The 55915-nt window shown below is 46.8% G+C and overlaps 4 protein-coding genes across 8 annotated transcripts; 3 read left to right on the top strand and 1 right to left on the bottom strand.

Moving 5' to 3' along the window:
• Window positions 1–3632: 3632 nt before the first annotated feature.
• Window positions 3633–5008, top strand: Rpp25 (ribonuclease P and MRP subunit p25). The gene has a single exon (XM_052188241.1). The coding sequence runs from the start codon at window positions 3832–3834 to the stop codon at window positions 4429–4431; it is 600 nt and encodes a 199-aa protein (XP_052044201.1). The 5' UTR covers window positions 3633–3831; the 3' UTR covers window positions 4432–5008.
• A 14730-nt stretch (window positions 5009–19738) lies between these two features.
• Window positions 19739–29986, top strand: LOC127689007 (cytochrome c oxidase subunit 5A, mitochondrial). Of its 2 annotated transcripts, XM_052188248.1 has the most exons (5): window positions 19743–19919; window positions 26513–26629; window positions 27956–28077; window positions 29213–29336; window positions 29842–29986. In XM_052188248.1, exons 1-4 carry the CDS (start codon window positions 19832–19834, stop codon window positions 29324–29326), a joined length of 441 nt encoding a protein of 146 aa, XP_052044208.1. In that variant the 5' UTR covers window positions 19743–19831; the 3' UTR covers window positions 29327–29336; window positions 29842–29986. The 2 variants fall into 2 exon arrangements, with proteins under 2 accessions (XP_052044207.1, XP_052044208.1); XM_052188247.1 differs by lacking the exons at window positions 29213–29336; window positions 29842–29986 and adding an exon at window positions 28156–28252 and having other exon boundaries at window positions 19739–19919; window positions 27956–28115.
• Window positions 29987–35302: 5316 nt separating this feature from the next.
• On the top strand, window positions 35303–40977 carry Fam219b (family with sequence similarity 219 member B). 4 transcript variants are annotated; one of them, XM_052188243.1, is made up of 5 exons: window positions 35304–35620; window positions 35810–35897; window positions 36560–36637; window positions 37011–37059; window positions 38543–40977. In XM_052188243.1, exons 1-5 carry the CDS (start codon window positions 35407–35409, stop codon window positions 38702–38704), a joined length of 591 nt encoding a protein of 196 aa, XP_052044203.1. In that variant the 5' UTR covers window positions 35304–35406; the 3' UTR covers window positions 38705–40977. The 4 variants fall into 4 exon arrangements, with proteins under 4 accessions (XP_052044206.1, XP_052044203.1, XP_052044205.1 ...); XM_052188242.1 differs by having other exon boundaries at window positions 35307–35620; window positions 38540–40977; XM_052188246.1 differs by lacking the exon at window positions 37011–37059 and having other exon boundaries at window positions 35303–35620; window positions 38543–38637.
• A 936-nt stretch (window positions 40978–41913) lies between these two features.
• On the bottom strand, window positions 41914–50905 carry Mpi (mannose phosphate isomerase). The gene is made up of 8 exons (XM_052188232.1): window positions 50801–50905; window positions 50243–50370; window positions 48184–48384; window positions 46823–46964; window positions 46342–46524; window positions 44248–44421; window positions 42800–43008; window positions 41914–42549 (listed from the first exon to the last, which is right to left on the bottom strand). The coding sequence occupies exons 1-8, from the start codon at window positions 50814–50816 to the stop codon at window positions 42331–42333; spliced, it is 1272 nt and encodes a 423-aa protein (XP_052044192.1). The 5' UTR covers window positions 50817–50905; the 3' UTR covers window positions 41914–42330.
• Between the last annotated feature and the right edge of the window lie 5010 nt (window positions 50906–55915).

Below are 55915 nucleotides of genomic sequence, written 5' to 3'. Positions count from 1 at the left end.
GAAGAGCAGCAAGTGCTCTTAATTGAGCCATCTCTCCAGCCCCCATTCTTGCCTGAGATTGGGTCTGGTGTAGCCCAGACTTCCGGGCCTGGCCTTCCCACTGCCGGTCCTCTGCCTTCTCTCCAGAATTACAGGCATGAACTACCACACCTGGTTCTCAACCCATACCTTTCCAGGGTGGCTCAAGTCATTTAAGTCTTGGGGGCCAAGAAATGGCTCAGTGGGTAAAGGGTTTGCCGCCAAGCCTGTCGATCTATGAGTTCGATCCCTTGTAACTCAGATGGCAGGAGGAGAGATCAAATCCTGCACGTGTGTTTAAAAATGGGAAAAGAGTTTTAGGAACTACAGATGGCATATTATGGTAATCGCAGCAATCGATCTGGAGGCTAAAGGGAGGATTTTGAGTTTCAGGCCAGTGAGGACTACAAAATGAGAACTTTTCTTAAAATAAAATAAATATTTCTTTTCTTCATCTTCTTTTTTCTGGAGACAGGGTTTCCATGATTAGCCCTGGCTGATCCAGAACTCTATGCCAATCAAGCTGGCCTTGAACTCACAGAGATCTACCTGCCTCTGTTTCACTATATTGTCTCCTTTCCTCCCTGCTCCTTTGCAGAGAGCAGGCTGGTTCTGCTAAAGTGGCCCTCCCCACCTCTCTCCCTCTCCGCCCAGCATCGCTCCCCCCCCCCTGCTTTGTTTCCTCTCGTCAGCCTTTACTTATTTTTATATGATGTCTCATGTAGCCTCGGATAGCTATGTTGCTAAGGAAGACCTTGAACTTCTGGTCCTCCCACCTCTCACCCCTCCTTTTGCAATTTAAAATTTTTATTTTAATCACAACTTTATGAAAAGAAATAACAGCTGCTGTGTCCCAGGAACTCAGGAGCATGGTGAGCAGGTTACTATAATTACCCTCCTTTTACAGGTGACAAACCAAGGCACAAGGGTTAAGTCAATTGTCCAAGGTCACAAGAAGCAGGAAGAGGCTAATAAAGCTCGGACTGCGGGGTCAGTACCTCAATTATACAGGCTCCTCCAAGACCTTATGCTCACTTCATTTCCTATCCGTAGTTTGTAATCCTGTCCTTAAAGAGAGCAACAAAATCTGGATGTGGCTCCAGAGGTAACAGACGCCAGCCTGCAGTTTTCTTGTAAGTATTTAAAAATACATTTACATATGCAAACGTACCCGCAGGGTTTGGCGGGCAACCAGCTTTTTCAGCACACCGTCCTGGCTGCCTTTCTAACCATGATGTTGTGTGCAGCAAAGATAGTACCTTTATTTACCCACTTTCCCGGTGTTGAACCTTCTTTATCCTCCCGCTGTCATCTGTCCCCTTTCGGAAGGTTCCTACCCTTTTCGCACGATTTCGCCTTTGGCCTTCTTCCCATCCTGGTATCGCTTCTCACATACCCTTTCTCTTCATCCTCCTCACTTAATCGCCTTCCTTCCAGCCTCCCGCGTTTCTCCTCTCTCTGACACCACGGTTTCTTCACGGTCCAACCGGTTTCTTCGGCTCACCGCCCCTCTGCCAGTTCTGGGCTTTAAGGCTGCCAGCACCGAGCAGTCTCCGTCCGCACCCTTTTCGCCCTCACCTCCCCAGCTGCCACCCCTCCCCGGCCGGGAGGGAGCGCACAGCCGGCGCGCGACGGAGAGAGCTGACAGCGTAATGAATGGCTTCAGCTGTAATTAGCGACCCCGCGGCTAATCACGATGTGCATTTACATTTTAAGTGCTGCAGAGGGAGCGGGGAAAGGAAGCGAAGTGCGGGCGGGGAACCGGGCCTTTTCTGAGTTCTCCCTCCACAGACTCGAAAATAAAGTGAATGGGGGAGTCTCTGGCAGAGGGTAGTGCTGCTGGGAGGGGGTGGCGGTGTCCTTGAGGGCCAACTTGAGTAGAGGCACAACCACCCCCTCCTTATGGAACAAACCTGCAGCCCCCAGGTCTTCCAAATTATAGAGTGCGGCCTACATGCTCTCCAAGTTGGTTAGTCCAGGCTTATACTCCCGGGGACGCAGAGCTCGCTTCTTTTCCGATCAGCACATTCGTACATAGCTTCTAGTCTTTCTGGAACTTTTTTCGCAGGCCAATCCGAAACTGCCTGCCGACTTCAAGTTGCACCGCTTGCCGGAGTGCACTGCAGTCGTGATGTCTTCCCAAGGTTGGGCCTCCAGAGCCTGCTCCTCCCCGTGAAGCCTGCAAGAGTTGGATCCAGGGCAGAGTCTCACCCAGTTCAGTGCACACTCCTGGAGTGTGAGCAGGAGATTGGAGTCAGTCGCTCACACTTGAGGGGGAAAAAAGGCGGGGGCGGGGGGGGGGGTAAGGCAGGTGCTGCAGCCATGCTCCAAGATGAGATGAGATATAAACCCAGAGTTCTGAGCTGCGGGGCTGAGAATTGTCACAGATAGCAGAGGAAGAGGAGGGCGGGGCAGCTCTGCCCTTAGACTGAAGCTATCTATGCTCATCCAGACACCATCCTGCTGATACTTTGGAGAACATCGGTCCTTACAGTCCTCAGTGCTTCTTCCTTCCCTGTGCTCTAATAGGCCGGTCTGGCTCCCTCCCTGCCTCCGGTGGAAGCCAGTGAAGGCATGGTCACTCCTTATTAAAACCGCCTTCCTCCACCAGACCTATCTTTCTACTGCTCATCTTGCTATGCGGCAGAGTCCGAGCCTCTCCTTAGATTCCGTGGAGTTTCCAGAGTTTCCAAGTACCACCCACCTCAACATTCTACCAAGGCACTCCACCCTGCCTCCCACCTCATAAAACCTGCCTTCTCTCAGTCTCCTTTTACCAAAAACAATTCTCTGGATTTCTAGTGGCCAAGGCTGACCTGGCAAGGAATTCCATCTGGAATTGGCAGTTAGGAATCCGCGTTAGCACCGGCGGAGCCACGCACATAAAAATGCGCGCAGCTCCAGGAAAGGACTTTCAGGCATAAATATAAGAATGTAACGCCTTGGAAGAAATGGTCTCCTGTTCCCCATTCACTTTAGGCTGGCCCAACGCAGCACTTCCTGCATTTCAGAGGTGTATAGGTGCCGGCAGCCTGGAGGTATGTATGATCAAGAGGAGCAAGGCTGAAACTTAAGTCTCTCTAAGCAGCTTACTCAAAGATCAGGCCACGACGTAGCGGTCCCAGTCTAGGGAAAGCGCTGCGTGCAGCCGCAGCCAACGCCTCCCACACTCTGCTGACCATGCACTCGCTGTCCTTGACGCAAGAATATAGGGACAGAAAGGGAGAGAAGTCCCTGGAGGGCTGGAATAGCAAAGTCCCAAAAGGTGGTTTGGAAATCTCTTACCTAGGCGGGATCTAGGGATGCCCTTGAGCTGGAACCCCGCATGGCTCAGGGACCAGGCTTGAATCGGCGTAAGTACCTCAACCATAGTTTTGATTTAGGTTGTTTCAGCATAAGGTTTGGTTCAGGGAGAACAAATGGTGACTTCGGGGGAACTTAGCCCCCCAAATCACCCCTGGCTCTGCGACCCTAGCCGCTGAGCACCAGCGCTGGATCCCAAAGGCTGGCGGGGCTGGGACAAGTCACGCAGAGTTGGGGCGGGGCCTGGGCGAAGGGGCGGGGCCTATTTGGCTTCCAGGCGGAGCTTCTGCTAAAGGCGCGGAGCACAAGGCACCGAGGGCGCAGAGTAGAACAGCACTACCCTGTAGAAGCCTGGGCTGAACACTGCGCGTTCCCAGCCCACACTCCAGCTTTCACTCGGTGCCTGCATCCCAATCCCTGACAGCCCTCGCCCGGCACGGCCCGCGGCCATGCAGCCCCAGGCTTGAGGCAGCCCCATGGCAAAACCTGCGATCCCAGCGACGACGGCGCATGGAGAACTTCCGTAAGGTGCGCTCGGAGGAGGCGCCGGCGGGGGACGGCGATGAAGGTGGCAGCCCGAGCTCTGGCCCTTTTGCAGATCTGGCACCCGGTGCTGTACACATGCGGGTCAAGGAGGGCAGCAAGATCCGCAACCTGCTGGCCTTCGCCACCGCCAGCATGGCGCAGCCAGCCACGCGCGCCATCGTCTTCAGTGGCTGCGGCCGGGCCACCACCAAGACCGTCACGTGCGCCGAGATTCTCAAGCGCCGCCTGGCGGGCTTACACCAGGTCACGCGGCTGCGTTACCGGAGCGTGCGCGAGGTGTGGCAGAGCCTCCCGCCTGGGCCCACACCAGGTCAGACGCCCAGCGACCCGGCCGCCAGTCTCAGTGTACTTAAGAATGTACCGAGCCTCGCCATCCTACTTTCAAAGGACGCACTGGATCCACGACAACTTGGCTACCAACCTCCGAACCTCAGTCCTGGTCCTTCGTCCCCTCCTACGGTGTCGACGTCCAAGAGGAGCCTGGGCGAATCTGCTGCTGAAGAAGGCACCGCTAAGCGGTCTCAGCCTGAGCCGGAGGCTGAGACTGAGAACCGGACTGCCTGAGAATTCTCGCCTCCGAGCCACATAGACCGACTGGATCTTATATCTTCGTCACCCCTACATCCATATTCACCTTTCATACCTGGGTTTTTAGGGGCCCATGTTCCTGGACACGGTCCTCAGAACGACAGCGCGGGTCCCAAGGCGACCGGAGAGGGAGCTCAAGATTGAGAAGAGAGGATCCTTGAAGTCCAAGGAAACTTTGTGGGCCGTGTTGCCAGAAGCCACAGAACACCACCCGCACCTTTTGTAGGCCATCTTTTCTTAGGGAAGCATGGTGGGTAGTGGGACTCTTGAGCTTTCTTGGGAACCCAGACCTTAAAAGCACCCAGTATGCATGGATGCTGACAGTTGAGGCTTTAAAAATCATCTTTGCTGTTAACTGAGAGCAGGAGCTGTGGAGCTGATCCCTTGAGGGTGGCCAAGTTGAAAATGCCCGGACCGGATTCTGCCCACACACACCCTAGCGACTCCCTTTTAGCACCCCTCCCCCCTTTTGCATGGTGGCAGAGAGGGGACCCAGGACAAAATTTGCCATGCTTCCTCTCCTGAGTCCTGCTGGAGTCTTGCTTCCAATAAAACAAACGTGAAAATGGCTCCGTTCCCAGTTTTATTTTTTCCTTATCCACTCGCCTGGGCAGAGACCACTGTGGCAGGCGCCTTCAGCCCTGTTAGCTTTTGGAGTCTTCAAGGTCAGACAGAGACTGGGCAGCTTCAAAATGTCGAAAGAAAGACTTGTGGTGGAGGGGGCGGGGGGTCTGTGTCCCTGTTGTATCCCCACAAGGGGAAGGAAGCAGTAGTGCTGCTTCTCTGGGAGGGAAAGGGGGGGGAGCGCTGAGGAGCTGGCGGCTGGAGGCGGCAGCCTGCAAAGGCTGGCCGGCCATGCTAAGGTTCTAACCTTGCCCCCTCCACCCAGTAGACATTCTTACCCGGAGGCGGGCACGAAGCCCCATGAGTAGGAGCTCCCCTTCACTGCCCTCTCTCTGCAAAAGGACAGCACACCCTTGGGAGAGGGGGAGGAGAGAGACAGCACAAATCCACTGCTGGAAATTACTATTCAGCAGAGAAGCTTGGGCTGTGAATCACTGCAGGCCCCCTGATAAGCTGCCGCCGCCAGCCCTGCACAGCTGTGCGCTGAGAGATAACAGCCTCAGATGCCTCTCAGCCCAAGTCCAAGTCCGGAGGGGGTGGGGGTATGCTGTGTGCTGGGAGTCGGGGAGCTGTGCAGCGTTCAGCTCAGGAGCTCCAGAGCAGACGCTGCCCCATGGAACTCAGCAGCACCTCTGGAAAGGAGATGGGAGTGAATACATTTGTAAGTCACTTTGCTTGCAGAACCTTGAGATAAATCCTACTGGTGAGGACGTGGGTTTCTGCTGCTGATGGAGAGGTGCCTTGGGGAAGCCTCTTCTCTCCTTCCAATACCTCGGCTTGTGTTTCCCATCACTGACTCCTGGCATCAGACTGTCATCCATTGCCCTCCACTTCCCACCCCCTCCTGATTTAATTATGTATTTTTAGGGGAGGTCTTGCCGTGTAGTGCAGGCTGAGCAGGAACTGACCCTCCTGCCCCAGCCTCCCAATGCTGGGATTAGAGGTGTGTGACTGTCCAGCTCTATTTCTTGTTCTTGAGGAGCCTCTAGGGAGAGCCTGGGGATTTAGGTGCGCTTCTTTCCCTGACTTGGAGCAAGAAGCACTGAAAGCCTAAAGATTCGCCTGGGGATGTGACTCGGCTGGTAGAGCGTTTGTCCAGCATGTATAAAGTCATTTTTGGCTCCCAGAACCACATAAACTCGTCATGGTGGTACATGCCTGCAACACCTGGACTCTAGAGGTGGAAGCAGGAATATCAGAAATTAAAGATCATCTTTGGCTACATATGTAGCAGTAGTGACTACAAAGTGTCACTACTGGCCAGCCCAGACAAAGTATCTCAGGAAACAGTAAACTATTCAGACAACTGAGGAACCCTGGACTACTGGGCTTCTGAAACTAAAGGAAAAGATAAGTTTTCGAAGTCATGAACCCTAGGGACTATGACTGCCCCAATTCCAGTACTATGCAAGCAGAGCCTGCTCGGTATCTCAGGAAGGCAAGGCTATGGAGGCCGTTTGATGGGCCAGGTGAGTCTCCTTCCAGCCTAGAAACATGTCCTAGGATGGGGAAAAGGACATGCCTCCTGTAGCTTCAAAGCTAACCTGCTCTCTTGAGAGAAAACAAGCCCCGCCTGGCTTTCTTTCCTGCCTTCCCACCCGAGCCTGCAGGGTGCTGCCCAGGCTTCCCGTGGGTTATTAACCCATCAGTATTGACTCACACCCACGAGGGCCCCATCTCTGCCTTTCTGATTCTCTGGCCCCACTGTCCCTCGAGCAGTTTCTAAAGGAAGGGCCCAGGTCCCTCCTGTACCTCCTCCCTCTCCCTCACTGAGACTGAAGTGGGAACTTGAGAAGTCCTGACTTAAGAAGGGGGAGTGGATGGAGCACCCTCAGAGTAGCTGTCCACTTCAGGAAGGGACTGGTGGTGAAGTGGGAGAAAAGGGGAACCTCTCTTGTGAGACCTCCATCTTTCCAGTATTGGCCAGTTTCGTAAACTTGCCCTGGTGGGTAGGAACAAGCATCCACTCACCCTACACAAGGTACCAGCAACGACCAGAGATGACTGCTCCCAAGTCTAGCTTGAAGAACCAACTGGTTTATTGGGTTTACTTACAGAACATGAGGAGTGAGGGGTTACTTATAGGAATATGGTGACCCCAAGCAGACACACCACTGAAAAGTCTCACCCCAGCATGGATGATGGGTTCCCCATAGCTGCACAAGTGGCGTTCCCCTCCTGTTAACCTACATATAGTCTATATACTCTTGCATCTGCTGAGACCGCAAGACCACACGCACCTGTGAGCGGAATTGCATACCTGGAAGGGTGGTGCAAGAGGGAGGCAAGACATCTCAAGTGAGGGAGTGCCAGCAAACCTAATCAGACATCACTAATATGCAGCTGCTTCTGATGATGCTTGGAGTTATCCTTAGAGATAGTGTCGCCAGGCAGTGGTGGCACGTGCCTATAATCCCAGCACTCTGGGAGACAGATGCAGGCGGATTTCTGAGTTCAAGGCCAGCCTGGTCTACAGAGTGAGTTCCAGGACAGCCAGGGCTACACAGAGAAACCCTGTCTCAAAAAACCAAATCCCCCCCCCCAAAGAAAAGATAGAGAGAGTGTGTGTGTCACCACAACCTCTATCCCTGGGACACTCAGGTCACAAAATCAAAATCCATTGAAAACAAAAGTATGTGTGCCTGGTCAGATGGGTAGTGACTTCTAATAAGGCTTTTGTCCATTCAACTCAATTTCATTGTTCTGTTGTGTGAACTTCCAGTCTAGGCACAGGGTTGGGGTAGGAGTTAGAATCACAAAATAATTCAGTATTCCTTCAGAGCCCACCCACTGCCAAACAACAGTTTATTATAGGGAAAGGAAAGTAACGTACGACTGTCCTGTTTACGCATGTCTGTGACACCAGCTCCCAGAAGAGGAGACAGAAGAGGAGTTTGGTTTGCTCAGGGATAGCTTAAGGTACACAGTGAGTGTGAGGCCAGCCTGGGCTATGTAGCAGACTCTGCCTCATGTCATTTGCTTCTGTCCATCGTTCCTAGAATTACCACTACCAAAGAGATTATTCCCGGGGCCTTCTGACCTGGTTATTAAGCAGAAAACTATCTGATTTAGCTGAATTTGAACACAAAGGATAATTGAGCCCTCTTTTTATTTTTTTTTTTTTAAATACATGGTGTTGGCTTTTTCTAAACTTGTATAACTGAATGCCAAAAGCAGTGTTAGAAATATCCCTTTGTGGGGCTGGAGAGATGGCTCAGCAGTTTAGAGCACTAACTGTTCTTCCAGCGGTCCTGAGTTCAATTCCCAGCAAGCACATGATAGCTCACAGCCATCTGTAATGGGATCTAATTCCCTCTTCTGATGTGTCTGAAAACAGCTACACTGTATTCATATACTTAAAATAAATAAATAAATAAATCTAAAAAGAGAAAAGAAATATCCTTTTGGGCCAGGTGGTGGTGGCTCACACCTCTCACCCAGCACTTGAGAGGCAGAAACAGGCAGATCTCTGTGAGGGCAGACCAGCCTGGTTCACAGAATGAGTTCTGGGACAGCTAGTGCTACACAGAAATACCTTGGCTCAAGAAACAAAACAAACAAATAAACAAAGGAAATTGGGTTGAAAAGAGTGATTGGAGCTTAAAAGCTTACGCGGAGAGGAGAACTGAGAGGAGAGCTGAGACGGGATGGAGATGGGATGAGTCGTGGGGTGAGGATGGGGCAGATCTTCGTGCTAATAAGCCACGTACCACTGCCATTCCAGGCAGAAAGCAGAAGGCCTTCTGAGCATTTATCCAGAGGGCCAGGTCCTGGCCTGCCTTTCTGACATTCCAGGAGTGACACCTTTTAAGGATCAAGTGGGGTGGGGGATGGTATCGGTGGCATAAGCTTCTGGAGCTGCTGTACACTGGCCGGGAATCTGCCAAAGTAGTCACTGTCTAGAGAAGACATGCCAGACACACACGCACCTTCAACCTTTGACCTCCATTTTCCTAACCTCATTTCTTGGCCCAGTTTTTGTCATTATTCTAATTAAAGAGGAACAATCTAATCCCCTTTATTTAACATTAGAATACATACAGGTGTCAGACAGGTAATTGAAGAAAGTGGGGGCAGGAGTCAGAGTAGGAAAGGTGGGTCACCATGAAAAATAGGTTATTAGAGGTGTATGGTTAGACGTGTATCCCTCCAAAAGACATGGGGTTTGGTATTTATTTATTTATTATTTATTTAATGTGCATGTATACATGTCTGGTGCCCATGGAGGACAGAGGAGGGTATTAAATTCCCTGGAACTGGGATTCTAGTTCATTGTGAACCACAATGTGGGTGCTAAAAATTGAACGCAGGTCCTCCAGCAAGAGCAGCAAATTCTCTTAACCAGTGAGCCATCTCTTTAACAAAAGACACGGTAAATGCCTAACCCATGATAACTGTAACTATGAGGTAATCTAGAAACTAATTCTTTTCATGTTAAGGGTGTTTGGGATGGCTCTGTGCCATTCGTTGCTGCCATCCCTTGCTCCCTGAGTTTGATTCCTGATATCTAAATGGTGGGAGGAGAAACTGCCCTCTTTCAAATAAGTAAATGTAAGACAAGTTTTTAAAGATGTAAATTAAGGAATCTCACCTGGTGGTACATGTCTGGTGTCCCCGCAGCTCCTAAGGCAGGACATCACAAAGTTAAGGTTAGCCTGTGCTAGAGTGAGTTCAAGGCCAGCCAAGAAAACTTAATGAGAACGTGTCTCAAAATAAAGGCAAAAAGAAGGCTGAAGATATAGCTTAGTGGTAGAACACTAACCTGTCTAGGCTTCGCGCCAAGTGTAGAAAGACAAGAAAGAAAGAAAGAAAGAAAGAAAGAAAGAAAGAAAGAAAGAAAGAAAGAAAGAAAGAAAGAAAGAAAGGAGGAAGGAAGGAAGGAAGGAAGAAAGAAAGAAAGAAAGAAAGAAAGAAAGAAAGAAAGAAAGAAAGAAAGAAAGAAAGAAAGAAAGAAAGAAAGGAAGGAAGGAAGGAAGAAAGAAAGAAGATAGAAAGAAAGAAGATAGAAAGAAAGAAGGAAAGAAAGAATTGACTTAGGGATATTGCTCTGTGGTAGAGGTCTGCCCAGATTGTACAAGATGTTGGGTCTTGTGGTGGTTTGAAAGAGAATAGCTTCTATAGGTTCCTATATTTGAATGCTTTGTCTCCAGTCTGTGGAACCATTAGGTAAGGATTAGGAGGTGTGGCCTTGTTGGAGGAGGTGTGTCACTGGGGATGGGCTTTGAGTTTTCAAAAGCCCACTTCTTTTCTGAGTTTCTCTCTCCCTGGCCTTGGGTGGTAGATCAAATGTAAACTCTCAGCTAGTGGTAGAGTGCCAAACCTACCTGCCTGCCTGCCTGCCTGCCTGCCCATCTACCTGCCTGTGGCCATGCCTGCCTGCCTGCCTGCCTGCCTGTGGCCATGCTCCTTGCCACGATGGTCATAAGCTCACACTGAAATTGTAAGCAAATCCCCAATCAAATGCTTTCTTTAATAAGTTGCCTTAGCCACTGGTCTCCTCACAGCAGTAGAAAAGTTACTGAGACAGGCCCTATCCATAGCACAACAGTTAATTAACTAATTAATCAATTATTAAAAATAAAGTTATACTGAAATAGGGCAAGCTCTTCATCTAAAATGTAATCTTAGGGCTGGAGAAATACCGCTCAGCAGTTAAGAGTGTGTACTGCTCTTGCAAAGGACTCAAGTTTAGCCCACAACTGCCTCTAACTCCAGCTCTAGAGGGATCCAACACCTCTAACCTCCAAGGGCACACTCATGTGCACAGACACCTACTCAGATACACATAATTAAAAATAATAAAATCTTTAAACTGTGGTCTTAAATGAGGACAGATATATAAACAGATACTCAGAGGGAAGAAAAAAGAATCTGAAGATGGGGGTATAGATTACAGTGAGTTATATTTATCAACAAGTCAAGAAGTTCAGAAGACCACCAGCAAAGAACAGAAGCTGAGAAAGACACGGGCAAGATTCTTCCCTAAAGGATCAGACTACACAACCATGTGCTGATTTCAGCCTTACTGTAGATCAGGCTGGCCTCAAACTTGCAGAGATCCTCCTGCCTCTGCCTCCTTAGTGCTGGGATTAAAGGCATTTCCCACTATACCTGTTTTCCTTGAGATTTACGTCTAGGGGATTTTGTTACCGAAGCTGTAGGTGATAGACCCAGTAAGTTTTCTCACAACCTCTAGTGAAAACTAGGAAGAAAGAACAAGGAGTATTTGTCAAGGTATCTGTTATCAAAATGTCATCCCTACACGGAGGGTTTATTCTCTGGGTTGTGTTAGTAGGTATTTCTGGTGTGTCGATCAGAGACTTTTAGAGAAATTTAGCCTGTGATTTGAAGCAAGTTAGTTCTTCTCTGGGCCTCAGCCTTCTTAGCTGCAAAATAAATCTCAGATCATTGAGGGAAGAAAGCAGGTGATAACACTGGGCTATCTTGGCTCTTGTTGAAATTTGCCTGAGGACTTGGCAAGACAGCTCATTGGGGGAAGGTATTAGCATCTGAGCCTAATGACCTCAGTTCAATCCCTACTGGTGGAAAGGGAGAACTGATTACCTCAGTTTGTGATCTGACCTCCATCCAATCCACAGCATGCATATGCCCACTCCAATACAAAGTAAATGTGATTTAAAAAACTGAGACATGCCTTGCTATATAGCCATAGCTATTCTGGAATTTAATATATAGAACAAGCTGGCCTTGAATTCACAGATATCCACCTGTCTCTGTCGCCCAAATGCTGGGATTAAAGGCATATTCCACCATTCTCAGCTTAATTTTAAGATGATAAGTATCAGATAGGAAGTATCATTGGAGGCATTGCTCAGAAATCCAAGTAGCCTGGGTTAAATCCCAACCATCAGGATTTAGTTTTCTCAGGGGTAGGGCTAGCCTAGAGGTGAGATCCAGGGTTTGGTTTCCACTACTGAAACAACAACAACAACAAAACTAAGTCTACTCAGAGAGACCTAGGAATATGCATTTTAACAAAAGCCTCAGTTGATGCTGAAGATTAATTGAGATTCATTATTCTCTGAATAACAGAGTTGTTATTCTCGCAAGAGAGAGAGTATTAAATCACCTTTCAAGCAAATTTAGTTCACATTTGAAATATAAACATTTATTGTATGGATATGTATGGAAATATGAGTACAGGTCCCAAGGAGGCCAGGGGCATCAGATCCCCAGGAGTTGGAAATCACATATAGTTTTGTGAGCTGCCTGTCATGAGTGCTGGGAACTGAACCCATGTCTTCTATAAGAGCAATGCGTGCCCTTAAACACTGAACCATCTCTTCAGCCCTGAGTTTTTCTTTTAAACATTAAAATATATATATATTTGAGTATGTATGCATGTGCACCAATATGCAGGTGCCAGAAGGTAGCATCTGAGTCCCTGGAACTGGAGCTGCAGGTGGTTGTAAACCATCCGACGGAGCCAAACTCAGGTTCTCCAAAAGAGTAGCCATCCACCTCTCTTCTCTGCAGAACCATGTCTTCAGCCCTAGTTTTTCTTTCCAAACGCTAATAAAATTGTTCTCTAGCTTAAAACAAGTATTATTGTCAGGGATGGGACATGCCTGTCTGTATACCTGCAATTTCAGCACCAAAGAGACTATAAAACAGGAGGATTGGGAGTTCAAAGCTAATCTAGGCAACAGAGCAACACCCTGTTTTTAAAGGCAAGGGGCCAACTAGATGGCTCATGGGGAGGGGGCAGGGGGTGGGAAAGACACTTGCCACATGCTGACAACCAGAATTCAATCCCTGCAGTCCACATAGTGGAGGGAGAAAGCCACCTCCTACAAGTTGCCTCTCATCTACACACACACACACCACACACACACACACACACACACACACACGCACACGCACACGCACACGCACACACACACACACACACACACACACGCACGCGCGTAATTTTTAAAACCCCACAATTTATAGCGATAATTTTGTTAAACCCCTTCTCACTTCCAGCTCAATTTTTTTCTTTTTCCGTCTTTTGGTGGTGGTAGTGGTGGTGGTAGGTTTGGCGGTTTTATTTTGTTTACTGTTCTAGAGTTGGATCTAGGGCCTCATATCTGCTAGGCAAGCAGCCTTGTCACAGAACACACCACCTGCCCTCACTTAAGGATTTGATACACATCCTCTCCAACACCTGCTGTCTCCTGAATTTTTAATCTTAGCCATTCTGACTGGTGTAAGATGAAATCTTAGGGTTGTTTTGATTTGCATTTCCCTAATGACTAATGAAGTTGAGCATTTTTTAAGATGCTTCTCCGCCATCCGAAGTTCTTCAGGTGAGAATTCTTTGTTTAACTCTGTACCCCCATTTTTTAATAGGGTTGTTCGGTTTTCTGGAGTCTAACTTCTTGAGTTCTTTATATATATTGGATATTAGGCCTCTATCTGATGTAGGATTGGTGAAGATCTTTTCCCAATTTGTTGGTTGCCGATCTGTCCTCTTGATGGTGTCCTTTGCCTTACAGAAACTCTGTAACCTTATGAGGTCCCATTTGTCAATTCTTGCTCTTAGAGCATACGCTATTGGTGTTCTGTTCAGAAACTTTCTCCCTGTACCGATGTCCTCAAGGGTCTTCCCCAGTTTCTTTTCTATTAGCTTCAGAGTGTCTGGCTTTATGTGGAGGTCCTTGATCCATTTGGATTTGAGCTTAGTACAAGGAGACAAGGATGGATCAATTCGCATTCTTCTGCATGCTGACCTCCAGTTGAACCAGCACCATTTGTTGAAAAGGCTATCTTTTTTCCATTGGATGTTTTCAGCCTCTTTGTCGAGGATCAAGTGGCCATAAGTGTGTGGGTTCATTTCTGGATCTTCAATCCTGTTCCATTGATCCGCCTGCCTGTCACTGTACCAATACCATGCAGTTTTTAACACTATTGCTCTGTAGTATTGCTTGAGGTCAGGGATACTGATTCCCCCAGATTTTCTTTTGTTGCTGAGAATAGTTTTAGCTATCCTGGGTTTTTTGTTGTTCCAGATGAATTTGATAATTGCTCTTTCTAACTCTGTGAAGAATTGAGTTGGAATTTTGATGGGTATTGCATTGAATCTGTATAGTGCTTTAGGCAAAATGGCCATTTTAACTATATTGATTCTACCGATCCATGAGCATGGGAGGTTTTCCCATTTTTTGAGGTCTTCTTCCATTTCCTTCTTCAGAGTCTTGAAGTTCTTGTCATACAGATCTTTCACATGTTTGGTAAGAGTCACCCCAAGATACTTTATACTGTTTGTGGCTATTGTGAAGGGGGTCATTTCCCTAATTTCTTTCTCAGCCTGCTTATCCTTTATAGGAAGGCCACAAAATTCAGGAGACAGCAGGTGTTGGAGAGGATGTGGAGAAAGAGGAACACTCCTCCACTGCTGGTGGGGTTGCAAATTGGTACAACCACTCTGGAAATCAGTCTGGCGGTTCCTCCGAAAACTGGGCACCTCACTTCCAGAAGATCCTGCTATACCACTCCTGGGCATATATCCAGAGGATTCCCCACCATGTAATAAGGATACATGCTCTACTATGTTCATAGCAGCCCTATTTATAATTGCCAGATGCTGGAAAGAACCCAGGTATCCCTCAACAGAAGAGTGGATGCAAAAAATGTGGTATATCTACACAATGGAGTACTATTCAGCCATTAGAAACAATGAATTCATGAAATTCTTAGGCAAATGGATGGAGCTAGAGAACATCATACTAAGTGAGGTAACCCAGACTCAAAAGGTGAATCATGGTATGCACTCACTAATAAGTGGTTATTAACCTAGAAAACTGGAATACCCAAAACATAATCCACACATCAAATGAGATACAAGAAGAAAGGAGGAGTGGCCCCTGGTTCTGGAAAGACTCAGTGAAACAGTATTCGGCAAAACCAGAACGGGGAAGTGGGAAGGGGTGGGAGGGAGGACAGGGGAAGAGAAGGGGTCTTACGGGACTTTCGGGGAGTGGGGGGGCTAGAAAAGGGGAAATCATTTGAAATGTAAATAAATTATATCGAATAAAAAAAAAGCCAAGAATAAAAAAAAAAAAAAGAATTTGATACACATTTCTGGAGAGAAATTCATTGTTGCAGAGCAGCTCTGAGCTGCCCTCTACAGGTCACTTTGGGAGAGATGGACTCTGAGCTCAAGGAGCTGGAAGAAAAACCTTGGGGGACGAGAGGGGTGATGGAAGGGTGGGGGAAGAGAGAGGGGGAGGGGGTGTGCTAAAGAACTACAAAGCTAAGTGCTCCAAGTCCTGTGTCTGAGCGGAAGCTGAGGGAGTAGAGCTTGGCCCAGACAGCACATCACTACAGAGACCCGGCTCTCACGTAAACGTGTCTCTATATACTTACATTGATAGCTCGACCTTCCTACTAAAGCAGCTGTTTTGGTAAGCAGTCAGTCCCTCAGAAAGTTAAACGCTTGCTGCCCAGCTCATACAATGTTTCACATGTAAGTCCAGAAGAACTGAAAGTGTGTCCCTACACACACACACACACACACACACACACACAAAATGTGTACATGACTGCTTCCAAATGTGCTGGTGGGACCATTCAGAACAATGTTAAGTGATAGCAATAATATATTCTTGTCTTGCTTCTGGCTTTCAAGCTAAAAATTCTCAGGATATGTAACCATGAAAATTATGCTGACATATACAATTGAAATAGATCAGAACACATTAAAGCGTGATCGTGAATATTCAGAACACCCTATTCATAATAGCTCCACAGTGGAAATAACCTAACTGTCCATCAGATGAGGAAAGCTTTGGGCCAGCAAGACAACTCAGGAAAAGGTAATTGGTTCCTGGTCTAATGATCTGAGTTTGATCCTACCCCCAACCCTCCAGCCAGCCCCACTCCCATCCCCTCATCCACCTACCCTCCACACATGGAAGAAGAGGGCTGACTGAAAGTTGTCCCTTGACCTCCATGCATGCTGTGACACCCTTCCCCTTTATAAATCAATGTAATTAAAATTTTTTCAGCTGGTATATTGATACAATGCCAAGGGGAAGAATTCGTACAAATTAATAATTATGTTATGGGCTAAATAGTGTTCCTCCAAAATTCCTATGTAGAAATCCTAGTTAGTACCATAGTATGTGGCAACATCTATGGATAGGACTTTAAAGAGGCAGAGGTAGTTAGGACTGGGTGTGGTGGTGCAGGTCTTCAATCCTAGCCCTTAGAGATAGACTGAGGAGAACTGAAGTTGGAGATCTGCATGGGTGATATGGAGAGACCCTGGATCAAAGTGAGAGAAAAAAAACGACCAAAAAAAAAAAAAAAAGCCAAAGATCCCATTATAAGAGTTCCTTTGTGTGAAATACCCATAGAAGGCAAGCCTTTTGCTGTGCATGGTAGCACAGGCCTGGAATCCCATCTTACTTGGGAAGCTGAGGTAGGCAGGTGGAAAGTTTGACAAGGCTACAGACTGGTAAGTTCAAGGCCAGCCTGGGCAACCTAGTGAGACCCTGTCTCAGTAAAAATAAATGTATGGAGCCAGAGGTACAGCTTCGGGCTGACAGGCTTGCCTAGTACGTGAGAGCACAGGTTTCCACCCCAAGACTGACGGGCTTGCCTAGTGCGTGAGAAGCTCAGGTTTCCATCCCCAAGACTGACGGGCTTGCCTAGTATGTGAGAAGCACAGGTTTCCACCCCCAAGACTGATGAAGGGATAAAAGGAACCACGCAAACACTCAAAGGGCTGGAGAGATGACTTAGCAGTTAGCATCGTTTGCTGCTCTTGAAATGGACCAGAGATGGGTTCCCTGTACTCACATGGTGGCTTGTGGCCATCTGTGACCCAATCCTGGGGATCTGACGCCCTTTTCTGGCATGTTAGGTGAAACACTCATACACATCAAATAGGTTTTTGTTTTGTTTGGATTTTTGGGTTTTTGGTTTGGTAGTTTTTCAAGACAGGTTTTTTCTGTGTAGCCATGGCTGTCCTGGAACTACCTGAAACTCAAAGATCTGCCTGCCTTTGCCCCCCAAATCCTGGGATTAAAGGCCTGGATTGCCCTCCCCCCAAGTCCAGCAAAATAAAAATCTTTATTTTTTTTTTTAAGATTTATTTATTTATTATATAGAAGTATACTGTAGCTATCTTCAGACATACCAGAAGAGGGCATCAGATCCCACTATAGATGGTTGTGAGCCACCATGTGGTTGCTGGGATTTGAACTCAGGACCTCTGGAAGAGCAGCTAGTGCTTTTTTTTATTTTTGTTATATTTATTTATTTATTTATTTATTTATTTATTTATTTATTTATTTATTTTGGATTTTTGGATTTGATTATTTCAAGACAGGATTTCTCTGTATAGCCCTGGATGTCCTGGTACTCACTCTGTAGACCAGGCTGGCCTCAAATTCAGAAATCTGCCTGCCTCTGACTCTCAGAGTGCTGGGATTACAGGCATGTGCTACCACTGCCCGGCGCAGCCAGTGCTCTTAACTGCTGAGCCATCTCTCCAGCCCAATAAAAATCTTTATAAAGCTCTAGCAGCAAGAAGGAAGTCAGAAGTTCCTTACAATGGGCTGGGAGCAGGGGGGTGGGGGGAGATAACCATTCTTGTACTGATATTTCTGGGGTGATGAAAGTTCTAGAACTAGAAAGTTGTGATAATTACACCCATTGTGTGGTGCAATGGCTATAACAAACATCAATTGAGTCTGTATCTTTAAACGGGTAAGTGTTACAGTTTGTGAGTTAAATCATTCCAAACAAGCCCTCCACCCCTGAGCCACATCCCTGGCCTTTTTATACAAAACAAACAAGCAACAACAAACCAACCTACCCACTTTCTTCATTCAATTGTTTCTGCCACATATTTTGTTGTAGCAATGAAAAAGTTACTAAGGGCTGGTGACCCAGCTCCTTTAATCCCAGCATCCAGGAGGCAGAAGCAGACAGGCCTCTGTGAGTTCCAGGCCAGGCAGGGCTACCATGAAACCTTAGTGGTCGGTTACTGTGAAGAGACCACAGTAACTCTTATAAAGAAAGCATTTAATTGCAGAAGGCTTACAGTTTTAGAGATTAGTGTCCATTATCATCAGGGCAGAAAGCATGGCAGAAATGGTACTGGAGAAGTAGCTGCGAGTTCTACATTTGAAGGTAGCAGGAAGAGGGAGACTCTGAACCTTGCATGGGCTTTTGAAACTCCAAAGCCCACCCCCAATGGCACACATCTTCCAACAAGGCCACACCTTCTAATCCCTCTCAAGTAGTGCCACTCTCTGCTGACCAAGCATTCAAGTATATGAGACTATGGGAGTGTCTTAATCAGGGTTTCTATTCCTGCACAAACATCATGACCAAGAAGCAAGTCAGGGAGGAAAGTGTTTATTCAGCTTGCACTGTGGAAACATTGCTGTTGATCACCCAAGGAAGTCAGGACTGGAACTCAAGCAGGTCAGGAAGCAGGAGCTGATGCAGAGGCCATGGAGGGATGTTTCTTACTGGCTTGTTTCCCCTGGCTTGCTCAGCCTGCTTTCTTATAGAACCCAGGACTACCAGACCAGGGACTACACCACCCACAGGGGCCCTCCCCCCTTGATCACTAATTGAGAAAATGCCTTACAGCTGGATCTCATGGAGGCACTTCCCCAACTGAAGCTCCTTTCTCTGTGATAACTCCAGCCTGTGTCAAATTGACACACAAAACCAGTCAGTACAGGGGGCCATTCTTATTCAAACTATTGCACTTTGTATCAAAAAATAAAATTAAAATTAAAGTAACTAACTTTTGTCCCACATTTGGCGCAGAGAAGTCAAGAATTTAGACAAGCCAATTCACGGATTCCTACTCCTTCAATCAAGTTACATTTCTTCATTTTTTTTCTCATTTACTTATTCATCCATGCATTCATTTCATTTATAAGGTTTATTTATATGTGTGAGTATATAGCACAGCATGTGGGCACCTGTGATGTCCAGAAGAGGGTGTCTGAAGTTACAGGCAGCTGGGAGTCACCTGATGTGAAGTAAACTTGAGTCCTCTAGTAGTGCTGAAAGTTAATAAACTATTAACTACTGAACCACAGAAAGCACTTTATCCACTAAACCATCTATCTTCCTAGACCCTAAACAATGTAATATTTGAATCGGTTTCCTTATGTGTAAAATTAAATAGTTGGGCTTTAAGGGGTGGGGGAGATCATGTGACCCAGGCTGTCCTTGAATCCCCTTTCCTTCTGCTCTGCCTCCAAAGTGTTGAGATTGCCTTGAGCCACTACCCCCTGTATGAAAATAATTTTTTTTCTGAGACTCGGGTTGCACACGAGAGTCTGAAACTCCTAATCCTTAGCCTGTAGAGGACTGGGATTATAGCATACACCAATACGCGGTTATTCTTATTATAGTTTGTCGTTATTATCGCCACAATTCCAAATTATGATAGTCTCCGCTGGCGATTCCAAATCACATTGTCCATTGCACACCCTGCCTTTCCTCCCACGCAGGAATGTTCACTCTGGCCACCCGGGTCACCAGACCAGCCTTGGCGAGGCGCAGGCGCGGTTTGTCCTCGAGGGCCGCCGTAGCCGCCGGCGACCGCATGGTGCCCCACCCGCTTCCGTAGGCGCGAGCTCCGCAGTGGGCCGGCCTTATGCTCCGCCCAGCGTGCGTCGCTGCGTGAGTCCGGCCCCCACGAACTGCTGTACCGCCCGCGAGCTCACACCGGCTTCTCTTCAGCCTCAGCCAGTGCGCTGTGGTCGCCGTCATGCTCGCCGCTGCCCTCCGTCGCTGTACCGCAGCCGCGGCTGCCCGAGGCCTCCTGCACCCCGTCTCGGCTCCCAGCCCCACCGCCGGTAAGGCCCGCGCTCGCCACAGCCCTCGCCCGCGTGTCCTTGCTGTGACCTGGGCTCCCGCCGCCACTCGAGGGCAGGCTCCCTGGCGGCCTAGCCTTTGCCCTGCGAGCCGGCAGTGGAGCCCGGCGACCGCAGTGCGTCCGCTGCCGTCTGGAGCTATGTGGGAGACTCCCCCGGCCTCCCTCCCGCCACTTCCTGAAGCCGGATCCGCGGCCGGTCAGGTGTGTGGACCTGCCGGGGTCGCTGAGGACAGGGCACAGCACTTCCTTTCAGTCTCTGGGCCGTGACCGTTCCCTGCGCTGACCTCGCAGCCACCTGACCGGGAGTGGCCCTCGCCGGCCTACGGCGTCTTGGCGAAGGTGACATTGAGCCTCCGGGCGCGCCGCCCGCCTCTGCGTTTCTTAGAACACAATTCGATTCCCCAGTGGGACACAATACCCTTTTAGTCCTAATCAGGCAATTCTCTGCTGGCATTTTGTGTGTCACCTTCATAACTGGGTACGGCCACATTTAAGGACTGTTAAGCCACGTTCTAGTCCCGCGTTTAAATTAGATAATTTAAACGTGTGGTGGTTTCTTGCGGTTTTAAGAGAGCCTGAACGTTGATAGATATTAATGGTAAGAATATTAACGTTTACAAAATTGGGTACCAAATACCCGGGAATGCTGGATGTACAAACATGGGGAAGCTTCGTGGATCCCACCACCAGACACACACACCTGTTTAAAATTAGAAGCCTCAGTGCTGGATTATGAAGTATTAAGTTTTGTTGCTCATTTCCCCTTCTGTGTGATCTGGAGGATTTTGTGTCCACCACTGTCCACCCCCAATGCTGATGAGGAACCAAGGGACCTGCATTGCTCCATAGTTGCTCTGCCACTTGGTGTGTTCTCAGACCTTCTCCACTAGTACTGTTCATCTGTCTTATTTTTGGTTTTGGTTGGTTTTGGTATGTGTCAGCTATGTAGCCTGGCAGTTCTGGAACTCTTTGTAAACCAGGCTAGTGGCGTCCTAAAAGAAATAGGGTTGTTTTATTTTAGAGACAGGGCCTCTATAGCCCAGACTGGACTAGAACTCAGAATGAATCTAAAAGGGCTACCCAGGAACTTTTGTGTTCCTCATGCCTCCCAAGTGCAGGGCTTAACGTTGGGAGCCATCATACCCAGCACAAGCATTGTACTTTAATTAGAGTAGTTGTGCTTGGATCCTGGTCAGTGATAGTAGTGTTTTATGAAATTTAACTCATGGGTGTAGATATAAAAATAACGTAGACAGGTATGGTGTCCCAGCACTCACAGGGAGGTCAAACAAACAAAACAACAGATGAATCTCTTTTGTGTTCCAGTTTAGCCATTGCTACATAGTGAAATCATGTCTCACACACAAAGAAGGGCCTCAGACACTCCAAAATTGTTCCCTTGATTACTTGAACCTAAACAATATTTTTTGGCTTCATTTAATATGTCTTTTGTAATGTATTAGCAATAAAATAGTCAAATATAAGGAGTTTAGGATTTTTTGGTGGGAAGAGGTTAGATAGGGTCTTAGTCAAAGTTGGACTCAAAAGCAGCTGTGTAGTTGGCTCATGATTGTCCTCCTGCCTCTGCCTCTAGAATGATCAGGATTACAGATGTGTGCCACCACACTCAGCTTTGGAATAAATCTAGGAAACCTAGGGAGCGCAGGGGTCATAAGGGTTCGATTCCCAGCCCCTACATCCAGAAGATCCAACACCCTCTTCTGACTTCTTCATGTACCCCATAAGATGTACATACACACATGCAGGCAAAACATACATAAACATAAATCAAAAGAGAAACCAAGATGATCGTATTTTACAAAAGAAACTGATGGCTATCTAGGGAAACTGACCTTTTCATTACTGATGGAGCTATTTTCTCTTTCTTAGTTTAATTTGGGTTATCTGATGCTTTTTGTGTCTTATTTGCTAAGGCAACAAATGATATTTTTTTTCATATAGGTAAATATCTCAGAAGTTTTTTTATTTTTGACTTGAATTGAGGTACTGTCTGGAATTGACTGTGATTCATGCTGGCCTCAAATTTGTAGAAGCCCTTTTGCCTCTGCCTCCTGGGTCCTGGGATTATAGGTGTAGCACCACACACACTTAGCTGAGATTACATGTATACACACGGGCACACACGCATGGTTTCTCTGTGTACCCCTGGCTGTCCTGGAACTCACTCTGTAGACCAGGCTAGCTTCAAACTCAGAGATCTATCTGTCTGCCTTTGCCTCCCAAGCACTGGGATTAAAGGCATGGACCACCACCTGACTGAGAAATTTTTTTTAAAGGAAAATTTCTGCTTTTTCTTTTATTTCTCTTTTTTGGGGGAGACGAAGCATTGAATTTTGGGAGTTTGTTATGCAACTGGGAAATTTTCTTTTTTTCTTTTTTTTTTCTTTTTTTTTTTAAGGAGGTTCGGAAAATGGCAAAGGTTTATTGTTATTTAAGCAAACTGTAGACTAAAGTTCTTGTTTAGGTTTATCTTTGAGGTTTTCTATTTACCCCCTGGTGTGCAATTCAGAAACAAAGGCTTTCTGGCGCTTCTCCTTTATACCTAAATACTTCCACAAGGGGGCAGTATTGATTGCAAATGCTGTCTGTTCCTTTTTAGCTGTGTGATCTTGTATACTAATTGATCTTAAACCTTTCTAAAGTTAAAATAATGTTTTGTTTGGTAGCTCTGAGGTTTACATTTGGTAATGTAACTCTTGCCTGGCACAAAGACTTAATATAGCCATGCCTTACTAAATAATAAAATGGAGACTGGTAAGTACCTCCTGCACATTAATCAGTTTTGTCACTGCCTATCTTATAGCCTATTACATACCTAGGCTTTGAAGTAGGAGCCATGTGTCCTATATTTGGTTCATGTGGCAGACATTTCCCAAACATTCTTGGTTTATTATGATTCACTTCATTTTTAGGTTGAGATTTGTTATTGGTATGAGATCATTTTTGTAATTGAAAGTGAAAAAGGCAAGCAGGGTGCGATGGCTCATATGCCCTTAGTCCCAGTACTTACAAGGTGGGCAGATTTTTGAGTTCCAGTCTAGCCTGGTCTACAGCGTGACTAACAACAGCACAGCCAAGGGAGATGTGGGAGGAAGAGGAGGAAGCTGGACATGGTGGCTTACAGCTAGGGAGGCAGAAGAAGCCAGGAAGAAGATCAGGTTAGTGTGGTGTACAGAGTTGAAACCCTGTTCCAATAAAAGGAAGGGATGTGGGGGGTGGTGGGGTGGTTTTGGGGTGCATTCTCTGTTAGCAGTTTCTCAACCTTCCTAGTGCTGCAACCCTTTAACACAGTTCCTCATGTTGCGGTGACCCCAACCATACAATTATTTCGTTGCTACTTCATAACTGTATTTTTGCTACTGTTATGAATTGTATATATCTGGTGTGCAAGATATCTGATATGGGACCAATGGGGGTTGGGACCCGTAGGTTGAGCTGCTGTGTCAAAAGGGACTATTCTTGGGACCTTATCCTGATTATCAAGCAGAAAAGTATCTGATTTAACCAAATGTGAACACAACACATGAAGTAATGAGCCCCTTACTGTATCTTATTTTTCTAAATTCATAGTGTTGGCCTTTTCTAAGCAAACACCTTATCCTTTTGGGTGGCTGAGTAGGAGGAGCCTGGGCTGGCCTAGTTGTATAGCAGAAGACTAAATTTCTAAGCTGCTCCTGCTTCTCAGGTGCTGGTTATAGATTTGAGTCACTTTGTCCCGGGATTCTGTGCAGTTTAGATAAGCATTTAGCCAACCGAACAACATCCCAGTCCAGAAGTAGTAGCTGCTTTGAAACATTAATAACATTTTTCACACTTCCTTTTTCTTCTTCCTCCTCCGATGCCTTTAGGTTATATCAAAACATTGAATAATTGCCAGAAATCCTTATTGCCAGCCAGGCAGAGTAGTGCACTTTCCAGTAATCTGGGAGGTGGGGGCAGGAGTGTTCAAGGTCATTCTGAACAAACACAGCAAGTTTCAAGCCATAGGACCCTGTCTCAAAACACTCGCATGCATGTATGTGCCATTACACAAACCTACTTAGGAAGCGAAATAGTGGTGTTGTGGGGTTGTTGTCTGTATAATTTCTCCAAAACCAAAGTATTAGTTAGGGAGAAAGAGCTGGGCCTGATCCAGTACCAGCCTTTGGAAGGTTGAGGTGAGGAGGGAGGATGGAGCATTCAGGCTAGCCTTCAGTACACTGGGAGATGCTGTCCTGAGAACAAGAAAACCTATTATCTATACACACAAAACATTGTGCCTTATTTGTGGGAGGGGTGACTAAGGCTGGGTCATTAGCTAATAGAATAAGTTCTACCCATTACTACCAATATATAATTTAAACTTTGTGGAACATAGGATAGTCTGTTTTTGCTGTTGTGGAACGTGTGTGTGTGTGTGTGTGTGTGTGTGTGTGTGTGTACGTGTGTGTGTGTGTGTGTGTGTGTGTGTGTGTGTGTGTACGTAGGTAGGTATGTATGTACGTACCAGTGGGGTTCTTTTGTTATTGTTTTTGAAACTAGGTATTACTATGTAACCTTAGCAGGTCTGGAGCTCAGAGTGTTCCTTGCCTCTGTTTCCTGAGTGCCGGGATTAAAGTACCACTGTGCTTGACCCTAAGGATTGTTTTACTTGTTTTTTTGTTGTTTTTGTTTGTTATATTTTCTGAGCTTTGATCTTACTCTGTAGCCCAGGCTGGCCTCAACTTCCAAAGTGTTAGTATTACAAACATGAGCCACTATACCTTGCATTTTCTTATTTTTCCTCCCCTTCATGTAAGAGTTTGTGATTTGGTTTCTAGGAATGGGTAATCAAGACATTGTAGGGCATGATCATCTTGCTTTGAATTTGTAGTTGCTGGTTGTGTGTTTTTACAATTGGAAAACAAAGCTAGCATTCAAATCCATACCTGGTAGCAAGCAAAAGGACTTGGTTACCCTACCATAAACACTTTTCTAGGTTGAAAGTGAGCCTAACAGTTAATCCAGAGTTAAAGAACAAGCCAAGCAAGGCCCTGGGATCCCAGGTACTGGGACTTGGGGAATCAAACAACTTGCCTCTAGGGGGAAATATGTATACTTTGATTTCTCTTGAGCAAATATTTAGGAGGAAAATTACTGGGTTTTATGGTAGCTATGTTTTAACTTGATACGAAATCATTAAGCAGTCTTTGAAAGTGGTTATATATTTTATATTTGCATTTTAAGTACTCTAGTCCTTACTCTGGATAACTTTAGTTTTTGAAAAAGGTAGCTTAGGACTTCTAGGTAACCCATGAGATAGAGGGTTATTGCAGTCTTTGCTTTGTAGTGTGTAAAATGTGTTAGTCTTCTGAGATACTGAATATACATGAAGTTTTGAATAAGTTTAAAACAAAGCTAGCATTCAAATCCATACCTAGTAGCAAGCAAAAGGACTTGGTTACCCTACCATAAACGTACATTTAGGACTAGAATCCTTTTTCCTTGCCAGAGAAGTTCAGATACGTTCATCACATTCATATACGCGTTCCAGTTTGCTTGGAACCAGGGTTGTGGAGAAAACTTATTTCTGAAAATTGAGACTTAGGCTGTGATCTTCTGGGATTCATGGCTGGTATTTTGTTCACGATGTAAATGGTGTTATTCAAGGGAGAATTCTTTCATTTGATCTTATATTTGTTCTCCTAAAATAGTTGTATGTTTTTGTCTGCTGCTAGTTTTCACCTTTTCTATCAGTTATCACTTTAAAGTTAAAATGCATATTAGAAACTGAAGAGATGTCTCATTGGTTAAGAGAACTTAATGCTCTTTGGAGTACTACTTGAATTCAGTTTCTAGCACTCAGATCAGAAGACCCACATGGCCTATTAACTCCAGCTCTGGGACATCCAGTACCTCTGGATTCCAAGGGTACTTGCATTCGTGTGAATATACCCATGCTCAAACATTCATACAAACACATAATTAAAACTTACTGTTGAGTGTGGCTGCAGATGTGTGCTTGCTGTGATGTGCATATGGAAGTCAGAGGACAACTTCATTGGCTCTTACCTTCTGCCTTTATGTGGGTTCTAAGAATCACTCCGGTCTTTAGATTTGTGTAACAATTGTTTTTATACACCAAGGTGTCTCACTGGCCTGAGACAAAGCTTTTGCTAAGCAGTTCAGGCTGAGCTCACTCTTCTTGCTTAAATTTCAGAATGTTGAGATTATAGGAATGTGCTGTCACACCTAGATAGATAATACTCTTTGTTTTGCTTTGGTTAGTATTTAAGATTTGTTTTTTTGCTTTTTGAGGCAGTCTCACGCTACAGCCCAGATTGTGCTTAGAATTCACTTATAATGCAAGCCAGCCTTGAAATCAGCACAGGCAACATAGCAAAATCTCTCTCAAAAATGAACAAAAAGACAAGTTACTACACTAGACAACGCGTCAAACACGTTCTGTTTGTGTCAAACACTGTTCTGTCCCCTTCTTTTCTTTCTGCCAATGACTGCATTAAGGACAGGATGTAGCAATCAAGGTTCAGAATGGTCTTACACTACTGAAGTCATTGCTCTTTTCTTTTGTAGCTGTCTGTTCCATTCGCTGCTATTCTCATGGGTCACACGAGACAGATGAGGAGTTTGATGCTCGCTGGGTGACTTACTTCAACAAGCCAGACATTGATGCCTGGGAATTGCGTAAAGGTAATTGGAACATAGATGTATCATGTTTGCTTGTATAAACTTGAACTATTCCCACTATTTTATGGAAAGCAAACACACTGTATGAGTTGGTGCCTGTCACACAGCTTGCAGTTAGAAAAGCCTGCAACTTCTATAATGTTTCCTACAAATCATGAGTTTTAAACTAGACAGCAGGTCTGGAGTATAATAGTCAGTGGTAGCGCTCTTGCCTAGCATGTATAGGTTTGGGGTCTGGTCCCCAAAACAGGGAAGAAAGAGGGAACACATGCACTATTAACATTTGATTCATGAGAACTCTGTTGTGCGAGGCTGTTCTCTGCACTGGTGTTACAGCAGAGTTACTACTTTGTGCCTTTCAGATAATTTAGATGAGCAGTCATTTTTGAGCAGGAACAAATAGCGCTAATGTTAACCAGTCATTGATTGTAAGTATGCTACATAAGTAATCTCAGATCAAGAATCTTTGGCAGTATGGCTGTGGGGATGATTGGTACTCCAATGTATTCTTTTTTATTTTTCCCCCCGAGACAGGGTTTTTCTGTGTAGCCCTGGCTGTCCTGGAATTCACTTTGTGGACCAGGCTGACCTCTGCCTCCCAAGTGCTGGGATTAAAGGCGTGTGCCACCACCAGCTGATGTATTCTTTAAATGTTTTATAGTAATAAAAGCAAGCATCCCAAGTGCTTTTAGCTTCTCTGCCAGAATGTAATGGTCCTATCTTGTTGCAGCTGGGGAAGTTTTTACTTAAAAACTAAAGTAAGTAATATCTTATTGATATGTGGGGATAAAACAGCAATTCTGCATTTTTACCAAGTCTTCAATTTTCATGATGTTTCGTTTTGTGCAGACACAAAAGTAATCATGTGCAGTCATTTCTGGCTGAATGTTCATGAGTCTTACACTGTTTCTCTACGATGTCTTCTCAGTGTCATCATTTGGGCCTCATTATTTCTCCTTAGACATTCTTCTGGTAGTTTTTAGATGATTTTTCAATACCGTTTATTTTAAAGCATTCAAAATTCCTATATTGTATTAACAGTTAAGGTATAAGCTAAAGCTCCAGGGCTTTCCCTTTAATCTCAACACTGTTGCATAATTCTGCTAATTCTTTGTGGAAGATTCACTATGTTCTTACTAGTTTGTTACAGGTAGATTCTCATTTTACAGATAATAGTGGCCCAAACAGATGAGGTCACATGTCCATGATTCAGTAAGAATATAGAGAGCTAAGCCATGGAAAGTAAGTAGATAGATAACTAAATTTTAGTGTATAAAGAAGGATATTTCAGGATAATGTAAACCTTTTTTTTTTTTTTTAACTTGACAGGGATGAATACACTTGTTGGCTATGATCTGGTTCCTGAGCCCAAAATCATTGATGCTGCTTTGCGGGCATGTAGACGGTTAAATGATTTTGCTAGTGCTGTTCGCATCTTGGAGGTTGTTAAGGTCAGTGAAATAATGATGCTAAGGTTGTTCCAGAAGAGGTGGGCCATATCACTTATCCACAAGGTTGTTCCAGAAGAGGTGGGCCATATCACTTATCCACACTGGTCTGACCTCAGCGCACACTATCCTTTTAAGTGTGGTTATCCATGAAAGAACATAGTTTATAAAAAAGTTTAAGGATCTAGGCACACTTTTAATTCCAGCACTTGGGAGTTTTAAACTGGCAATCTCTGAATTTGAGGTCAGCCAGGTCTACATAGTAAGTTCTAGGATAACCAGGCTTGTCTTTTTTTTTTTTTCCTTTTAATGTTGGAAAGATAGCTCAATTGCTAAGAGCTGCTGGTGCTCTTAACTGGCTGCTCTTCCAGAGGATCCAGGGTTCCATTCCCGTTACCCATGTGGCAGCTCACAGTTGTATGTAACTCCAGTTCCATGGGATCTGATGACACCCTCACACAGACATCCAGGCAAAACACAATGCACATAAAATTTAAAAAAAAAAAAAAAAAAAAAAAAAAAAAAAGATAAAATAGGGGACTGGAGAGATGTCTCTGTTTGAGTACTGTCTGCTCTTCCAAAGGACTTGGGTTGAATTCCCAGCACCCACATGACAGCTCACAACTTTAAATCCAGTTCCAGGTTATCTGCACCCTCACATAGACACACATGCAGGAAAAACACTAATGCATTTAAAAATAAATAAATCTTAAATATATATATAAAATTTAAATAAAATTTTCTTAGTTTTGTAAGAAGAAAGCGGCAATACCTTCTTAGTAATGACTAAGATAATTAAGGATTCTGTAAGCTATCAATCTACTCAGCACTGGTAGTTAATTCAGTTAGGCCTTTAAATTGGAAGCAAATTAAAAAACTTCCCTTGTGTTAATTTAATTCTTCTGAGGCCTGATGGGCATGTTTAATTACCTTTCAAAGTCCTGTCATTACCACCTTGAGCTTCTCATCCTCCTGTCTCTACTTCTGCAGTGCTAGAATTACAGGAGTCCACCCTAGTTGTGGTTCTGAGGACCAACTGAAAGGCCTCCTGAATGGCTGGTGGCCATTCTGCCAACTGAGTTCTAACCCCAGCCCTGCAGTTTCATTTGTTAACAAAGACTATTCTCAATGCCAACAGGACAAAGCAGGACCTCATAAGGAAATCTACCCCTATGTCATCCAGGAACTTAGACCAACTTTAAATGAATTGGGAATCTCCACTCCAGAGGAACTGGGCCTTGACAAAGTGTAAACTCCCTTGGGTAAGTAGCATGTCCCTATCTGAAGCAAAGGAACCAGTTTAAAGAGTGGTGACTTAATGGCAACACTGTCGTGTGTGTGTGTGTGTGTGTGTGTGTGTGTGTGTGTGTGTGTGTGTGTGTGTGTGTGTGTAATTCAGAAGACATTTTGTACAAGTCAGTTTCCTCTTACCGTATGGGTCCTGGGGATTCATCTTAGGTTGTCTGGTTCAGCAGACAACTTTACCTGCTCAGCCATCTTGATCAGCTCTGAAATTACTATTCAGATTAGAAACTTTTCTGATTAAAAAAAAAGGCTAAGTACCAGTGGTGTAACCAATGAAGAGGCTACAAAGTCAGACCCTTATAAATTGATTGGGGTAGTATTAAAAGCAGAAAGTGCTCCAGAGTGGAGGTGATTTCCTGGGGCTGTAGTTCCAATGGTCATTTAAATAAAATATTTTCATTTTAGCACTTTACTGGCTAATTCTGTGCTTTTTTTTTTTTTTTTTTTCTTCTCTCTCTGCAGATGACTTCCCAAGGACTTAACTGCTATTGCTACTTGATTGAAACAGTTGCCTGGAAATGTTTTATTTGAACAAATTTTCCTTTGAGTATCAAACCATGTAATAGTAACTTGGACTTTAATAAAGGGAAATGAGTTTGAACTGAAATTAGGTCGTATGCCATTGTTTGCCTTGAGAAGCAGAGACTGAGCTGGCCATGATGGCACACCCTTAATCCCAGTACTTGGGTGGCAGAGACAGGTTGATCTCTTGAGATGAGGCCAGCCAGGGCTACATAGAAAAAGTCTTAAGGATAGTCAGCAAGACGAGCTGGAGAGTGCTGTGCAGAGCCGGCTCTTCTCTGCCTGCTCTCAGCAGCTCCTTGTTAGCTTACACATCAGGGTATTTGTCTTTGCCATGATTGGGTTGCAGGCATTGATTGTGGTTAAAGACTAGAGAAATGGGTTTACCCCTTCCTTGAAAGAGCTAAGAAAACATCGCTGTTTTACTTCAGGAGCTCCCTAATACTGGAAAGTATCTCACTACTTTCTGCTTATAGGTCTGGGTGACAACAGTGCAGCTATATTACTATAACAGGAAAACAGTGTTAAGTTGAAATGTAGATGCCTTGTGTTCTAAAGCTATGCCAGGAATTTTAGTAAGTTTGATTTTTGTTGTTTTTAAGATGTACATCAAACTTGTTCAACATGAATATGAACATCAGCATGTTTAACCATGAAGCCTACTATAGTCCAGTTTTAAAGGTGAGAACCTTTAATAAAATTTGATCTCCTGCTGGAAGACCTCTCATTCCCTGGTTAAGAAGTAGAATTGGGAAACTGGAGAGATGGCTTAGCAGTTAAGAGCACTGACTGCTTTTCCAGAGGTCCTGAGTTCAGTTCCCAGCAACCACATGGTGGCTCACAACTATCTGTAATGTGTCTGAAGACAACTACAGTGTACTCATTTACATAAAATAAGTAAGTAAAAAAGAATTGGCCAGGTGGTGTGCACCTTTAGTCCCAGCACTTGGAAACCAGAAGCAGGTGGACCTCTGAATTTGAGGTCAGTCTGGTCTATAGAGCAATTTCCAGACAGCCAGGGATATACAGAAAACCCTGTCTCAAAAGAAAAAAAAAATAGTAGTAGTAGGAGATTCTATTCATGTTCACACCCAATGCTTGATTTCCTCCAGATACTGTTTAGATAGGGACTCATGCTGATGTCCTGTCCTTAGAGGATCCTGTGTTTATGGGAAGAAACATTAAGAAATATTAAACAGTTGGGCGGTGGTGGCGCATGCCTTTAATCCCAGCACTTGGGAGGCAGAGGCAGGCGGATTTCTGAGTTCAAGCGTGGTCTACCGAGTGAGTTCCAGGACAGCCAGGGCTACACAGAGAAACCCTATCTTGAAAAAACAAAAACAAACAAACAGACAAAAAAATATTAAACAACAACTCCCTAATATAGCAAATTTAAAAGTTTCTGTGAACATGCATTCAGGTACTATGAATGTAACAGGCATTAAAGCCTCAAGAATTGGGATAGGGTGTTGTTAATCCTAGACCCCAAACGTAACTTTACTTACGGTCATATGTTTGGTCTTTATACCACTGGAGCGGGAAGAAAGGATTTCCTTTTCCTCGAAGCTTTCCTAATCCTTCTGCCTCTACTTCCCGAATGCTAGAATTATAGGTGTGTACCCCACACCCATCGGGCTCTTATTAGTACAGAGAGAATACGAGCTTATTAAAATGGTCTGGTTCCTCATGGCCATGGATGGAGCCAAGGAGAAAACAAAGTTTACATCTATCTATCTCTCATGATGTATAATAGACTTGTGTATAAGGTAATATTGTGGTGGTCTTCACGCTGCAGACATTGAATGCCTCCTGAACCAGACGTGCCAACACTGACAACAGAGCAACAGGGAGGGAGGCTAAGCCATTGGAAACTAATGGAAGGCTTTAAAGTTTGAAGCCGCAAGGGAGAGGTTCCCCATGGAAGGTCCTTGGAGTGTAAAGGAGGCTGAAGGTTGATCTGGTGAGAAGAGGAGGGCATCTTTAGAGCAGTGTTCTCAGCCTTCCTGATGCTGGGACTCCCCCCCCCCCCAACCCCACCCCCACGCACCCCAGCCATGAAGCTACTTTCATTGCTGCTTAATAACTGCAATTTTGCTACTGTTACGGATTGTAAATACCTGGTTTTGGATGGTCTTAGGCAGCCCACATGAAAGGGTCATTTGACACCCACCCCATCTCAGGGGTTGTGAGCCACAGGTTGAGCACTGCTGTTGCAGACCATTCATTAATTGAGGTAGGGTAGTTTTATAAAGTCCTATCTACCACCAGATCCTTTTTTCTCCCCATAAATAGCCTTCACCCCCAACTCTACATATTTTGAATCAACTTTGAAAAATGTGTGCTTTCAGGCCAGCAAGATGGCTCAGTGGGTAAGGGTGCTTGCTCTGAAGCGTGATGACCTGAGTTCAATCTCCACAGCTACGTAATAGAAGGAGAGTCCAAGCCTTGAAAGTTACTCTGGCTTTCACACCTGTGCACGCACATGCTTTCTTTTAAAAGTTTGGAGGGGGGCATAAAATACAGTTCATTTTTTGCAGAGACTGGTCCCTTGTGGAACCTCCTGTAATCTGCCTCTGACAGTTTATTCATGGTGGCACATTTGCTTAGTTCCACACTCAAGGAACAGAGGCCTGTGGACCAGAGTCCAAAGCCAGCCTGGTCTACATAGTTCCAGGCCAGACAGCTACAAAAAACCCTCTGTGCTATGTGGATTTTAATTGCATCCCTCTTGGGAGACTTGATCCTAGCTTTTGGTTTTGTATTTCAAGACAGGTTTTCTCTCTGTGATCCTGGCTGTTCTAGACCAGGCTGGCCTCAAACTCAGATCTGCCTGCTCTGTTTACTGAGTGCTGGAATTGGAGGTGTTTGCCACCATACCAGCTGTAGGTACCGAGAGAGACCTGTGAGGCCTGTGACGCTATACAGGCAACAATTAGGACAGTGTATAGGTCTGTTGCCAAGGCAACAGCCGCCATATAACCAGAATTCAATGGCCCACCTTTACCTGTAATTACGTCATCACCCGATTATAACTGGGCAGAGTTTCTCCCCTTCCCTCTTTTTTCCTCTCTTTCTTTCCTTCCTTCTTCCCGCCCACTACCCCTTTCCCCATCTTAAATAAAGTCCCATGTGGAACTGTTTGGCCTGGTGTATCTCATTGCGGCCCACATTCCGTGCCGCGCAGCAGGCAGACAGGTGACCTGTACTGCGGAGTAGGCAGGCGGACCTTTGTGCAGAAAAACCAACACCAGCCATATTGTAGCTTTTTATTTTCAAGTTTTTTATTTCATTTATGTGTGTGTGTGGAGTTCAGGGAAACAACTTATAAAATTCCGTTCTCTCCACTGAGTAGATCAAACTTGGGTTTTCCAAGCATAGTGGCAAATGCGTTTACTGACTGAGACATCTTGTTCTAGCTTTTCACATCTTCCTACCAGATTAAGGCAAGCAACAGAATGTAGCAGAAAGGTTGGAAATGGGGTTTAGATTCAGACCTGTGTTAAACTCTTATCTACCAAATAGCACTTTTCTTGAGACAACATTACAGTTTAACAGTGAGAGTGAGGATTGCCTCCAAGGCAAGTGTATTACTGCCAAGTACATTCTGCCTTCCCCACTCCCATCCCTTAAATTAGGCAACATTTTCATTGTTCCCAAAGAGCCAAGTTGAAAGATTTATTTATAGATCACAGGGGCAGAAACAATGGATTGAGCCGTTACATTGCTCCTTAGAAGCCTAGGGCAATGAGACAGGAAAAGCAACTGGCCAGTACAGGTAACTTGAGGCTACTTTTTCAATGAAAGAATTGAGGCATAGAAAACTTTGCTGTCCTGCCAATGAAACTGGTTTGGCATATTTGATTATTTCTCTAATCTTGATTTCTCAGGTCAGTTTCAGTCTGGTGATTGGAGTTTTGTGGATTAGCCAGATCTTGTGGATACTTATCTCTTTTTTTTTAAAGATTTATTTATTATTATATCTAAGTTCACTTAGCTGTTCTCAGATGCACCAGAAGAGGGCGTCAGATCTCATTATGGATGGTTGTGAGCCACCATGTGGTTGCTGGGATTTGAACTCAGGACCTTTGGAAGAGCAGTCAGTGCTCTTAACCACTGAGCCATCTCTCCAGGCCCATGTATACTGATCTTACTCCAACAAAATTGTCTCATTTATTCTGGGAATGAACTCAGGACTTCTTTTGTATTAGGCAACATTCAACAACTAAGCTGTATTCCCCAACTGAACAATAAAATGAGTTGTGTGTTTCTGGAAGTAAACAGTGTCAACAGCTGGGGATGGTGGTGTAAACCTGCAATTCCAGTACCTGGGAAACCAAAGTAGAGGGATTGTGAACTCAAGGCCAGTATGGGCTGCATAGTGAGTTTCTGCCTAAAAATAAAAACAAGTCTGACAGATAGTTTGGAGTGGAATTCACCAAGATGACATAGGTTCCATCAAATCTGATTTTTTTTTTTAAAAACTCTAACCCAAAATGCTTCCTTTTCTCCTTTCCAGCATTTTGTGTTGGCCCCGAGGGTTTAGGCTGTACAGTATTGACCTACCCTTCGACAATATGTTAGCTGTGGCCAGCCTCACGATATTTGGCAGATTCTACAAGGATCTGGAGCTTATTTCCAGCCAGACACAAGCACATCCCTTGGGGGCCAGAGTCAAGAGTCTTGACACAACCTTGTACCCTGCCACACACAGACTCAAGAGTGCACTTTAACCCTGCTTTCTAGCATCCAATTTATTTTTGTTAACGGCAGAACCTTTTTTTTTTTTTTTTTTTAGGGCTATAGCCCAAGCTTGTCATAAACTTGGCCTCCACCTCCCAAGTCCTGGGCTCACAGGTGCCTCTTCCATCATGCCTAGGTTCCAAAAGAAAGAGGGAGGGTGACCTTTTGCATGCCAGGCAAGGACTTTACCACTGGGCATATACTTCCAGCCCCAAAGTTGTATTTAAGTGTGGACATATGCCGAAAGAGAGAGCCAGCTGTGGCCAAAGTCTCGGGCAGGCAAAAACAAAAACAAAAAAACGGGATTTGTGTAGAACGCCATGGGTAAATCCTGACCCTCCCAGGCCTGTTTTCTAAAGAGCCCGGTAGCCCCTTCCCATGAGCTCGACCCCTCCTGTATCACCCTAAGGAGCTCCGGCCGAGGTGAAAGAGGCCCGCGACGCAGTACAGAAAGCACTTGGGTCGGCACACCCCGCTATCCTACGAAATGTCATTTTACTTCGAATATAGACCTAACAGATCCTGCACATCGACAGGCTCAGACAGACTTCGCGTTTCAGAGTACCTGAAAGGCAGGACCTGGCTGGCCAGCTCCTGACCCGTAAGGCGGAACCTTGATGCTCTCTCCGCAGCAGGCCGCCGGAAAGCGCTTAGGGAAGCCTGCGCCTGCGCGTCGCCATCTTTCTAAAGGAGTGTACATCTTGTCATTCGTTCTTCTCCGCGCCGGGCTAGACACCGGCGGGGCGGGACGGGGCGGAGCCGGTCATGGCGACCGGGGAGCTCCGCGAGCATGCGGCGCGGATGTCCACCCAGGGGTCCCAACCTGGCGTGGCTCCCGACACCGGGGCAGGAGCTGCGGGGCTGCCCTCCGGACACAGCAGCGGCGCGGCCCTTCGGCTCGGGGAACGCCCGCCCCCCGCCATGGAGAAGCGGGGACCCTACTTGGTGACGCGCGCACCTTCCATTCAGGCTAAACTGAGTGAGTGCAGTGGGCTGCATGAGGGTCTCTGCCTGAGCAGGCTGCTGTGGCCGGGGGTTGGTTCCTAGAGCCCGGTGATCTTGTCTCCAGAGGGAAAGGGGTTTAGGTGCAGCCCTCTCCCGTCCCCGAGAGCCCGGAAAGCAACGGAATGGGGAAGACCCGGCTGACCTAAAACCCTTTGACTTCCAGAGAAGCACCGCGACCATGCCAAGGCCGTTCTACGGAGAAAGGGCATGCTGGGTGCCTTGACGAACCGCCCCGATTCTTCAGGGAAAAGGTCTCAGTGGGCTTTACTTCCTCTGTGTTAGCAGCTTTCAAATAAGGCCATATCCCTTCCTGCTTGGGAAACAGGGCACTGTTTAAAGTTGAGCTAGCTAGCTTATCTGCTGGCACCTTAAGGATGGGAACTAGGAGGGATAGGGGGAGGCAGAGTGAGAACTGGAACTACTCTAAGACTGTGCTAGTATTGCAAAATAGGCTTTGTAATAGGGAGTTCCATCAGTGCATAGATAGGATACTCATTAAAAGACGAGATGGTGGCTGGAGTCCCGGGAGTGAAGATGGGAGCCCAGGCAGTGGTTTTGCAGTTTTTAAGAGCAGAATGGTATGCTCTTAGAGCTGAATAGGACCTCACGTAGCTGTTTATAGCTGAATCTTGAAAGTCAAAATGTGAAAGGCTTTGCCTGGGATCCTCTGGCTAAGGTGGAGAGATGCTGCTTTACCTGGGGAGCGTGCCTTTCCCGGGAGCCTTCCGTGTAGGCGGGTGGGCCAGAAAAGAACCTGAAGGGGCGGAGCCAACCGCATAGAGCAGCAGGTCTTGGTGGCTGTGATTCTGTAAAAGGAAAGTCTGGAATCGTCCGATCAGTTCTTTCTGCGTAGGGACCAGGGCTCTGGCCTTCCCTGTGAAATGTCTGTGCTTTCTTCCCTGCCCCATCTCAGGTCAGTGAAGTTTAACAAGGGCTATACTGCTCTTAGCCAGAGTCCAGATGAACACCTGGTGTCCCTTGACTCTGACAGGTGAGTGCTTTCCTAGGAAGTAGTCAGCAGAGACTTGAATAGCACAGCAGACTGCTTGATGCCCTTGCCTGCTGCCTATCTCCCCAAGGCCCTTCATGCACATTCCAGAGCTGCTCTTTTGAGTGCTGTCCCTTCCAAAGAGGCATGGCGCGAAGAGTTCTGTCCTATTTTGCTTGCACTATTAGTGAGAATGACTGTTTCTGCTGGAATCATCTGAGGGAGCCATTGGTACTCACAGGGGCTCTGGGCTTGAGTTTTCTGGTGTGCAGTCTTTGCTTCACAAGTCCTTCAGATCCCACTGCATGTTCTCCTTGCCATTTGCAGCTGTGCTACATAGATGCCCCCTGAACTGACTGTCTTCCTCTTCTCCTAGTGATGGGGAGCTGGAATCCAGATACTCCTCCGGGTATTCCTCAGCAGAGGCAAGTCCAGAGCGCCTATCTGTGCAGTGTCAGGCTGCAGGCAGCATCACCACCACTGCCAAAATGTCTGTTGGGTGCCTGCTGTGTGCACACACGGTGCTAGATGTCACTCTGCTCTCTAGTCTCCCACTATGCCCTCTTCCCTAAGCAGAGATAACAGGCATCTGAGGATGGCTGTTGAAATCCAGGAGACTATCCTCAGGGCTAGAAGTGATCTCTTGATAAGTTCCAACTAAGTATTTATAAACTGTGCTGGAATGCTTCTTGTAATTGGCCACTTAATACAGCTAAATCCATTGCTTGCTGCCCTCTCCCAACAAGCATACAACTCCTTCTTTGGGTAGTTTCCAGGTCTTTTGTTTCTTGCAGCCTGGACCCACTCACTGGTCATAGGCCTGCCTTCCAGTGTCGAAAGGTAACCAAGTCTTCCCGTTCTTTCTCTGAGCCAGCATTCAACCCTCCCCTACCCATCTTCCACTGACCTTGCTTTCTTCAGTCCCATCTCTGGGAGTAGTCTGAGCACACCTCCTAGGCTGGTCTTTAGAACATCTTTCCAGAATGATTGTCCCAGAGAGAACCAAAGGAACAGAAAATTCTCAGTCAGGCCTAGTAGCATGTGCCAGGACAAGAACAAAGGAGCTGCAGCAGGGGCATGACTGCACTGGCCTCTCTTCTGTATTCTCCCAGGAATCTTTGGCTAACCTCAGCTTTTGCAAAGGAGAAAACAGCTTGCACATTGTGCCCTCCTTATAGAAGACATTAAGTTTGTCAAAAACTAAGAAAATTCTGTCAAGAATCACGTCTTAAAATTTCCTAGTCTCATTGATGTCCTGCCTGCCTTCCTGAAATGGGGAGGCGTGCCTTTCCTGGGGGCGATCAGTGTAGGAGAGTGAGCCAGAGAAGAATCTGAGGAGCCGGAGCCAACCGCACGGAGCAGCAGCAGGCCGTGGTTGCTGTGAATAGGCAGCAGGAAACCAGGCTGACTTTGCAGGAGCCCAGCCCTGCCAACACAGAAGGAACTAGCAGACAAGGCTGTCCCCTACCCCTTTCTACTGTTCCTAGTTTTCTGTTGTCAACCTCCCTCCTGTTTTTGAAACAGTTTCCTCTCTAACATAGCTTTGACTGTCCTGGAAGTCAATATGTAGACCAGACTTGCCTTGAACTGAGAACTGCCTGCCTGTCTCCCAGGTGCTGGCATCAAGGGCATGTGCCACCACAGAGGACAGCCCCATATTCTTGAATCTTGACAGGGTTATCTGGTGCCAATGGAGAAAGCTAGTATACTGATTTTAAAGCCTGGCTGGTTCTCCGTAAGCCTCTGAGAGTTCCTCACTACTGGAAAGACACTGTGGGGAGAGGGTGAGCCTTCTGTAATCCAGGATGTGCAGTTGGCCTGGGGCTAGGTAGAGCAGGACCTGCCTTTAGGCAGCAGTTCTGTGTGCTCCGCATCCTGTTTTACAGTTCCATCCTCTTCCTTTAGCAGGTAAACCAGGACGTGAGCCGGCAGCTGCTGCAAGATGGATATCACCTGGATGAGATTCCAGATGATGAGGACCTGGACCTCATTCCTCCTAAGCCTATTGCTTCTTCCACGTGTTCTTGCTGCTGGTGCTGTCTTGGGGATTCTTCCTGTACCCTGCAGTAGCCATAACCCTCCAGGATAGGCCAATGGCCCTGATGGCCTTTCATAGCTCAGTGCACTGGGTACCGCTGCCAGCCCAGAACCACTGGAGGCACTGACCTCTGGGCAGGCCAGTGGCCTACAGGTAACCCTCACCTGGTGCTTCTCATGTCAGAGGCCCTGTCTGGGTCATAGGTGATAGGTGGCAGTCTGCAGGTTTCTACTGGGGCAGTTTCAGGAAGCCACTTTAATAATGGCAGGAGGAGAACCACTTTCTGTGATTCTTATGCTGCTGATGAGGATTGTTAAGAAAACCATTTACAGACCTTCTGACTGGCGTTTGTCAAGGTGTTCTGAGGAGGGAGAAGAAAGACCTCCTCCACTCATGCTGTACTGGGGGGTGTGGTGGGAGCCAGGGAACAGCACTTCGTGGCTTACAGGAGGAAGAGTACAACTGGGACCAAGTCAAGTAAGCACCAAGTGGGTTGTTCCTTCTTGTCTGGTTATGACGAGGAATCTAATGATGTAGGACCGTGGCTTTCAGAACCTATGGACTTGGGACATTCTGGTCCTGCTGTCTAGATGGGCTTAGTGACTCTGTCAGCCCTACCCCATTAGAAGAGAACCTCTCAGTCATGTATGTTTGTTTATCTGTAGTTCCCTGGCCTTGGAGAGTTTTTCCATTTTTTTTTTTTAAGGTAAAAATTGGATTGGCTGCTGGGACCAGAAACCTGCAGTTTTTGTGATTACCAGCAGAGGGAGCTGCTGGGAAGTCAGTGCCTTCTTATGTTTGGCTGTTTAAGCTTTAGAGAAGTATTGATGGATGAGAGCTGATGTCCTGCTGTAGCTAGCTGTGTGACTCTGGCCTACATGGAAATGTTTAGATAGGATGGGGAGAGGAGACCTAAGCCAACTCCTGGACCCCACTTGAGTTGATGAATCTGCAATGCAGGGGGGGGGTCTTCCCTTTAACAAGGCACATTGCTCCCCCCGACCCCCCACAGGGCTCACAGGCTGGAGGTGTAGTGCTGGTAGAGTTCTTGCCTAGCATGTGCAAGGCTGGGGAAGGGGGTGCTCAAAACGAGCCTGTGGGTGAGCACAGCACAATCCCAAGCCTGAACACAACAAATGCAGGACTAATTTCTCCTGCTATACTAAGCCTCTTCCTGGAATGTCATTTTCCCAGACCCCCTTCCCCAGGGTCCTCTTCTTTGTTTTATTTTACCCAGGTGTGCGGCGAGGCTTGGGATAGATATGGTTCCCAACATAAGGGGCACAATAGAGTTAGGGGTTGGGCACCACATGTGACGGTCCTGTCCGGTGAATACTAGAGGCTTAGGAGGAATGACATGCCCCCTATGTCCCTTCACAAGTAGTAGCAGAAAGGGTAAGATCAAAAACCAAGCCTGTCCTCAGGATGGCTGCCAGTGCCTAGCAGGGTTTTTTGTTGTCGAGCTGTGGAAGGTTGAAAACAGTGGACTGTGTCTAGGGGCTTTTTACTCGACTATCCAACAGCATCACAGGAGGGGTGATGGGACAGAGGCACATCTGCTTAGTTGGGTCTCAGATGCTGACTGTGCTCTGCAGTGGGAGTCTGCAACTCTGTGCAAGGACCTCACATTCTGAGCGCTTAGTGTAAGGCCTGCAGGGAAGGAACACGAACCGTACCCAGGCCTTCTAAGACTCTGCAGAAGTGGAGACCTCAAGTGCAAAGGGAGTAGAGAGAGACTTGGTGCTGGGGTTCAGTGAGGCCAGAAGTGGTTGTGGAACTTAAGTATGGAGCTATATTTCTATGTGGACAAAACAGTAGCCTGGACATTTGGCAGCTCCTGGGGGTGGGCCGTACCCCCCAAAACCACACCCTGTGGGATGGTTGGGGGTGGGCTGTACCCCCCAAAACCACACCCTGTGGGATGGTTGGGGGTGGGCTGTACCCCCCCAAACCACACCCTGTGGGATGGTTGTCGCTGTAGTTAACATTGATGTACTTTGCCGGAACTGTCCCTGGAAAGAACTTTCTGGAACTGGGTGGGCTAGTCAGGGAAGGCTCCATGTTGTCCACTAGGAGGGGGAGAAATGGACAGCTGTCAGGGCTGGATAAAAACGATGCCAGGAAAGGCACAATGGTGCCTACACCCTAACTGCCTTAACTCCGAGGGCTGGGTGTCCTACAGGAGGAAGCTGTGGGGAAGGATCTGAGCCTCCTCAGGAGCCGCTCCCCGGGGTTTACACTGCTCCTCAGACCTCTCTCAGCTTGCACTTTCAGTCTGTTATAATAAATGCAATCCTGGTAGTGAGCTGTATTGTGTTGCAATGAGTTTTTTGTTTTTGTTTTGAGACAGTTTTTCTGTGTAACCCTAGCTGTCCTGAAACTTACTCAAACTTAGACCAGGGTGACCTCAAACTTAAGAGATCCATCTACCTCTGCCTCCCAAATGCTGGGGTTAAAAGCGTGCACCACTGCCACCCAGCTCTGGTTTTTATCTTATGTGTATGTGTACTACATGCATGCAGGTGCAAGAGTCCACTGAAGTCAGAAGAGGCGTCAAATCCCTTAGAACCTGGATTCTCTGCAAAACCAGCAAGTGCTTTTTAACTGCTGAGCCATCTCGCCAGGTCCCAATACATGACACTAGCCTGAGCTGTACGATAACCTCAACAATGCATAAAGGGGCTGGGCGGATGGCCCAATTGTTAAACCATACAAGTATGAGTTCAAATCCCTGAGCCCTCACCCCAAGCACCCAAGTAAGCCAAAGGTAAGCCAAGTAAGCCAAAGCACACAGCAATAATGCCAGTTCTGAGACAAAGGACCACTGAGATCTGCTAGTCAGTCATTCTAGCTGAGCTGGTGAACTCCAGGCCATTGAGAGACGGCTCAAAAGAAAAGGTAGATGGTTCCTAAGGAATAACGCCCAGGTGCATGTGCATCCGTAACCATGGGCGGACACCAGAAGCCATCGCGAAACTGAAGCACAACTCTAAAGCCAACCTTTGGAATATGAAGACAGTCTCAGAAAAGTGAACTCCAGGAGCGGAAGGCCTGCCTGCAAGCTGTCCAACCAAGGTTGGAGCTGGCTTCTCCTCCTTCCTGTGAAAGCGTTCCAGAATCCAGCCTGCCCCTCCACAGGAAGCCGTATGAAGAATTAAAACCAAAACCAGACAACATCAGAGAGCTCTTTCTGCCCACGTCAGGGACAGGCATACCAAGGCTGACTGCTCTTCACTCTGTATCCTCAGCACAAGTGATCTTTAATTACTTTGATGGAGCTAGACAGAGTGACCTTCATTAGTCCACTGGCCTACCCCTCCCCTTCCCTTCTCAGCAGCTGAGAGGGTACTGAGCTAACCCTGGTGACACACGTTTTGTTGGCCTAACACCTCAGCTGGAGCAGAGTGGCTGCCTCTTTAGTGGACACACCTGGCTCAGAGGTAACGGAGTGTTGAGAGGGTACAATGGAGTGGCAGGCCTCAGGCTCCACACAGACCCCTTGTCCTGAAGGTGCTCCAGCCTGGGCATGCGCTGGAATCACAATTGCCACACTCACTACTTCTAATCCGGTATGCATTCAAAGACAGGGATTGGGCTAGACCTGAAATGTGGAGCTGGCCAGGATACAGTGATAGGCAGAGAGGCCAAGACCTAGTCTCTACAGCAGGCAGCAGGCCCGGAATAGCAGCAAATCCTTGGGCAGAGTAAGCTTCAGTGAGACACTCTCATTGGCCCCAATGAAGAGCACTCCACCACGCTGCAGAGGGATTTCTGCTTGGGCTGTGGGTGTGATAGCTGTCACTGTCCCTTGGACCATCAGAAGGATGCTGGCGGAGTCTAGTGTCAAGACTTTGTATTCAGTGACAGAGCCAGGGACCTGTCAGAAAGAAGCAATAGAATGGTATAGTTTACACTCTGCTCCAGACCACCTCAGGGGCTCTGCTGCCTCCTTTCCCATTATTCAGGGGAATAGTGAAGGCACTATGAAGGCCCACATCTGGTCCCTAGAGAAACAGATGGGCTCTATGGTTACCCCAAAAGGTAGGCTTGACAGGAAATCCAGCCCTAGGTATACCCTTGTGAGTCTGACCTGCTACCCAGGACACCCTCCAGGTCCACCTACTTACCTCCATCTTCATAACAGTGAAGTCTGGCACAGGGGGGTCATAGATAGAGAGGTAGGGGTCATCTTGACTCTGTGCTGGGGCAAACAGCTTGTCCTTACTGGGGCTAGGTGTGTAGTTGAGCATTTCACACAGGGTTGGCACATCGATGAATTTGGGTGTCAGGCCAGCACGCACGGTATTGTCGGAACACGCCATGCATTCCACGCAGTCTGGAGACAGATAAACGTCATGTAATAAGATGGTGAAGTAATCATGGAGTTTGGCTCTCCAGGGCTGGGCCTCCTAACTTGTGAATATGCCTATGAATTGGGTTAAAATGTGTGAATAGCACTGTGAGAAAATAAGTGAAGGTACCAGGCCCCAAATGATGTTAACCCCTGCATTAACAAGACTTCTGCAACAGAATCCTGTGAGTGGATAAGTTCCAACAGTCAAACGGGCCATCCAGTCAGACGTGGTGGTTCATGCCTATAATCACAGCACTCACAAGGCTGAAGAGGGGAGAGGGGTTGCTACACATTTGAGGCTAGCCTGGGCTACAGAGCGAGGACCCTGTCGTTTTATTTTTTTAAGGATTTATTTATTTATTTTATGTACACCATTGCTCTCTTCAGACACACCAGAAGAGGGCATCAGATCCCATTACAGATGGTTGTGAGCCACCATGTGGATGCTGGGAATTGAACTCAGGACTTCTGGCAGAGCAGTCAGTGCTCTTAACCACTGAGCCATCTCTCCAGCCCAAGGACCCTGTCTTAAAACAAGAACAGCAACAAAAAAGGAGGCTCAGTGAGTAAAAATGCTTGCTATGCAAGCGTGAGCGCCTGAGGTCAAATGCCAAAAACCCACATTAATACCAGTGTGTAGCACAAACAGTGGCGATCTCAGCACCCCTGTGGGGAGTGAAGAGAATCTCTGGAAGTTCAAGGCCAGCTAGCTTGGAGTATGTGGTGAAAAAACAAACCAGAAACCAGAAAGAAAAAACAAAACAAACAAACAAAAAAAACCCATCAAAACAAAAGAGACCCTCAAACCAAGTAGAATGAGGATGAACCCCCGACCCCCAGGCTGCCCTGAAGCCCACGTGCAGCCTTTGGTCCATGAGCACCTGCGTCCACACACAGAGAGCATCCTTTTGTTGCATCGCCCATATTTTAATGTAAAAGTCTCTCCAGGCGGGTAGTGTTGGGATGCAATCACAAGTGAGAAGAGAGAGAATAGCAGCTTTGTCCAGTGTGGCTTGCCTCAGATGGCCACACTCATCAAAGGGGCTTAACACCAGAGCTTGTAGCTAGTGGCAGATCCAGAGCAATATCTACTGTCCAGCTGGCAGCCACCATACATTCCGGCTCAGTCACCCCGAGGTCACCACCCTCTTTCATCCACACGAGCAGCCAAGGTCCAAGGGGGGTGGCGGTGGGGCTTACTTACTACTGAAATGGGCTCACCTCCCTTCAGGTAGGCATGGGGCACGTTGGCTTCCAGAAACATGGCTTCCCCAGGCTTCAAGGTGAGCAGGTTCAGGAAGTAGATGGCGAAACATCCAATATCACCCGGGAACTGTTGGTGCAGCTGTAGCAAGAGCTTCCCATAAATGTCATCCATGCTGTTTCCGTCAAATACTGAGGGTCACAGAGCATCCCAAGGCCACTAAGACACACATGGTATCCACCGCTTTACCCTGACAAGGGAGTCTTGGTGAAGAGTCCCTGCCTGTACGAGTGCAGCTGTTAGGCTGGGCCTCTCCTAAGCATCCCTCATCTTTGCACAAAAATACCATCTCTCACCTCAACCACGTGCGGGTCTGGCCTGGCTACAACAGCTGGGCACTATGGTACGCAGCTACAATCCTAGCACCAAGGCAGAAGGCTCACCAGGAGGGAAGGGTGGACAGACTGGACAGCAGAGTATGACCCTGCCTCAAGTGTAGGGACGCACCTCAGCTGGGAGAGTGCCTCCCCGGCCTTCATGCAGCCCTAGCTTTGATCCTCAGCCCCACAAAAACAAGCAAACAAAAACCAGGGATGGTGGCACATGCTGGTAATTCCAGCACCTGGAAAATGGAGGGAGGACTGTCAGAACGGTAAGGCCATTCTTGGCTACATAACACCTTTGAGGCCAGCCTTGGGTTCAAGAAACTTTATCTCAAAGGGAGATGGGGGAAAATTGTACAAAAAATATTTACAACACATATACCACTAATATCTCCAGTTTAGATTTTGACAAAAACATCTCCAGACAATTGCCCAGAAACAGTCTCCCGATTAGGGACCACTTACTACTCTTGAGCTCAAAATCTATTATAGACAGGGAAGTAACCCGAAAGCATCATGAAGAGTGTCAAATTAGCTATTAACCAAGGACTTCCCTTTGTTAGTGCTTCACCTTCCATGTCTCAGGAAGTCTGTCCATCTTAGCAAACTGGGATAGTTGCCTACCCCAGAGAGCACAGGGCACAATGTGCTATGGGCCAAAATGTGCCCTGGAGACTGACCAAGAGAAGATGAGCTCAGCCTGGGCTGCAGGGATGAGGGAGCTTCTGGGAAGGGCAGGGGCAGGAGCACGGTGAGCTCAGCTTCCTGGCACTTGCAGATAACGAGGAGTGTATTCAGAATGTGCAGGAACCTCAATAAAGAAAGCAGTGTTCTGAGTGGGAGGCTACTTTGGGTCTTCGTATAGATACTTGCTCAGTGGCTACTCTGCTCAACACTGGGACGAACACGAGGTCTCCGGCCCTGAGAACCCCAGTTTGAACAGGTGAGCACATGGTGCTAAGGAGTCCCTGCATACCTGGATGTCAGAACAGAGCGCAGGCCAAGATTCTCCAAGAGTATACAAGCAGATAAGATACTCGAAACCACGACACAGAACAAGAGGGCATGCTCAGGTGAGAGAAAATGGCTGTGAGACAACAGTTACATAGCAGACTTGGGGAAAATCTGAACCAGAAGAGGTTCTGGGGCTGTCTGGAGAAGGCGCTGGCCTGTTAGGCCAGGAGCTAAGGCCTCATCAAGGGGCTGCCACGTAAGCTCCCGGCTGAGACTCTGTCAGCTTGCTTCTCACTGAGTGTGTTGTCTCCTGTAACACGGCCACACCCACCTTGGTCATTTCCTGAACTCTGTTAGCACAAGGAAGAACTTAAGAGCACAAGGCTTGAGTCCTCTCAAGAAGGATGTGCTCTTTGGTCTGCTCCTGCTCTCCAGCCCCCTAAATGCAAGTCTGTCCCATGAAAAGGAGCTGGACAGCTGGGAAGAATCTGGGAGTGCCTGGGTAGAGAGAGTCCTGACAGAATCCTCTAGGCCAGTCTGCTTCCAACCACCTCAAGAAAACCAGTTTGGAAGAAGCACTCAATCTGGGGCCTCACTCCACCAAAACTGGGAAAGAAACAATAGCAGCTGATCTTAGGACCATCTAAGTCTGACCCCTTTTAGCGTCCTGCTCCGTGAAAAGGGCCAGCAATCCTGTCTCCATGACCTCATCCGTGCCTGTGTTGGGAGCCCAGGCTTGGGGACTGTACCCACCCAGGCCTCTCCCACACCCACCTTGCTGAGAGATCCGTTTCACCAACAGGTTAAGCTGCTCCACCACCACCTTCTTCTCACTCTTCATCAGGTGGGAAAAGCAGTTCCTCAGAGCGGAAGCCATGGCTTCAGGACCCCCAGCCAGGCTATGCTTCAGCTGTGCTGTGGCATCCTCTCCAATCAGCGCCTGGAACTCAGGCACCTCTGCAGGGTGGCCAGGACAAGGAGATGTCAAGAACGAACGGGGAGACAGGACACTACAAAGTGAGGCCCTCCCGCCGCATCCCTAACCAAAGGCCCAGCTGTGTAAACGCGGCTCAGCAACCAGACTGCGCCTGGTCGCTCTCTCTGGCCGACTGGCCCTTCAGACTGCCTCACGAGGCCAAGATCCCCTTAGATCCTAGGATATTGAGCCTCTCTGTCTCTGTTTCCCCTCTGGCCCAGGCTCCTCCTATGTTCCAGGCCCAGTACATGTCCCCTCAGCATTCCTGCCCAACCTTACTCTCCAGAAAGGTCACAATCTCCTCCACCGGCCGGAAACCACACAAGCCCTGGAAGGAGGTCAGGGCAATGGCCATTTCTGGCTTGTGGTTGGCATCAGGGTAGTGCTCTGGAGCCTGAAGATGCAGCTTCTCTGCCAGCTCCTGTGGATGGGCAATGGAGGACAACAATTGGGGTACAGCTGCCATCATCAGGTACCAGCCTGTGCAGTCAGTCTCTGCTGCCCACACCACTGACCAGACAACAGTGGCAATGAGCCCAGTCAAGGCATGACACAGAAACTTGGGGTTCAGCCTACCCAGGGCAGAAACATGGGCCAGGGGAGAGCTGAGACCGACTTAAGAAGCCTGGCCTCTGGCTCAGGAACCCCAAACAGCAGGGTTATGTGTGACATGGGTAAATGATTTGGGGAAAGGAAGAGTTAGAAATATCTGGAGTCTCAGGTCATCCTCAGCTACATAATGAGTTTGAGGCCAGCTTGGGTTTGGTAAGACCAGTCTTAAAAACCCCCAAATTAGAGGTTGGAGAAATGGCTCAAGTTAAGAGCACTTGCTGCTGCTCTGGCAGAGGGCTCAGGTTCCTTTCCCAGCACCCCCATGGTGGCTCACCACCATCTGTCTCTCCAGTATCGAGGGGATCTGTGGCCTCTTCTTTCTTCCAGAGGCCCCTTCCAGAGCATGTATGTGATGTACATACATGGAGGCAAACACTCAAAAGCATAAAACAAAATGATCTTTTTAAAAAGGTGCTGGAGCTCAGTGGTTAAGAGCACTGGTTGCGCTTCCAGAGGACCTGGGTTTAGTTCCTTGCACCCACATGGTGGCTCGTGACTGTCTCTAGCTCCAATCTCAGGGAACTCAAAGCCCTCTTCTGGCCTCCATGCACACTATACTCCTGAAGAGCACAGGCCTACATGCAGGCAAAACACTCATACACAATTAACCAATTTTAAAAAGAGGAGTCTAGACAGACTGCGTAAACCAAGCTGGGCCTTGTTCAAGAGGATTACACGGTAGGGTGCAGCTGAGGTGGCAGCTGGGGTGCCTGCCTGGTCGTGGAATTCCAGAATTCAACTCTCCAAGGGAGCCAGGCAGGGAAATGGCAGATATGAATAGACCTAGGCTGGGGGAGGGGAAGCCAAGGACAAACTTAGAGACTCTCGGCATAGGCCAGTCAGCTGTCCGCTTGCACTTAGCTTCTGCATGTGGCACCAGTATCCGTGCCCGAGCAGACAAGCTGGGGTTGGTAAGACCTGAATTTAGCTAGAGCCTTGTATGGGTGGAGGAAAACAGCACTAAAATCTGTGGGAGGTCTCCCAAAAGCCCTTCCCTACCCCGACCTCTGCACCCTCTGATCCTGTACCTTGTTAGGGTGTGCCTGGATAGACAGAGCCGTTTCCACTGAGAGCACTTTGAAGAGGAAGGGCAGTTTCCCCTTAAAGGTATTTTTGACCTTTTGCCCTAAGCAGTCCTGGTTTTCAGCAATCCACTGGCCTAACGTCTTCTGGGAAATACGGTTGTCAAGGATCTTGGCATCTCCCCGGGGGTGTGTCCCCATCCACAGCTGGAAGAACAGGAAAGTTGAGGAAAAAAGAAAGCAGTTCACAGTCCAGGATGTATGGGGTGTGTATCAATATTAGTATTAGATTATCAGGTGGTAGGGATCAAACCCAGGGCCTCACATACGGAAAGGAAGTACTCTACCATCGTCTGCCCAGACACTCAGATGTCTCTGAAAGCATGAGTCTCGACAACAGATCTGTGAGGGGTTAGTACTCAATTAGTTTAGTTTCAAAAAACATAACTTTCCTGTTTTGAGTGTTCTCTTATCATAGGAAGGAATAAATTTGGGATTAATAAAAATAAAAAATTGGCCGGGCAGTGATGGCGCACGCCTGTAATCCCAGCACTCTGGGAGGCAGAGGCAGGCTGATTTCTGAGTTCGAGCCCAGCCTGGTCTACAGAGTGAGTTCCAGGGCAGCCAGGGGTATACAGGAAAACCCTGTCTCGAAAAAACAAAAATTCAAAAAACCAAAAATAAATAAATAAAAATAAAAAATTAAGCCAGGCGGTAGTGGTGCACACCTTTAGTCCCAGCATTTGGGAGGCAGAGGCAGGCAGATTTCTGAGTTCCAGGACAGCCTGGTCTACAGAGTGAGTTCCAGGACAGCCGGAGCTATACAGAGAAACCCTGTCTCGAAAAACCAAAAAAATTTAGGAAATTTAAAAAATTAAAAAAAATATATAAAAAATTAGCCATGCAATGGTGGCACACGCCTTTAATTCCAGCACTTGGGAGGCAAAGGCAGGCGGATTTCTGGGTTCGAGGCCAGCCTGGTCTACAGAGTGAGTTCCAGAACAGCCAGGGCTACACAGAGAAACCCTGTCTCAAAAAACCAATAAATAAATAAATAAATAAATAATAAAAAACCAGGGAGCTGAATAAATGGCTCCTTATTTAAGAGATCTTATTGCTCTTCCTAAGCACTACCAGTCGGTTTCCAGCACCCACATCAAGAGGCTCACAACCTTCTTTAACTCCAGCTCCAAGAGATCCAATGTTTCTGACCTCACAGGCACCTGCATTCACATACACATAACCACATGTCCACAAACACACTTATACATAATATAAAATAATAAAAATGAATTTTAAAGAAAAAAATGAGTGAAAGTCAGACACTTATTGATGGCTAGGAATGCTGTTACGTGCTTTTAGTCCTAGCACTTAAAACATAGAAGTCAAGAGACTGGGCATTCGAGGTCATTCCCAATTGTACAGCAAGTTTGAAGTCAGCATGGGCTCTCTGTGACAAGGTCTCAAAAAAATCAAAACAAATGATGATTCAGTAAGTGCTAGAGCTACTAGGATTCAAGAAATGACAAGAGCCCAGCTGTTCCTCCTATGTTAGTATGTCACCAAGCACATGAACTTGTCCTGCTGGTACTTTATTTTGGTCATCTACAACTTCAGCGCTTCCTGCAGGTGTTGGAGAAGTACTCTGAGCTTTTCCAGCATGGGTTCTTCCAAGGGTGGGAGCAAACCTTTAATCCCAGCACTCAGGAAGCAGAGGTAGCCAGATCTCTTGAGTTAAAGGTCACCCTGTCTACAGAGCAAGTTTCAAGACAGCCATGGCTACATATAGAAATATGTGGGAGGGGGGCAGGTGAACCAGATATTTTATCCACCTTTATATGAGACAGGATCTTGGTACAGAGATCAGACAGATTTTCCTGCCTCAACCCCTGTAGTTCTGTGATTGCAGTGCTCTGATTGCAGCTTTGTGTATGATTTTGCACTGACCCCAGAACCCCATCTTCTACAGGCTGCTGAGATTCTTCCCAACTAATCCATATGGCTTGTGTCAGATCGTTTGGTCTCACTTAGGATAAAGTGGACTGATGTTCAGTCAGGGTCTTACCTCTGCATATGGCATGTCCTCTGAGATCTGGGCCAGTGGGTCACTGCTAGCCAGCAGGCGTGCCACTTCGCTTTTGGAGCCCGCCTTTCCCCAGGCATATTGCTGCACCACACAGGAGAGTGGGAACACTGGGGACACAGACAGGAAGTCAGCTTCCATTCCACTCTTCAGACCTAGCCCGGGTGCTGGGAACCAGGAATGGGGGCGGGGACAGAGCCATACAAGAGCCTATGACTTGTGGAAAGATACTCCTCTCTTTCACAATCGTCGATGTTCCCATCTGTGAGATTGGCAGATACAGATCTTGTCTGCCACAGAGAAGAATTGAGTTCGGGTAATGGGGAGGAAAAAAGAACTAACTACTCATCTCTCTGCAATCGGTGAGTCCCGAAGTGATTCGAGCACACGCACCAATCTCCTCACCGACCCCCGGTTGCACTACCCGCCCCAGATCCCATCCTTGTGCTCAGCATCCACGGGAATGGTCACAATCCTCTAGGTCCCGCCAGTCCAGGACGCGACCAACACCAAGATAGACAACACCGGTCAACCGCTCACCTCGCGGACTCGCCATCCTTGTTGCCTGAGAGCCGGCTTCAGGAACGTAACCCCTTCCCAGCAGCCTCCGCGCGTTTTCTGCGCGCGGAGCTTCACGGGAAATGTAGTTTACAGAGCCCACCTCTTCCTGAGCAGTCAGGAGGTTCTGTTACCCAAAAGCATTAACCCTAACTCTTAGTTTCAACTGCCTTCAGCCTTCTTTTATCCGTATGTAAGTACTGAGAACTCGCTAAATACTACAGAATGTTCTAAGCATACATCAGAGAACAAAATAGCACTACTTTTGGGCTTTTTCAGGGCCTCTAGAAAAGGGAAGTAATTCAATAAATCTTTTTTTTTTTTTTTTTGGTTTTTGGTTTTTGGTTTTTGGTTTTTGGTTTTTTCGAGACAGGGTTTCTCTGTGTAGCCCTGGCTGTCCTGGAACTCACTCTGTAGACCAGGCTGGCCTCGAACTCAGAAATCTGCCTGCCTCTGCCTCCTAAGTGCTGGGATCAAAGGCGTGCACCACCACCGCCCAGCTCAATAAATCTTAACAGTGTGTTAAAAGGCAATAAATAGCGAAGCATAGTGGTATGCTCCTATAATTCCTGTAATTAGGGGGCCAAAGCAGAAAGCTTGTCTTGAGTTTGAGACCAGCCCTGTAAGGAGAGATTTGAGGAGGAGTGAAGAGTGTTCCTGGCAGAAGAGCTAGCAAGAATCACTAGCGCTGGAACTTGGGAATGTGACTATACTGTACACAATTAAATAACAAAGAGGTCAACACTGCTGGACAAAGGGATGCACAAAGGCAGGCAGGCAGGCACACACACACTCGCCCACGCACTCGTGCACACACGTACACCGAAGGAAAAGGGGTCAGCAAAACAGGCGATAGATGGGTTCATGTGCTGTCATGAGGATTTCAGGTTTCCCCTGAGCTCCCAGTGGTTAGAAGGTTATTGGTATGATGTAACTATGATGGTGGCGGCAGATGTCACTCTTACCTCCTTCCACCCTTATGAACTTCTGTTTCTTGCTGTGTAGAATGTGAATAATATTATAGATCTACCAGATTTATTGTGGAACCTTTGAAGACTGTAAAGCAGTTAGTGCTGTGTCCCTCTGACCCTCCCATCCTAGGTGTTTCTAGAGCCCAGCACTCCTCCAAACTGAGCTGCTCACAAGCTGTGCACAGGACAGAGAGGAGGGGTCACCAGGAACCCTGCACAGGGAAGGCAGGGGAAGGACTTCTGTTGTGGAGTAATCTTGTTACATCCTCTGTAGTAAGCTCTGACATCCGGACCTCCACAACAGCCTACAAGGAGAGAACCTAGCTGGAGACCCAGACTCCCAGCTGTCAAAGCTCCTGGGAACAGGGGAGAGGAGTTACAAACCTGGAAGGGCTCCCCCTATATATAACAGGCCCAAGCATTGCAAACAGCACCAACAGGTCTTGCCCTCTCTCCATCCCTCTCCCTTGCTAAAACTGTTAGATTACATTCCTAAAGTTAGGCACCAAGATCCACTCCTTATGTGGCCACTTCCTTATGCCTAACTCATTCCTGAGGCTGATCACCAAGGTTCTGAAACTGATAATCAAGGATCATGGATGAAAATTCATTATTTGGCTGCACTGGCAATCATGTCCACTCAGGACTTACCAGCTTATCCCAGCACAGGCTGATCCTTTTTGGTTTTACAAGCTACTCCTGCAGAAGCACCTGCGGCTGTCTGCTCCATCCAGAGGCAACCTCCACTCTGGGATAAATAAATCTCCTTTATGTTGAGAATTTTGTGTCTGGGCATGTTCTGTGCCTTACACACAGACCTTACACACACACACACACACACACACACAAGAAAACATGGGGTGGAGATTGAGTCATACAGTTTCTACCACATACGTCCAAAGAAAGGGGACTCAAACTTTCTTTCCAGGTGTGGAAAGCAACTCCTCCTAGAGTCCTCTTGTTTATGAAAATCAACCTGTATTTCAAAGGAAGTGTTCCTATATACTACTAATAAAGTGGAAAACATAAGAATCATGTGCCTGTCAGCTCAAATACCTACTACTTTGGAGTTCTATGCCCCTCCCTCATCCCTGCTCCCCAAGACAAACTAACTTGCTGAGATAAGGTTTGGACGTGGGCATGGGGCACAGTGGCACACACCTTTAAGTCCAACAGTTAGGAGGCAAAGACAGGAAGATCTCTACAAGTGCCAAGCTAGCCTGTGCTATATAGTGAGAGTGTCTCAAAGAGTGAGAGAGAATGTGTGTGTGTGTGTGTGTGTGTGTGTGTGTGTGTGTGTGTGTGTGTGTGAGAGAGAGAGAGAGAGAGAGAGAGAGAGAGAGAGAGACGGTGTGGCAATAACAACACTGCTGCTTTTCCACAGAACCCAGGTTCCATTCCCAGCACCCACATGGTAGCTCATAACCAACTGTAACTCCAGTTCCAGAGAATCTGACATCTTCTGGTCACAGGACCAGTCACCTACATGATGTACATACATACATACATACATACATACATACATACATACATACATACAGGCAAAACCAGCTACACATAAAATGACGAAAAAGCTGTGCCCAGGAGTTCAAGAGGCACTTTTTTTTTTTAAGATATTTTTATTTATTATATGTAAGTACACTGTAGCTGCCCTCAGACACACCAGAAGAGGGCATCAGATCTCATCACTGATGGTTGTGAGCCAGTTTGTGGTTGCTGGGATTTGAACTCAGGACCTCTGGAAGAGCAGTCAGTGCTCTTAACCACTGAGCCATCTCTCCAGCCTCAAGAGGCACTTTCATTGAAGTCATCATAGACACCAGAATTAGGATCACTTCCACAGAGTATCTTTTGCATAAGAAAGAAGAAAATATTTTAATTGTTGAGACAGAATGTTCCCATCCCATGCTACCCACTCCTACACAGGAAAAATTATCTGCAAAGAAAACCAGGGTGCCTGGAGGACCTAGAATCTTCTACCACTCCCTCTTGCTGGTCTGGGTTCTCTCTTCTTCCCTCCCTCCCTGTCTCTCTGTGCCCCACCCCCTCTCCTTTTTAGGCCATGTCTAACTCCTCTTCACATTCCTTTGTGGGATTCTGTTATTGTTTTGAGACAGGGTCTCACTAGCGCTGCCTGACCTGAAACTCTCAGAAATCTGTCTGCCCTGTTTCTTGGGTGCCACTATAGCCAGCTCTACCCTACATCTCTGCCAGTGCCACTGGGTGTTGGGGAGCCCAGTGTGGCCCTGAGTCTTTCTCAGTGACCTTTTAAGCACAAAAACCATATTCTGGGTTGACATAGTTCAACTAACAAGAACAGTGAGCCAGAAGCAGAACTATAGAAGCCAAAAAAGCAAGGTTAACCCTTGATGGATTAGGCCTTTGTTTTACTTTCGGTAGGTGATGTCATCTACGAGCTGAGTTTTACAGTCTGAAGGGTACTTCTAGGTCTGGGCCCAGTTACAGAGGCCAGAGGATCAAGTCCTTAAGGTCAGCCTTGGCTACATACTGAACTGAGGCCAACTGGTGCTGTATGAGGCCTCGGGGAGGCGGGGGGGGGGGGGGGGGGGGGAACAGACCTGCTATAACTTGAATGTTGTGATATATTCTTATAATCTAACTATTCAAAAGGTAGAAGGTTTGTAAGTTCAAGGCCAGCCCCAGCAACTTAGTGAGACTCTTGATTCAAAATAATTTTTTTATCTCCCTCCCCCAGTACTCATTCCTTCCTTCCTTCCTTCCTTCCTTCCTTCCTTCCTTCCTTCCTTCTCTTTCTTTCAACAAAGTCTGAGTCTGTAGCTCAGGAAGGCATGAAACTCAGGCTGGCCTTGCTTAAACTAGCAGTAATTTTTCTGCCTTAACTTACGAAGTTCTGGGATTACAGGTATGAGCTACCATACCCTATGAAATAAAAGTTGTTTAAAAAAAAATAGCAGTGTAACTGAATGGTAGATCACTTGTCCAACATCCCCAAAGCCCTGGGTTCCATTCCCACTGCTGAAAAAAATATGTAATTAATTTGGAAGGCATACAACTGAGCAATGTATTATTAGCCTTCAACCAGCTTTGCTGTAGACTTTACCGTCACCTCTGACTAAATTCCCCGAATGGGTTAAGACTGCCCTGACAAGAGTTGCTTTTGGTTCTATTTCCCCATTTTAAACTGCGAGGTTAGCTATTCCTAAGAAAAGGAACTAAAAGAACAAACTCTAAGACTTCTAAAAGTTCAGTAAGTCTTATTTAGATTTCTAGAACACAGGACATCTGATGGGCTATGTCTAACATTAAACCACTGGCCAAGGATTTGATCTTGTTCTTTGATTGCAAATTCCGCCAGTGCGGGGGAGGGGGGAGTGGCACATACCTCTAATCCCAGCACTTGAGAGGTAGGGACAGGAATATCAGACATTGAAGGACATCCCCATCATAATAGCCAGTTTGAGGCCAGCCTGGGCTCTGTGAAGCCCTGGATCAATTTTTTTTTAATTAAATTAAAAGTGAAATAATGTTTAACCTACAAGGAAATGTATGCTTGTTTAAGAATCTCACAAGGGCAGCAGGAGAGAGCTTGTTCACCATGTGCAAGGTCATAGTTTCCTTGTTTCTTTTTTTTTTTTTTAAAGATTTATTTATTTTTATTTATACAAGTACACTGCAGCTGTCTTCAGACACACCAGAAGAGGGCATCAGACTCCATTACAGATGGTTGTGAGCTACCATGTGGTTGCTGGGAATTGAACTCAGGACCTCTGGAAGAACAGTCAATGCTCTTAACTGCTGAGCCATCTCTCCAGCCCAGTTTTCTTGTTTTATTTATCATATTTTTTCTTTATTGAATGTAAGCATGTGTATATGTAGAGGCTCACACCAGTTCATGCAAGTATGAAGGGCAGAGGTTGATATTGGGAATGAGATATTCTCCACCTTGTTTTTTCTTTTGTCCTTATTTTTCTTGCTGAACCTGGACCTTACCAGTTACCTAGATTAGCTGGCCAGTGAGCTCCCAGGATTTTCATGTTTCTACTTTCTCAGCACTAGGATTATAGCCATACATCCATGACTAACTTTTTATATGGTTTCTGGGTCTCTGAATTCCAGTCTTCATGTTTGTATAGAAACCACTTTA

The sequence above is a fragment of the Apodemus sylvaticus genome, chromosome 7 (assembly GCF_947179515.1).
Source record: "Apodemus sylvaticus chromosome 7, mApoSyl1.1, whole genome shotgun sequence".
Lineage (NCBI taxonomy): Eukaryota > Metazoa > Chordata > Mammalia > Rodentia > Muridae > Apodemus > Apodemus sylvaticus.
The sequence above is the reverse complement of the archived record's forward strand: the minus strand, read 5'-3'. Positions and strand labels throughout refer to the sequence as shown.

Coding starts and splice junctions, on each gene's coding strand:
- Rpp25 (XM_052188241.1), top strand. CDS start 3,832: ATGGAGAACTTCCGTAAGGTGCGCTCGGAGGAGGCGCCGGCGGGGGAC.
- LOC127689007 (XM_052188247.1), top strand. CDS start 19,832: ATGCTCGCCGCTGCCCTCCGTCGCTGTACCGCAGCCGCGGCTGCCCGA. Junction 19,920..26,512: donor GGCTCCCAGCCCCACCGCCG/GTAAGGCCCGCG, acceptor TTTCTTTTGTAG/CTGTCTGTTCCATTCGCTGC. Junction 26,630..27,955: donor TGCCTGGGAATTGCGTAAAG/GTAATTGGAACA, acceptor TTAACTTGACAG/GGATGAATACACTTGTTGGC.
- Fam219b (XM_052188242.1), top strand. CDS start 35,407: ATGGCGACCGGGGAGCTCCGCGAGCATGCGGCGCGGATGTCCACCCAG. Junction 35,621..35,809: donor TTCCATTCAGGCTAAACTGA/GTGAGTGCAGTG, acceptor TTTGACTTCCAG/AGAAGCACCGCGACCATGCC. Junction 35,898..36,559: donor CCCGATTCTTCAGGGAAAAG/GTCTCAGTGGGC, acceptor GCCCCATCTCAG/GTCAGTGAAGTTTAACAAGG.
- Mpi (XM_052188232.1), bottom strand. Junction 44,422..46,341: donor GAAACGGATCTCTCAGCAAG/GTGGGTGTGGGA, acceptor TGTGACCCTCAG/TATTTGACGGAAACAGCATG. Junction 43,009..44,247: donor CCATGCCTACCTGAAGGGAG/GTGAGCCCATTT, acceptor ATCTGTCTCCAG/ACTGCGTGGAATGCATGGCG.